This window comes from Kogia breviceps, chromosome X, assembly GCF_026419965.1.
Source record: "Kogia breviceps isolate mKogBre1 chromosome X, mKogBre1 haplotype 1, whole genome shotgun sequence".
In the NCBI taxonomy this organism is placed as follows: domain Eukaryota; kingdom Metazoa; phylum Chordata; class Mammalia; order Artiodactyla; family Physeteridae; genus Kogia; species Kogia breviceps.
Window position 1 is genome coordinate 22,056,772 of NC_081330.1, and position 72,089 is coordinate 22,128,860.

The window sequence follows — 72,089 nt, forward strand, 5'->3', positions numbered from 1 at the left end:
CCATGTGGGTGAAAGGCTATTGGGTTCCAGCCAGGCGTCAGGGCTGTGCCACTGAGTTGGGAGAGCCAAGTTCCAGACACTGGTCCACAAGAGACCTCCCAGATGCAAGTAATATCAAACAGTGAAAATCTCCCAGAGATCTCCATCTCAACGCCAAGACCCAGCTCCACTCAATGAACAGCAAGTTCCAGTGCAGGACACCCTATGCCAAACAACTAGAAAGACAGGAACACAACCCCATCCATTAGCACAGAGGCTGCCTAAAATCATAATAAGGTCACAGACACCCCAAAACACACCACCAGACCTGGACCTGTCCATCAGAAAGACAAAATCCAGCCTCATCCACCAGAACACAGGCACTAGTCCGGTCCACCAAGAAGCCTACACAACCCACTGAACCAACCTTACCCACTGGGGGCAGACACCAAAAACAATGGGAACTACGAACCTGCAACCTGAGAAAAGGAGACCCCAAACACAATAAGTTAAGCAAAATGAGAAGACAGAGAAACACACAGCAGATGAACGAGCAAGGCAAAACCCCACCAGACCTAACAAATGAAGAGGAAATAGGCAGTCTACCTGAAAAAGAATGCAGAATAATGATAGTAAAGATGATCCAAAATCTTGGAAATAGAATGGAGAAAATACAAGAAACATTTAGCAAGGACCTAGAAGAACTGAAGAGCAAACAAACACTGAGGAACAACACAACAGATGACATTAAAAATTCTCTAGAAGGAATCAACAGCAGAATAACTGAGGCAGAAGAATGGATAAGTGACCTGGAAGATAAAATAGTGGAAATAACTACTGCAGAGCAGAAGAAAGAAAAAAGAATGAAAAGAATTAAGGACAGTCTCAGAGACCTCTGCGACAACATTAAACACACCAACATTCGAACTATAGGGGTCTGAGAAGAAGAAGAGAAAAAGAAAGGGACTGAGAAAATATTTGAAGAGCTTATAGTTGAAAACTTCCCTAATATGGGAAAGGAAATAGTTAATCAAGTCCAGGAAGCACACAGAGTCAATTACAGGATAAATCCAAGGAGAAACACTCCAAGACACATTAATCAAACTATCAAAGATTAAATACAAAGAACAAATTTTAAAAGCAGCAAGGGAAAAACAAAAAGTAACACATAAGGGAATCCCCATAAGGTTAACAGCTGATCTTTCAGCAGAAACTCTGCAAGCCAGAAGGCAGTGGCAGAACATATTTAAAGTGATGAAATAGAAAAACCTACAACCAACATTACTCTAGCCAGCAAGGATCTCATTCAGATTTGATGGAGAAATTAAAAGCTTTACAGACAAGCAAAAGCTATGAGAATTCAGCACAACCAAACCAGCTTTACAACAAATGTTAAAGGAACTTCTCTAGGCAGGAAACACAAGAGAAGAGAAAGTTCTACAATAATAAACCCAAAATGATTAAGAAAATGGTAATAGGTACATACGTATCAATAATTACCTTAAATGTAAATGGATTAACTGCTCCAACCAAAATAAATAGATTGGCTGAATGGATACAAAAAGAAGACACATGTATATGCTATCAACAAGAGAACCACTTCACACCTAGGGACACATACAGACTGAAAGTGAGAGGATGGAAAAAGATATTCCATGCAAATGGAAATCAAAAGAAAGCTGGAGTAGCAATTCTCATATCAGACAAAATAGACTTTAAAATAAAGACGATTACAAGAGACAAAGAAGGACACTACATAATGATCAAGGGATCGATCCAAGAAGAAGATATAACAATTGTAAATATTTATGCACCCAACACAGGAGCACCTCAATTCATAAGGCATATACTCACAGTCATGAGAAGGGAAATTGACAGAAACACAGTCATAGTACGAGACTTTAACACCCTACTTTCACCAATGGACAGATCATCCAAAATGAAAATAAATAAGGAAACACGAGCTTTAAATGATACATTTAAAAGATAGACTTAATTGATATTCATAGTACATTCCATCCAAAAACAACAGAATACACATTCTTCTCAACTGCTCATGGAACATCCTCCAGGATAGATCATATCCTGGGTCACTAATCAAGCCTTGATAAATTTAAGAAAACTTAAATAGTATCAACTATCTTTTCTGACCACAACACTATGAGACTAGTTATCAATTACAGGGAAAAATCTATAAGAAACACAAACCCATGGAGGCTAAACAACATACTACTTAATAACCAAGAGATCACTGAAGAAGTCAAAGAGGAAATCAAAAAATACCTAGAACCAAATGACAATGAAAACACAATGACCCAAAACCTACAGGATGCAACAAAAGCAATTCTAAGAGGGAAGTTTACAGCTATACAAGCCTACCTTAAGAAACAAGAAACATCTCAAATAAACAACCTAAGCTTACACCTAAAGCAATTAGAGAAAGAAGAACAAAAATACCCCAAAGTTAGCAGAAGGAAAGAAATCATAAAGATCAGATCAGAAATAAATGAAAAAGAAATGAAGGAAACGATAGCAACAATCAATAAAACTAAAAGCTGGTTCTTTGAGAAGATAAACAAAATTGACAAACCATTAGCCAGACTCATCAAGAAAAAAACGGAGAAGACTCAAATCAATAGAACTAGAAATGAAAAAGGAGAAGTAACAACTGACACTGCAGAAATACAAAGGATCATGAGAGATTACTACAAGCAACTATATGCCAATAAAATGGACAACCTGGAAGAAATGGACAAATTCTAAGAAATGCACAACCTTCTGAAACAGAACCAGGAAGAAACAGAACATATGAACAGACCAAACACAAGCACTGAAACTGAAACTCTGATTAAAAATCTTCCATCAAAAAAAAGCCCAGGGGCTTCCCTGGTGGCTCAGTGGTTGAGAGTCCGCCTGCCGATGCAGGGGACGCGGGTTCGTGCCCCGGTCCGGGAAGATCCCACGTGCCGCGGAGCGGCTGGGCCCGTGAGCCTTGGCCACTGAGCTGGGCCCGTGAGCCGTGGCTGCTGAGCCTGCGCGTCCGGAGTCTGTGCTCTGCAACGGGAGGGGCCACAACAGTGAGAGGCCCGCGTACCGCAAAAAAAAAAAAAAAAAAAGGCCCAGGACCAGATGGCTTCACAGGCGAATTCTATCAAACATTTAGAGAAGAGCTAACATCTATCCTTCTCAAACTCTTCCAAAAGATAGCAGAGGGAGGAACACTCCCAAACTCATTCTACAAGGCCACCATCAGTCTCATACCAAAACCAGACAAAGATGTCACAAAGAAAGAAAACTACAGGCCAATATCACCGATGAACATAGATTCAAAAATCCTCAACAAAATACTAGCAAACAGAATCCAACAGCACACTAAAACGATCATACACCATGATCAAGTGGGGTTTCTTCCAGGAATGCAAGGATTCTTCAATATACACAAATCAATCAACGTGATACACCATATCAACAAATTGAAGGAGAAAAACCATATGATCATCTCAACAGATGCAGAGAAAGCTTTTGACAAAATTCAACACCCATTTATGATAAAAAACCCTGCAGAAAGTAGGCATAGAGGGAACTTTCCTCAACATAATAAAGGCCATATATGACAAACCCACAGGCAACATCATCCTCAATGGTGAAAAACTGAAACCATTTCCACTACGATGAGGAACAAGACAAGGTTGCCCACTCTCACCACTACCATTCAACATAGTTTTTGAGGTTTTAGCCACAGCAATCAGAGAAGAAAAAGAATCCAAATTGGAAAAGAGGAAGTAAAGCTGTCACTGTTTGCACATGACATGATACTACACATAGAGAATCCTAAAGATGCTGCCAGAAAACTACTAGAGCTAATCAATGAATTTGGTAAAGTAGCAGGATACAAAATTAATGCACTTCTGTGCATTAATTAATCTCTAGCATTCGTATACACTAATGATGAAAAATCTGAAAATGAAATTAAGAAAATACTCCCATTTACCACTGCAACCTAAAGACTAAAATATCTAGGAATAAACCTACCTAAGGAGACAAAAGACCTGTATGCAGAAAATTATAAGACACCGATGAAGGAAATTAAAGATGATACAAATAGATGGAGAGATAAACCATGTTCTTGTATTGGAAGAATCGACATTGTGAAAATGACTATACTACCCAAAACCATCTACAGATTCAAAGCAACCCCTATCAAACTACCACTGGCATTCTTCACAGAACTAGAAGAAAAAATTTCACAATTTGTATGGAAACACAAAAGACCCGGAATGGCCAAGGCAATCTTGATAAAGAAAAATGGAGCTGGAGGAATCAGGCTCCCTGACTTCAGACACAAAAACAGAAATACAGATCAATGGAACAGGATACAAAGTGCAGAGATAAACCCACACACATATGGTCACCTTATCTTTGATAAAGGAGGCAAGAATATACAGTGGAGAAAAGACAGCCTCTTCAATAAGTGGTGCTGGGAAAACTGGACAGCTACATGGAAAAGAATGAAATTAGAACACTCCCTAATACCATACACAAAAATAAACTCAAAATGGATTAAAGACCTAAATGTAAGGCCAGACACTATCAAACTCTTGGAGGAAAACATAGGGAGAACACTCTATGACATAAATCACAGCAAGATCCTTTTTGACCCACCTCCGAGAGAAATGGTAATAAAAACAAAAATAAACAAATGGGACCTAGTGAAACTTAAAGCTTTTGCACAGCAAAGGAAACCATAAAGAAGACTAAAAGACAACCTCAGAATGGGAGAAAATCTTTGCAAATGAAGCAACTGACAAAGGATTAATCTCCAAAACATACAATCAACTCCTATAGCTCAATATCAGAAAAAGAAACAACCCAATCCAAAAATGGGCAGAAGTCCTAAATAGACATTTCTCCAAAGAAGATATACAGGTTTCCAACAAACACATGAAAGAATGCTCAACATCATTAGTCATTAGAGAAATGCAAATCAAAACTGCAATGAGATATCATCTCACACCGGTCAGAATGGCCATCATCAAAAAATCTACAAACAATAAATGCTGGAGAGGGTGTGGAGAATAGAGAACCCTCTTGCACTGTTGGTGGGAATGTATATTGATACAGCCACTATGGAGAACAGTATGGAGATTCCTTTAAAAACTACAAAATAGAACTACCATATGACCCAGCAATCCCACTACTGGGCATACACCCTGAGAAGGCCATAATTCAAAAAGAGTCATGTACCAAAATATTCATTGCAGCTCTATTTACAATAGCCAGGACATGGAAGCAACCTAAGTGTCCATCAACAGATGAATGGATAAAGATGTGGCCCATATATGCAATGGAATATTACTCAGCCATAAAAAGGAACAAAACTGATTTATCTGTAGTGAGGTGGATGGACCTAGAGACTGTCAGAGAGTGAAGTAAGTCAGAAAGAGAAAAACAAATAACGTGTGCTAACACATATATATGGAATCTAAAAAAAAGCAAAAAAGCAAAAATATGATCAGAAGAACCTAGAGGCAAGACGGGAATAAAGATGCAGAACTACTAGAGAAATGACTTGAGGATATGGGGAGGGGGAAGGGTAAGCTGTGACAAAGTGAAAGAGTAGCATGGACATATATACACTACCAAATGTAAAATAGATAGCTAGTGGGAAGCAGCCCCATGGCACAGGGAGATCAGCTTGGTGCTTTGTGACCACCTAGAAGGGTGGGATGGGGAGGGTGGGAGGGAGGGAGATGCAAGAGGGAAGAGATATGGGGACATATGTATATTTATTGCTGATTCACTTTGTTGTGGAGCAGAAACTAACACACCATTGTGAAGCAATTATACTCCAATAAAGATGCTTAAAAAAAAAAAAAAAAGAATCTGCCTGCCAATGCACGGGACATGGATTCGAGCTCTGGTGGCCTGGGAAGATCCCACATGCCACGGAGCAACTAAGCCCACGTGCCACAACTACTGAGCCTGCGCTCTAGAGCCCGTGTGCCATAACTACTGAAGCCCACGTGCCTAGAGCCCGTGCTCCGCAACAAGAGAAGCCACCACAGTGAGAAGCCTGCATACCGCAATGAAGAGTAGCCCCCACTCGCCACAACTAGAGAAAGCCGCACGCAGCAACGAAGACCCAATGCAGCCAAAAATAAATAAATTTTTTTAATCATAAAAAAAAAATCATCTGACAAATTCCAACACTCTTTCATGATTAAAAACCCTCAAAACTTAGGAATATAAGGGACTTTTCTCAACATGATAAAGGCATTCATGACAAACCCACAGCTAACATTATACTCAATGGTGAAGAACTGAAAGCTTTTCCCCTAAGTTCAGGAAGAAAACTAGGAACTCACTTTCACCCTGTTATTCAACATAGTATCAGGATGTTCTAGCTAGATAAGTTGGAAAGAGGAAGAAATAAAACTATCTAAATGAGAAAGGAAGAAGTAAAACTAAATCTGTTCATAGACAAAATGACCTTATATATAGAAACTGCTAAAGAATTCACACACACCAAAAAATATATATATTAGAGCTAAAAAACCAAATCAGTAGAATTGCAGGATACAAGAGGAATATATACAAGTCACTTGTTTTTCTATACAATGCCAATGCACAATCAGAAAAGGAAATTAAGAAAACAATTCAATTTACTATACGATCAAAAACAATAAAATACTTAGGAATCAATGTACAAGAATTTTAGAGTGAAAATTACAAAATATTGTTCAAGCACATTCAAAAGATCTAAATAAGTGGAACGATAGCCTATGTTCATAAATAGGAAGACTTCATATTGTAAAATGGCAATACTACTAAAGTAATCTACAGAATCAGTGCATTTCCTATCAAAATCCCAACGGCTTTTTGTGCAGATATGGAAATGCCAATCTTTAAATTCATGTGGAATTGCAAGGAAACCCAAATAGCAAAGACAATAATGAAAAAAAAGAACAAAGTTGGAGGATTCACATTTCCTGATTTCAATATTGACCATAAAGCTACAGTAATTAAAACAATGTGGTGCTGGCATAAGGATAGGCATATCAATCCACGGAACAGAATTGAGAGTCCAGAAATAAACCAAGACATGTATGTTCAATTGATTTTCCACAAGGATGCCAAGATCATTCAATGGGGGAAGAATAGTTTTTTTCAATAAGTGGTGCTAGAACAACTGGATATCCACATGAAAAGAATCAAGTTGTTCCCTATATCACCATATACAAAAATGTACTCAAAATGAATTAAAGACATTCATTTAAGAATTGAAACTGTACAACTCTTAGAAGAAAACAAGGGCAAATTTTCAAGTCTTGGGTTTTGGCAATGGGTTCCTAAATATGACACCAAAAGCATAAGCAACAAAATTCAAAACAGACAAAATGGATTCATCAACATTAACTACTTCTGTGCATCAAAGGATACTATCAAGAAAGTGAAAACAAACTACAACAGTGAATTGAATAAACTTGTTTCCTCCTGTCTGCTCATAGCATTTTGCAGTGTGTCTCTTAATGATTTAATTCTGCCTTGCATAGTGCTGGCATCTCTTATTCTTTTTTTATTCTTTACAACTCTCAAGTGAGTGGCTTTCATATGAAGGTGATCAATAAAGTTTTAAGTATTGAATGAATGCTAGTTTATCCTCAGTTTCCCTGATATCATCATTTAGGAATACATGAAAACAATGGCTTGGTAATGAAGAAATAATTTTAAGGAAATGTGCCATAAAGGAGTAATCAAACTCACTTTAGTATAGTAAGGAATACATCCTAGAGAAGTAAATTTTAAACCAAATTTTGAAGGAAGTAAGGAAGTGCTTCACTGGTGCTTAGTGGAAATGAATCTATAGAGGGGTAGATGTAAAAATAATGGAATCAATAAAGACAAAAGCAGAGAGTAATATTGGTGTGAAATGAAGTGACCAAGAAATGAGACACAGGGGCTCTGACTGGAAGGAATAGAAAATCCATGGTTATAAGCAACAAATAAAAGGCATTTTGTTAATTGTTTAGGCAAGCCAGAGGAGACAGATTTTTTTTTTCTATCTAACATCTTGTCTATCAAATCAAAGGGATTAGACATGATGTCATACATCTCATGGTACCAGATGAAACCTACTGTGTGAAATATGTATGAACATATACCATTGATATGTTACACTGAGCCTATAAAATGAGACAATCCATGCCACATGGCAGTATCTCACAATATAACTGAACAAGTGAGGTTATAGATTATCCTAAAGCCTTAGTTCTAGTTTTAGAAAGACAGGATTCATTTTGCAATAGAAACAAATCATTGATACATTTTACTAATGTCATTGTCATATCTGGCCATCAAAATACCCTGCAGCAGGCAAAATCAGTCATTATAATTTGATGGGACTATTTTATGTGTGTGTGTGTGTGTGTGTGATCAATAAACATTGCTATAAGCATGTTTATTTAAGTGTATCGAAACCTGCTTTAGCAGTCTATCAATTGATGTTTTTCATGATGCAGTCTGGTGATTGTTGGCTGTTGACTTTGGTTGTTTCATTTTGTCTTTGTGTACAGGCAGAGTCTTACTGGATTTCAATTTCTCTATCAGCTAAGTGGAGACAGCAGTACTAGCCATGACAACCTCCCTTCCCAACCCAAAATGATAACAAAGACGCTAGAGCTAGACTGCTGATGGCTTCTTCCAAACTGCCTGGGTGACAAGGAAAAATTCACAACAGATGCTTATTAATGAAGAACAACCTACAAGTATATTAAATGTTTCACTTATCCACTTAAGTACTTTTAAAGCCCTTTTAACTTTGACAAGCATAAAGGAAAAAAACCTTGACAATGATCAAGAGTGGAAAAACATGGATGCAATTTGTTTTTTCATTTTTTTGTTTTTGTTTTTTTTGGCTGCATTGTTGTGCACAGGCTTTTCTCTAGTTGCTGCGAGTGGGAGCTACTCTTTGTTGTGGTTCATGGGCTTCTCATTGCAGTGGCTTCTCTTGTTGCAGAGCACGGGCTCTAGGCACATGGGCTCAGTAGTTGTGGCTCATGGGCTCTAAAGCACAGGCTCAGTAGTTGTGGCACACGGGCTTAGCTGCTCCATGGCATGTGGGATCTTCCAGGTCCCGGGCTCGAACCCATGTCCCCTGCATTGGTAGGCAGATTCTTAACCACTGTGCAACCAGGGAAGTCATGGATGCAATTTGGTTGCCTACCAAATAAATGAAGGACAAACTAAATAACCCTTCCATGTCATTAGAGATGATGATACAGCTTGAAAAGGAATGACAGTATCTGAGTTTAAGAGTATTTACTTCACACAAAGCAGATTGATTCTTCAGGTTTTAAAAAGAATAGAGAGACTTCCCTGGTGGTCCAGTTGTTCAGACTCCACCTTCCAATGTCAGGGGTGTGGGTTTGATCCCTGGTGGTGGAACTAAGATCCCACATGCCATGCAGTGCATCCAGAAAAAAAGAAAAAGAAAGAAAACAAAGATGTTTTGCTTGGAGTAAGGAAGGCTGTGGGATCCTTCCATTATTTTTGTACCTTGAACCCACCTGTCTCATATGGCAGGGGTCATTCTTCCTTTAATCCTCCTATACCCCCCCCCCAAAAAAAAAACCCCTGCAACTCAGAAAACAACAAAAATCTTCCATCTAGGTTAAGATAAGTATCCCAAATGCCACCAGAGGAAAAACTTAAAGACACAAGTTAAAAAAACACACAAAAAAATCTACATCTAAAATCAACACAATTTGTTTTAATGTATATGAATACAGCATTTACCCTGATTCATTTGCATCTGGATAGAAGAGTGGTTTGCAATGCACTTTTAAATAAACTAACTCATTTTGTCCTCACCTAGAAACTCTGAAGTTAGGCAGAGGGTGGGAAATGTTAGCATTCTCATTTCACAAAAGAGAAGACCTAGTGAAGTAATTCGCTCAAAGTAACACAAGGAAGTGGTAAAGCTAGAACCATAAGGAAGGTCTCCGGATTCTAAATCCTGTCCTTTTTTCCTCACTGTGAATTGTCACCGGCCTCATAGTAACATTTATATAAACGTTTTCAAGTTTCTAAAGTGCTATCACATATATTAGGTGGAACCACATGAAACATTTTTTTAACCAACTAAAATGGCAATTTCATATGATTCAAACATTGACTTTTATTTTCACAAGGTTCCTTCCTCGCTGTCCTCCAACTTTCCTGTTGGCGCCGCCTCTCACATCACCCTCATGTTACCACTTAAACATAACCAGGGACTACTGTTGCCAGATGCTCTCAATTTAGGAAGAGCCACATGCTGTGAATTTTTAATTACTCCCTCCTTTCTAATTTATTCACTCTTTGCCCTCTTCTATCTAGATTTTCTAAATGACTAATAAATGACTTTACACAAGAGTTCTAATAACTGAGATGAGCAACATGTTACCTCTCAGAAAGGCACTTGCCCTAATCTTTTGTAGGCCATTAATTCAAAGGAATAAATTTCTAATGAATCTCTAAACCAGTATTTGAGTATAATGGTGGTGTCCCTTACAATCGTGTCACTCATTTCCCACCAAGAAGCTAACGTTTATTTGGCCTGTATGGAAGATTTCCTCTTGATTACTCACGCTTTTCTCTCTCCATCCCTTGCCTCCTTCCCCCTTCCCTCTCTCTCCCTTGTCTCTCATTCTCTCTTCTATCTTTGTTTCTACTGTCCTTCTCCCCAAAAGCTTTCCCTTCCTTCTTTCCTTTCCCTCCTTCTCCAGGGTAGCCCTTTCCTATTTCAGGCCTTCTTTCTCACTACCTATCAAATAATTTAGCCTGTCAGTATCCACAGGGCAATACTTAGAACTTCTAATTTTCGTCTGTCCTAAAGAAGTGACTGGCTTTAAATTTAAAACTATTCATAGTGTGCCCAGTGGTCCGTGGATCTCTTGGTTCAACATTAGTTGTACCGAACAGACCCCGGGACGCCCCTTTTTCCAGCCTCTGACCACCCTCCAGCCTCTTTTCCAGTTGCAAACTCCGGGACCATCTTCTGTGCCCTCCTCGGCCTCCCGGACAAGCAAACGCCATTTTTTTGCTTAACTCCTTATTGCTGACCAACCACGGGCCCCCAGATTTGTCAGAAACATTCCACTGAAATGGAGGCCGCCGTCAACCGCAGAGTCAACCTGCATGTGGGTCCTCCTACACCTACCTCTCTCTGGGCTTCTATTTCCACCGCGAGGATGAGGCTGTGGAGGGCGCCGAGCCTCTTTTGAAGACGCAAAACCGGGACAGTGGCTGTGCCTTCTTCCAGGACGTGCAAAAGCCGTCCCAAGATGAATGGGGTAAAACCCTGGACGCTAAGGAAGCTGCCACGGCCCTGGAGAAGAATCTGAGCCAGGCCCTTGAGAACCTGCATGCCCTGTCTTCTGGCCGCGCAGACACCCCATCCCTGTGACTTCCTGGAGAGCCGCTTCCTGGAGGAGCAGCTGAAGCTCATCAAGAAGATAACGACCACCTGACTGACTCCACCTGAGGGGGTGGGGCTGCTGAGCCAGTAGCTCTCCGAAAGTCTCACTCTCAGTCCTCTGGAGCCCAGCAGTCTTTGAGGGTGCCCCTCTGCATCCCCCTGCTGTCAGGGGCTTCTGCCCGAGCCTCTCCCTCCAGCCCCCAGGCAGCTTTTTAACCACCCTGGAGCCCTCGCCCAAGCCGTAAACCAAAAGGAAACAAAGCTGAAAACATCAACAACAAAGCAAAAACAACTGCCACAATTAAAAAAACCAATTCAAGTCAATTGTAAATACTGACTATTTTCTATATGCAGACACTGAGTTGCTTACTGTGCCAAGCCTTTTATTTACTACTTACATATTCCTAATCGCACGCATCATTTTATATGCATTCATGTTTAAATTAAGTTTTATTTGGAGATGACTGTTGATTCACATGCAGTTGTAACGAATAATAAAGAGAGCTCCTGTGTGTACCCTTTACACATTTCCCCCAATGGGGATACCTACCCAAACTATAGTACAAAATCACAACCAAGATATTGACATTAATATGGTCAAGATACAGAATATTTCCATCACCACAGGGATCCCTCATTTTGCCCTTTTATAGCCACACCCAACACATCCTCCCAAACCCTCTGCCCTGTCCCTGACCTCTGGTCATTATTGATCAGTTTGCTGCGTCTATAGTTTTGCAAGTTCAAGAACGTTGCATAAACTGAATTGTATAATATGTAAGGTTTTAGTATCAGTTATTTTTCACTAAGTATAATTCTCTGGATATTCATTTAGGTTGTTACTTGTAACAATGTTCCATTCCTTTTTATTTCCAAGTAGTATTCCAAGGTATGTATGTACCACAGTTTGTTTACCCATTCACCCACTGAACAACATTTGGGTTATTTTCAGTTTGGAGCTATTACAAATAAATCTGCTATAAATATTCATGTACAAGTTTTTGTTTGAACATAATTTTTTTCATTTTTCTGAGATAAATGTCTAGGAGTACAATTGCTGGGTTGTACGCTAGTCACAAGTTTGGGGGGGTTGTTTTTTGTTTATTTGTTTTTAACTGACAAACTTTTGCAGAGTTGCTCTACTATTTCACATTTCACTGTCCGTTGTATGAGCAATCTGGATTCTCCGCATCCTTGCAAGCATTTGGTGTTGTTACTATTTCTATAGTGTATATATTTTATACAGTGTCTAACTGTTCTGATAGGTGTGTGGTAAAATCTCATTCTAGTTTTCATTTGCACTCACTAATGGCTAATGTTTTGAATATTTTTTCATGTGCTTATTTACCATCTGTATGTCTTTTGTGACTTGTCTCAATGTCTTTTGCCCATTTTGGGTTTCTTTTAACTGTTGAGTTTTGAGAATTCTTTACATATGCTAGATATGAATCCTTTGTCAAATATATGATTTGCAAATAATTTCTCTCAGTCTATAATTTACACCTTCATCCTTTCAAGGGATTTTTCACAGAGCTAAAATTTTTAATTCTATGATTTCAGTTTATCATGTTTTACCAAAAGTTCTTAGAGGATATCATTTTAATTTATATAAAGCTAAAAACATATGTATGTATGGAGAATAGCATACATATACAAAACACATTGACACTCTTGTGTTGAACCACTGTTGCAATTACTATGATAAATCCCACTTGGGCATGGTGTGTAATCCTTTTAATATGCTGCTGGATTTAATTTGCTAATACTTCATTGATGATTTTTACATCTATATTCATAAGAGATACTGGTATATAGTTTTCTTTTTTACATTATCTTTGTCTAGTTTTAGTATCAGAGTTAACAGTAGCTTCATACAATGAGTTAGCAAGTGTTCACTACTTAAATTTTTTGGAAGAAATTTTATGGAATTGGTGTTAATCCTTCTTTAAATACATGGTAGAATTCTACAGAATTCTCGTCCTGAAGACTTCTTTGGGGGCATTTTTAACTTATGAATTCAATTTCCTTAATATTTGTGTGGCTATTCAAATTAAATATTTCCTATTGAATAAATTGTGATAATTTGTGTTTTTCAAGGAAGTGATCCATTTCATGTAAGTTGTCAAATTTATTTTTGAATAGTTGTTCATATTTTTCCCTTATTATCTTTCTCATGTCTGCAGGGTCTTTAGTGATATCCTGTTTAATTCCTGATATTGATAATTTGTATCTTATCTGTTCTTTCTGTCAGTATTGCTAGAAATTTGTAGAAGTTATTGGTCTTTTAAAAGAATCAGCTCTTTCTTTCATTTATTTTCTCTATTGTTTTTCTGTTTTTAATGTCATTGATTTCAGCTCTTATCTTTATTATTTTCTTCCTTCAGCTTGCTTTGGATTTATCTTGCTCTTCTTTTTTTCTAGGTTCTTCAGATAAGAGACTAGTTTATTGCTTTGAAATGTTTCCTCTTTTTTAATGTTATGCCTAAGTGCTATAAATTTCCCTCTCAGCACTGCTTTAGTGGTGTGCCACAAATTTTAATATGTTGTATTTTCATTTTCATTCAGTTTAATATATTTCTATTTCCTTTAATACTTCCTCTTTGACCCATGGGTTATCTAGAAGTATGTCTGTTTCCCAAGTGTTCTGGGATTTTCCTATTATCTTCTTGTTATTGATTCCTACTGTGATTCCATTGTGGTCAGAGAACATACTCTGCATGATTTCAATTACTTTAAAACTTTTGAGGTTTGTTTTATGGCCCAAGATATGGTCTATCTTAGTATATCTTCCACTGGAACCTGAAAAGAATGTGTTTTCTGCTTTGGGGTGATGATAAAGTGCTCTATAAAGATCAATTAGATCAGCTTGTTTGATGTTATTGTTGAGTTCTATACTCTTGTGGATTTTCTTTCTAGTTGTTCTGTAAGTTGTTGAGAGGGGGTATTGAAGTCTCTAATTATAATTGTGGATTTGCATATTTCTTCTTTCAATTCTATTAGTTTTTGCTTAACATATTTTGCTGTTTTGTTGTTTGATGCATACACACCTAGATTGCTATATCTTTGTGAATTGACAATTTTACAATATATAATGACCCTTCCTGTATCTGTTAATTTTCTTTGCTCTTTAGTTTACTTTATCTAATATTAATACACCTACTCTTGCTTTCTTTTGATTGTTTGCATTATAAATCTTTTTCCATCCTCTTGCTTTCAACCTGCCTATACTGTTATATTTGTAGTGAGTCTCTCATATGTAGTATACAGTTGGATTTTAATTGATATATTTAGATCACATATTTTTAAGGTAATTTTTGATAACTTATAGCTTAAGTCTGCCATTTATTTTCTGTTTCTTCTGTTTTTCATTTCTCTGATTGCTTTTTCCTGCCTTTCTGTGGTTTACTTAAACATTTTTAAAAATTTAATTTTCATTTATCAATAGTGTTTTTGAGTATGTCTGTTTCTGTAACTTTTTAATGGTTGCTCTTGGTGTTACATAATATACATAACTTATCCTTGTCCCTGCTGAGCAGAGTGAGTGTTCTATTTACCCATTATGCCTTCTCTGATGCCTCACAAGCTTAGAAGCATAGAAGTACTTCCTTATTGTTCCTCATAAGGCCTCCACTGTCACTAAGGGTGGTGGCCTTATTACCACTGCAAGGTGGTGAAAGTCCTGACTCTCCACTAGGCCTCCACTGATGCCTTCTCAGTTGGGGAGGTGGGGGAAGGACACCTCAGTACTCCACACAGTCTCCACCAACACCACTGGACAGGACACTTACTTGTTACCACCAGTTGGGGATAAAAGTCTCAGCACCTTACTCAGCCTTTTTTGACACTACCGCAAAGGGGGCAGGGAGGAGTGGGGCATCTTTTGACAGCCTAGAAATAGTGCAAGTCTAGGCTCCTCCTTTTGCCTTTGCTGGTGGGAGTGGGTGCACAGTTTTTTCTGTGGTGTTTCTGGTTATAGTCCAAAAGTTTTCTTTCTTACTAGGCTACCCCTTTTCTGGTCTTTTGACTAGAGAAAGCAGGGTATTTTTTTAATGTCTGTGCTTGTTGATGTTTCTAGGTTGCTGGTTTCTTCAGGACCCAGTCTAGAAGAGGTGAAATAAAAATAAAGCCAAGGGAACTCACTGCTATGTCACTCTTTGAGTTCACAGTTTACCAGCTGATCTGCCTTCTATTCATCTCTCAGCATCTTCTTACCTTTGTTTCATATATCATATCATCCCCATAGTTTTTAGTTATACTTAGCAGGAAAAATAGGGGAAAGTGTGTCTACTCTATCTTCTTGGAAGTGGAACTTGTCCAATAGTGTTATTTTAACTTCACAGCAATTCTCAAAGTGTGATCCTATCATTATGCCCATTTTATATTCCCTTAGAAAAATTGAGGCCCATAGAAGTTACCCAAACTGCCTAAAGCTACCAACTAACAAATGGTAAAATCGTAATTCAAATCCAGTTGTGTATGATCCCAAAGCTCAGACAATTAACTGATATGTTGAGTCACATGAAAAAAATCATTTTCCTTGCCCACCAGGAGTTGGTAGTCCAATGTGCTGTTGAATATAGTAGCCACTAGCCATCTATGGATAACTAAATTTCTGTTAATTTAAATTAAATAGAGACTTCACTGGTGGTGGGGTGGTTGGAAATCTGCCTGACAAAGCAGGGCACAGGGGTTCAATCCCTGGTCAGGAAGGATCCCACATGCCACGGAGCAACTGGGCCCGAGTGCCACAGCTGCTGAGGCCCATGCACCTGGAGCCTGTGCTCCACAACAGGAGAGGCCACTGTGATGGGAGGCCTGCGGACCACGGCAAAGATTAGCCCCCACTCACTGCAACTGGAGAGGGCCCACATGCAGCAACAAAAACTCAATGCAACCAAAAATAAATAAATAAATAAATAAATAATTTATAAAGAAAAGAATAGATCAGATTCTACATATATTTTTTAAAAATTAAATAAAATTTAAAATTAAGCTGCTCAGTCATACTAGATTCATTTCAAGTATTCAATAGCCACATATGGTTAATGGCTACTATATTGGACAGTGCATTATAGAATATTTCCATCATCATAGAACATTATACTGGACAGTATTGGTCTAGAGAGTATGCACACAATAAACTATGATGGATACTGATGATAGAGGGATCCATTATATTATGGATGAGCAAAATGCTATATAGAGGAATACTAATGAGTGAGTCTAACTGATATAATCTAAGAAATGTTTATGGAAGATACTTTGAGAGCTATAGGTACATTTCGAGCAATTGGACAACAGGTTTTGATGGTTTTGTCCCCTGATATATCTCCAACATCTCAAAGAGGACCTTGCACATAGTAGATGCTCAAAAAGTATCTCTAATAAATGCCTGAATTAATAAATAAATTAGAGGGCACTGTTCATAAGCCAAACTACTATTTCTGAGCAAATGCATAGAGAAGGGAATGAACATGTTTTTTTCAGGGAACAATTAATATGGCCAGCACAGCATTTGGGAAAAGATGTGATAGGAGATGAGACTAGAAAGGAGAGTAGGAGCCATATCATGGAAGGCCTTATATACATCAATAAAAGACCATCTCCAAACTCCATATGTCCAAACTCTAATTAGTCCTCTTTCCCTCCAATGCATTCCTTCTCCTGCATTCTCTGTCTTTACCCAGTTAGAGTTATCAACATCAGATATATGAAGATGATCTTAGATACTTTTTTGGTCATTACATCCTGCTGTCAATCAGTCCCCAGGTCATTTCATTTCCACTTCTCAAATCTCTAATGAATCTACCTCTTCCTCTCCATTCATACCACTGCTACCAAACTTCAGGTCTTTATTGCTTCTTGACTGAACCACTACAATAGCTTCCTAGTTGGTTTTCCTGCCTTCATTCTCTTCTAGTCCATCCTTTACATTCTAAGATTTATCAGTTTAAAAAACATCTATGCAGATAAGTACCCTGCTTAAACCTTTGGCATCATACTTAAATCCTTTAGAGCTTACATACTTTCTCAGATTTAGCATGTCACCTATGTACTGCATTCCATTTCCTTTGAGACAACAGAACCAACTGCATTCTTCAAGTGTCTCAAGCCTTTTCTATCAGTAAGCCTTGTTGTTGCACAGGGTGGTAACATTGTCTGTAATAAATGAACTCTCCAATTTCTTAAGAATACTTATTGAGTTAATACGACTCAGCTTTACCATTATCAAGTCTGTAAATATCTATCCTATCCTTGACTCCTGTTCCTCCCATCCCTAGCCCTGGATTCTATTAAATACTCTCTCCTCTGTGGTCACATAGTATCCCAAGTATATTTCCATTATGGCACATAGCACATTACATTTTCATCAATGTCTTCTTTCCCCATGCATTGTGAGTTCCTTGAAGGCAGTAACTTTGACTGTTTTCTTTGTATTCCCATGGTGTCTCACTCAGAGGAAGCTCTCAATAATTGACTCTAAGATGAATCAACTTTACTTAGCATGCCATTGTGAGTCATGAAAGTGTTTTAACAGGGGTGTGGCATTATAACTCTGCTTCAAGACTATTATCCTGGTAGCAGTGTGAAGAATGGGTTAGATGCCTAAGATAGAGAGTGAGTATACTAACAACCCCTTAAATGAGCAGTAAAACAAAGTAAGCTTCAAAGTGAGCTTTTCCATTATCAACTAGGTTTTTCTTTTCTTTAAGCTTTTAATGATCATATATAATCATCCTATTAAAGACCAGGAGAGGTTAAAATCATGCTCTCTTGAATATTTTGCAGATGTAGCACTTGGCAAGTACAAAATTACATGAACAATGAACATAGTTTCCTTCTATGAAGGAGTAACTGGTTGTTTCAAAGGCAGGAGATTATCCTAGGGGCCAGAGAGGAAGATCAAAGGGAATACTACCACTTTTAAGCTTCTGAAGCAATAGCTTACTAATTAGCATCCTCCAAACAAATAGCCTGCATGTAGACACACTCACATGGAAATAAAGGAGATAATATTCTACCAAGAACATAAACTATGGTCCCCAAGGGAATAACCAGCCTGTAGTATTTGTCACACTCCTGTACCTTTGAAGAAGTACTCACACTGGTCTGGGTAAGAAAGGTGTGGGAATTACAAAGATCTCAGCAGCTCAGTGTGAACTACTGTGCTTGGAAAAGTGGGATTCATGTCTATCTTTATTCAGGGGAGAGGAGGAGAAGAGGGATACTGTACACGAATGAACTTTGCTCCCTGGGTCTTTTGATGAGTTAGCCTTTTGTGAACAAATCTATTAGTCATGCAAAGGAAGAGATATAAACTGGAATTAAGGGCTTAGTAACTGTCATATGCTAACTCTGTATTCAGGGTGAATATTTTTTTAAATCGTATATATAGGGAAGTACTTTGTATATGTCTGCTATACTCCATACTAATATATATGTGTGTGTGTGTGTGTGTGTGTGTGTGTGTGTATACAGTTTTAAAGAACTTAAAATTATTTCCTCCAAGAACTTTTCTTATATTATTTTTGATGTACAAGATAAATACAGGGTGTTAAAAGGTTACAGACATGGATTGTGATTCCTTTGCTCCATATCTTAGCTTTGAAGGCACTACTTCTGGAATCTCCTTTATTCAAACACTGTGCTCCTATACTCCATAGTAGTAGTTTAGCCTGAAAAGCTAGGCTCTCAAAGAAGAATTTTGGAAAATGTCTCAATATTTAGTTAACCATAACTAAAGTCACTTCCAAGTACTATTTTAATGTTTGACCTCTAGGGCTCATAATTCTGATGGGAGAAAAACGTGAAACAGCTGACAGGGCTCGTTCTCTACTTCCTAGACTTTTGATTACACTACATTCCATTTCATACTGGCCTCCTACAGCATTGCAAGGAATGAACCCTCAACAAAGTAAACCCTTTTCCTCAGCTAATGAGTACTCTTGAAGTTTTAACTGAAGTGAGTACAGGCACACCTTGTCTTATTCTGCTTTGCAGATATTGCGTTGTTTATAAATTGAAGTTTTGTTGCAACCCAGCCTCAAACAAGTCTATTGACGCTATTTTTCCAACAGTATTTGCTCACTTCGTTCCTCTGGGTGTCACATTTTAGTAATTCTCGCAATATTTCAAACTTTTTCATTATTATTATATTTGTTAGGGTGATCTGTGATTGATGATTTTGATGTTACTCTTGCAGAAATATTACGATTTGCAGAAGGCCCAGATAGTGGTTAGCATTTTTTATCAATAAAGTATTTTTTAATTAAGGTATGTACATTGTTTTTAGACATAATGCTATGGCACACTTAAGAGACTATAGTAGAGTATAAGTATAACTTTTATACACACTAGGAAACAAAAAATTTGTGTGATCTGCTTTATAGTGGTGGTCTGGAACCACACCTGCAATATCACTGACATAGGCCTGTTGTCGACTGAAGAAAAACACACAACCAAAAATTTTGAGTTAAGCTTTATTCAAGGATCTTACTGAGAACTATAGCTGGGGAGACAGCCTTTCAGCTCTGAGGGACTGCTCCAAAGAGATAAGGGAGGAGGAGCCAGGATATATAGAAGTTTTTGCTTAAAAAAAAAATGTAGTTGAACATCAAAAGATTACTGTTAATCCAAAAAACAGACATCTCAAATTAATGATTTTAGTACTTTTCTATGTATGAGAAGAAGCAAGAGTCAGGGCTCATTGAAATTATTCCTTAGAATAATAAGGGGTGGGGGTGGGGGCGGGGGGCAGCGCTGCAGTAGCTAATGGCTTTATGGCTGGCAACGTTCTTTGTTTACTGGAATGGCAGGCAACATTCCCTTTCCACACTGTTCTTTATGTTTAGGCTGAATTTTATGAACCTTTCCCTAATTCCCTGATCACAATTTAATCCTTTTTTTTGCCTCAATCTGACAAATGCTGTTTCAGAGCAAAAGTTGTGGTAACGTGTCTAGGGAAAAAAACCTCTTTATTTGCCCTTGCTTCAGTTTTCTCAACTAAAAAATGAGACCGATAATTACTATTTGGCTCTGCAGAAGGGTTTTTTTTTTTTAATAGATAAGCCAAGACACGTTTAAAAATCATATATGTTTGCTTGTAACTATAGCTGTTATAATAATTCTTATTAATAATTACTGGCTAGTGCATATGGACAAATATGAGGTAGAGATGATTTTGAATTGTGTTTAAAATTTAGAATTTCAGCATAGAATAACTCCAACTCTATAACCATCTGTCTATTCTGCATAACCCACTGACCCAGTCTCTGAATTCAAGCAGAGCACGAACCTGTATTCACAACAAATGGGAGCTATGTGTTTGTAGCTTGCCATGCTCTGTTTTGAATATTCCTCCCCAAATCCAATTACTCCAAAGATATTGTCAAGGAGCCAAATTGCCTTATTTTTCTTCCCTCCTGCCTACTTTGTGAGGTGCTGAGAAGTTGCTCTGAGCCCTAAGGGTAAGCAGCCAGAGACCTGAGACAAGCTACAGCCAATTATAGCTGAAAACTTGTTAATTGGCCTTCAGATAATCAAGAGTTTATAGAAAATTTAGATCTACTGATACTCGCTGAGTTTTACTATAACTACGGGATCTTTGTTTTGCAGTCATCAATCCATAAAGAAAAGAAATTAGCTTTCAGAGTGGAGAACTAAATGATAGGGCAGCTTTGCTAAGGGGAATATTTTTCCTTATTGTCTTCTAATACAATGCTTATCAAAAGTATCTTTGAATTAAATGGAATCCCTTAGAACTTTATGAAAATTAATGATGAATCATTAATTTGAATGATGAAAAATAAATGAGAGTTCAGATAAAAATCATAATGCTCTATAAGAAAATACAGTATAAATAAGAAGCTTTATATCCATCCATTAAAAAAAGCAACACAATATTTTTAATAATATTATGATATATATTTATTGTATATTTATAGTTAACATTGAAATAATATTATGCTAATAAATGTTCTGGAACCAATTCCAATGTGAATGTGTGGAGATTTCCCCACACCATAAAAGAAGTCTCTAACATCAGCAGGGGTTCTACAATTCAACTCAATTCTGACACAATCTACCAAGAGATAGCATCAGATTCCACAGGTTAAGGGCCACAGTCCCCACTTCAGTGCCAATCACAAGCCCAGGTTGTTACTGACTCACCTGCTACAGATTGGAGTTTCCCATGACCCCATCTTTGGGTTCAATTAACTTGCTAGAGCAACGCACAGAACTCAGAGAAACATTTTACTTATGTATTACTGGCTTATTATAAAAGAATGTAACTCAGGAACAGCTAGATGGAAAAGATGCATAGGACAAGATATAGGAAAAAGGCATGGAGCTTCTGTGCTCTCTCCAGGTGCACCACATTCCCTGAACCTCCACTTGTTCAACAAGTGGGAAGCTCTCTGAACCCAGTCCTTTTGAGGTTTTATGGAGGCCTCATTACATAGGTGTGAATGATTAAATCATAGGCCATTGGTGATTGATCCAACCTCCAACCCCTCTTTTCTCCAGGAATGTCAAGGGTGGGACTGAAAGTTCCAATGCTCTATTCTTGGTTGGTTCCCCTGGCAATCAGCCCCCATTCTTAGGTGATTTCTAAAAGTCACCTCAAGAACTGTAAACCTAGTTGTGGAAAGCAGCTCATTATGAATAATAATACACCATGTCACCTTTATTGCTCTAAAGCTATTTCAGGAACTGAGGACAATAGACCAAATATGACAAAACATGCTCTTATTGCTCAGGAAATTCCAAGGGTTTTAACAGCTGTGAGCCAGGTACTGTGAAGAAGACCAAATATATATAAGAAATATATTTTAGTCTCTTGAATGACCAAATATATATTTCTTATAAATCACAATAGCACAGATTGAAATGGAGCAGGACCCTATGGGACTCCCATGTACAGATCCATGTCCCTGTTTCTTGTTTGTAAGAAAAAGGCTTCATTCAGCTTCCATGAACTTCCCTGGGTTCCAAAGTGCAGATTCAAACAGTTGTTAATCAGGGAAAGGAGGGAATGCAGAAACAAGGAAGGAGCAGTCAAGAAACAATAGTGCAGCCTTGGGGCAGCTTCCTGATTCCTCCACAGGAATATACATAACATCTTTGAATTCTTCTGCAGGAACTAAGGACCCCATCCAGGTGGAGGATGGTATATTCAGGCTGAGCACAAAATTCCTGGAGCTCTACCCTGTTATCTCACCACCAACCAATCAAAAGGAAGTCAAACGCCCTGCAGCCCTCACCCCAAATTTTGCATATAGAAACTCCCTGAAAACCATTGGGGAGCTTGGGGTTTTTGAGCATGAGCCACCCATTCTCCTTGCTTGGCCCTGCCATAAACTTCTTTGCTCCAAACGCCTACGTTTTGGTTCATTTGGCCTCAATGTGTCAGGCACAAGAACTTGCATTCAGTAACAAGTTAATGATAAGGTTTTATAGGTTATTTAGGTTTAAAGAGCTTAAAATATCTTATAAAATTTTCCTTTATGCCATTTGCCACTGTTGGGGCTCATGGTGGGCCACCCCCAAATTTGCCACAATAGCATATTGATTATTTCAAATTAAAGTTACTTAAGAAATGGCCAACACAAGAGTAACACTCTGACCCTCCTCTCTTGTCTCCCTGAAAGCAGGAAACATATCACTCATGTAAAAAGTGTACTCCCAGCATCAGGAGATAGACGAGCACACTTATGGCCAGTGATAGGGAATTTGGACTGAGAAGCCTGTTTAAACAAACTTTGTTACTTTAATTTACTACCTCAAGCCCAAACTCTGCTTAGATTCTTCTCTAACCAAGCACCTGTTACCAACGAGAACTTGGATTTACTCTCCCACCATGCTGCAAAGCCAATTTACTGACACTGGGTTGTAGTAAGGAAAGTACAGAGTTTATTTCAGGCACGAAGCAAGAGGAAAGGATGGCTCACCGTCAAAAGACTGAAACTCCCAGACAGTTTTCAGGGAAGGGTTTTTAAGGCAACATCAGGGCTGGGGTTTCCAGGGTATGTGATCAGCTCATGGACTTTCTTCTGATTGGTTGTTTTTGGTGAGGTAACAGGGTGATGTTTCAGGAATCCTAACCATCAACCTTCTGGTTCCAACCAGTCTGAGGTCTCTGTGCTTGTGTTCAGCAAGTAGTCACTATCCTCCACCTGGGTGGGGGAGGGGGTGTCTTAGTTCCTGCAGAACAACTCAAAGGTATGCATCAGATTATTATTATGTATATCCCTTGGAGAGGAACTAGGACTATGTTTTGTCTCTGAACAGTTGTGTCTTAACTACTTTTCTTTTGCTTCTGCATTTCCTCACTTCCCTAATTAGTAACTGCTTGAGTCTGCTCTTTGGAACTCAGGGAAGGCGGAGGAGACTAAAGGTTTTATCTACAACAAAAAATGGGGGACACAGAGGGGCTTGGTTTCATACCCCAAACCTAAGTTTCTTTGTCTTGTCAATTCCTCACAAATTTATTGTTTCTTTGTCTAAAAAGTATAAAAGCTGCCTGCTTTGGCCACTTCTTAGGTGCCATTTCTATGAGACCTCTGTGCCCAAGACTTAAAATTTCTTTTTCTCCTATTAATTCGTCTTGTGTCAATTTTATTATTAGTTCAGCCACAAGAACTCAGGAAGGATTGGGGGGTTGGGAGAAATTTCCCCCTCCTTGACACCACTTACATCACAATGATAAATTTTTAAAGGTTTATATTTATTTATAGATACTTCATGGGCTAAATACACATAAAAGTTGTATGTGCATATATGTAAAGTAAAAAATTATGAGTACATATTGAAAATTCATGATAATTAAATGTTTTCTTAAAATATATCATTGAACAAAGAGGAAACAGTTTAGGGTTGTGGAAACCAGAGAATTGAGTAATCCCCGATTTCCTAAATTTCATATTAAATTGACACCATACTCAACTTACATTCAAAGCCCTGTAAAATTTGGCACCAAACTAACTGTGAAGCTTATTTTCCTTAATAAATCTACTTCAAATTCAATTAAGTTTATTCTCCAAGCAGTTATTTATTCAGTTATTCAACAAATATGCATTAAAATCTTTCAATATATCAAGTACCATTGTAGGTATTTGGAATAGAATATATAAGACAGTTATCTGGTGCTCAAGGACTCTAAGTTCTAGAGGGACAAAGAGACATAGAATCACCTAATTACAAAACAATGTGGAAGTGCAGCCAGTGAGAGGTATGCAGGATATTAGGAAAGTACAGAAGATAATGAAATAAAACATGGTCTGTGGATAGGGAAGTGCTTCAAGAAAGGGCTTTTGGAGGAAGTAACCTTTGGGTGAAGTCTTTAAAGATAAGTAGGACTTAGTTCAGTAAATAGACATATGGGCTGAAGGCGTAGGGCAAACTAGGCAAAGAAACATGAACAGAAGCATAGAAATGAGTAGTAGTATGGTATGGACAAAGGACTATAAGTAGTTTGGTATTGCTGAAGCATGAAGTAGGGAGTGGTAGGAAATGAGGCTGGAAAACTAAACAGGCTAAGTCATGAAAGGCACATAATATAATCTTTTACATCATTGCTAGGTTTGGAAAGGTTAAGCAAAGGTTTTAGGCAAAGCAATTTTCATTTTATATTCACCTTAGTGGGCATATAATAATTACAAACAGGACCACGAAGGCTGAAACTATTCCAATATTATCATGGGTATAGAGGAGGAGATAGCTTCAAGAAAGATTTGATAAAATGCTGTCAAGACACATGGATAACTGAGTTTGGGCATGGCCATCCACTTCTGACAACAAAGAGGACTAGATAATGGGAAAAACCTACTACTATAAATGTCAAGAAAGGCTAAACAAAATATAAAATATAATAAGAAAATGCATTATAAGAGAATACGATGAATGATTTTATGCCAATAAATTATATGAAATAGATTATTTCTTAAAAAATAACTCTTCAAAACTGATACAATATACAATGGAAAAGTGAGTAGAATTATAATCAGTAAAGAACCTGGGGACTTCCCTGGTCGTCCAGTGGTTAAGACTCCACACTTCCACTGCAGGGGACATGGGTTTGATCCCTGCTTAGGGAACTAAGATCTCACATGCCATGTGGCATGGCCAAAAATAAATAAATAAATAAATAAATAAATAAATAAATTTTTTAAAAGAAGAACCTGAATCAGTAGTTTAAAATCTAAGGAACCCATGGGCACACAGAAACATACACACACACTAGTCCCAGATAGTTTCATAGTCAATATCTGAAACCCATATTACACATTTTTCCCTTTTTGTGATATAATTCACATACCACAAAATCTACCCTTTTAAAATATGGAATTCTGTTTATTGGTATACTCGCAGAGTTGTGCAACCATCACCTATATTTAATTCCAGAATATTTTATTACCCTAAAAGAAACCCAACAGCTATTAGCAGTCAATCTCCTTACTCTCCTACCCTCAGCTCTCATCAGCCACTAATATGTTGTCAGTCTCTATGGATTTGCCTGCTCTGGACATTTCCTGTGAATGGAATCAAACGATATGTGGCTTTTTGTGACTGACTTCTTTCACTTAAGAAAATGTTTTCAAGGTTTATCCATGTTGTAGTATGCATTAGTACTCCATTTCTTTTAATGGCTGAAAAATGTTCCATTGTTTAAATGTATCATTTTTCTTCCCTTACAGTAACAACTTGAGGAATACAAAGATCAATACCAAAAACTCATCTGCATTCCTGTGCACCGTAGGGGAAGAAAAATCATTTTCCTTCTACCTGCCTAGTTTCGTGGCTGAGAACCCCCTGTAATAAAAAGACAGGTTAACAGGAGAAAAACAAACAGAAGGTTAATAATATGCATACTTCATGGGAGAGACCCAGGAAACTGAATAATTCTCCAAAATGGCCCAAGCCACCACCTTAAATATCATCTCCAGCTAAGACAAAAGATGTTGGTGGGGGGAGGGAGGCCAGTTATGGGAGCTTATCAAGAAAAGCACAGTAAACAAGAGTAAGGCAGTTATGCAGATTTAAGCCATTGCCTTCTCCATTAATAAGAGCTTCTAGAGTTTTAGTCATCCTCCTCTTCCTGTTACAGAGAGGGAGAAACACATTTACAGATGGAGATTTCTATCATAAATGTAAATAAGTATCTCTTACAAAAAGGTAACATCTACTCCATTTTCAGAGCTTCTCCTGTGGCTGCTATTTCTTAAAACACACGGTGTTCCCTGGTGGTGCAGTGGTTAAGAATCTGCCTGCCAATGCAGGGGACAGGGGTTCGAGCCCTGGTCCGGGAATATCCCACATGTCGTGCAGCAGCTAAGCCCGTGCACCACAACTATTGAGCCTGTGCTCTAGAGCCTGCAAGCCACGGAACCCACGTGCCACAACTACCGAAGCCTGTGCACCTACAGCGCGTGCTCCGCAGCAAAGAGAAGCCACCACAACGAGAAGCCCATGCACCGCAACAAAGAGTAGCTCCTGCTCGCCACAACTAGAGAAAGCCCATGCACAGCAACGAAGACCCAACGCTGCCCAAATTAATTAATTAATTAAAAAAATAATCAGCTGAAAATAATCCTTATGCCAAAGAGGCATGTTTTGGGGTGGCATATTCTGATCCCCTTCTGCACCAAGAATAAACAATAAAAAATTTAACTTTTAAGGTCCTATTTATAAGGGCAACCAAAAAATACAGTGCCTAAGAATAAAACTAATAAAATTAGGCAAAATATTTTTGCATAAATCATAAATATGTGCAAAAATTATAAAATAAAATTAATTATATGGAGTGTATATTGTAGTCTCAGAAAGGAAGACAAAACAGCATAAATGACAGTAATCCCATAATTAAGTTATAAATTCAATGCAATTTCCCTGAAAATTCTAAAAAAGATTTTTTGTCATGAAAATTGACATATAGATCTGAAAATGTATATAGATAAACAAGATATCAAGAATAGACAATATAATTTTGAAAATCAAGGGGGTACGTGCACTACAATACATCAAGATATTATAAATACTTGGTAAGGAATACATTATTACAAGGATAGACCTTCCCCAGTGGACACATGAGCCCATTCAAATATAAGGATCTGATATGTAAAAGAAAGGGGTACTACAAATAAGTACAGAAAAATATGGATTTTTAAATAAATGGTACTGGGACAATTAGTTATACTTAAGAAAATATTTATATTTATTTCATATTTTAAACTACAAACAAACATAAATTTCAGATTGAATGCAGATTTAAACATGAGAAAAAAAGAACTCCAAAATTTTACAAAGAAAGTATGAGAAAATATATGTGATTTTGGAGTAGGAATAGATTTTGTATATAAAACACACAAAAATACCCTTAAATCTTAAAAAATGAGTAACACATTTAGCTATATTAAAATTAGGCACTCTGTACAAAAAGAAGAAGTACAAACAAAATTTAAAAAACACATCTCATATTGGAAGAATTCTTTGCAATGCATCTGACAAAAGATTATGTTTAGAATGATAAACAATATATATATCACAAAAGACTAAGAAAAATATAAAAATTCAAAATGAAAGACCAAAGAATGAACACAGGTAATTTATAAAAGAAGTAACCTTGATGGCTAAAGCATATATGAAATTCAGGAAAATGCACATTAAAATAAATGAGACAGCTTTTCATACATATTAGATTAAAAAAAGTAAAATCCAACGATATCAGGTGTTTGTGGAGTTGTGAAACAATGAGACTCTTACATGCCACTGGTAAGTGCACAAATGGGTACAACTACTTTGGAGAAGAAGGAGAAATAGATAATAATGATAAAGATGAGCATACCAAACAATTGCACTCCAAGTTATTCCTTAGAAAAGTTCCTATACATGTACACATGGAGACATTTTTTAAAGAATAAAAATTGTAGCACTAGTAGTAAAAGAAAAAAACAAAACCAAATTCAATCAAGAAGGTGGATCATGGTATGCTTCTACAAGGGATTATTATAAAGCAATAAAAAAAATGATTCAAAACACATGGACCTATATCACAATTATAAGGCTGAACAAAAACATCAAATTGTAGATGTATATGTGCAGGATCATTCTATTTATTAAAGTTTAAATCATGCATATATTCAGAATATGTGTATGGATACATATGTTTGTGGATACTTTGTTATGAAAGTACAAAAACATTCTTGGATTTTTTGAATACTAAGTTCAAAAACTCATGAATACTAAGTTCAAAATATTGGTCACTTCTAGAGAGGGAGGGAGGAAAATGGTACTTTGCAGGTATTTACCTACGTATATATCTCCAAGGATTTGTTTATTTAAAACAAGGACCTAAAACAAATACAGCAAAAACTTAAGTCTTGACAAAGCTTCTTGATAGACATATGAGTGGTTTTTATGTTATACTTTAAGCTTTTATGTGTATCTAAATTATTTCACAACATTACTTTTTGAGGGGAAGGCAATTCAAGAACATTGCCAGGCTCTATCTAGGATGAACGGATGGTGTGTTTGTGACATTAGGCAAGATAGAGAATAAATAGAGCATGTTCTGGAGGTGAGATGATGAATTTTGTTTTGCTGGTGTTTGATTTGACAAGGCTTGGAAAATCTAGGAAGAGAATTCCAACAAACATTTAATAAATATGCCCAAATATAGTATCAGTGCAGCAATGGGGTTAGAGATAGAGACTTGATGTTCAGAGCTTATATGGCTTTGATGAAACCATGTGCTTTTATGAGAGTCCTGGGGAGAATGCATAGAGTGAGGCAGTCAGTATTTTAAGGGCAAAGACATAGACAAAGTAATTTCTAAGGAATAGGTAAAGGAAATAGATCCACAAAGAAGCAGGAGAAATAACTGTCAGAGTTATTGGGAGAACCCAGGTATAATTGTTTCCCAGAAGTTAGGGAAGCATGGTGTGTTAAGAACAAGGAAGTGGTCTACTCTCAATTAACAGAGATGACCAGGCTGATAGCAACTGAGTACTTGTTGTATGCAGCAACGCGGAAATCCTATAAATTAGCTAATACTGTTGTTTCTATTTTAAAGATGAAGAAACTGATGACAAGAGTGCAGGTAATTTACCTAACATAATGCTGATATTAAGCACACCCCCAAAAGTCAAACTCAGGTCTGAAGGCCTCCAGAGGCTAAGCTTTGATAAGACCCAAGTCTTTTTATCTCTGTATGTTTAATGTCTGAATATAGTCACTGTTCAATATGTTGAACAGATGCATGAGTGAAAGGGGACATACAGATGATTTTGAGAGAGTTTCATTTTTCTCTGGAGGTGTTTATTGAGTACTTGTTAGGAAGAAGAGATTTACATGTAACAATTATTTTCTTTGCTTGTATGACAGATGAATTGGCATCCATTAGAGTTTTGTGCAAATATCATGTGCTGCAAATCAAAGTAATTTCTGAAAGGTATGTATTATTCCGAACTGGTTGTTTACATTTTCAGAATTACAATGACCTAATGTTTTGCAGTACTACTGAAATATATGAGATATTTTTATTAAATAAATCAAATTAACTTATTTTCATCCATCTTTAATACTTTTCTGTCACTTTATTTCACATCCTGGAAAGCTCTTGAGTCCATTTAACTATCCTCATGATTGATATCACTTAAGAACAAACTACAGTTATTTCTTGCCTAGACTACTATAACAGCCATCCATTTCCCTGCATCAACCACTGTTCCTTCTCTAATTTATCCTGCACAGTTAAACAGAATAATATTACTGCTTGGAATGTTCCTCCCTCCCCCGCAACCAGTTATCTCCTATTCATATTTTTGAGGCCAAATGTCTCCCCCTCAAGAAAGCCCTCTTGATTCACCAGATCTATTCTATGCTTTCATAGCATCCAGCACTTTTTTTTTTTTTTTTTTTGCGGTACGCGGGCCTCTCACTGCTGTGGCCTCTCCCGTTGAGGAGCACAGGCTCCAGACGCACAGGCTCAGCGGCCATGGCTCGTGGGCCCAGCCGCTCTGCGGCATGTGGGATCTTCCCGGACCGGGGCACGAACCCGCGTCCCCTGCATCGGCAGGCGGACTCTCAACCACTGCGCCACCAGGGAAGCCCACATCCAGCACTTTTATTTTTCATTTTGAGATAACTGTAGATCCATACACAATTGTAAGAAATAATAAGAGTTCCTGAGTACCTTTTACTCAGTACCTTTTACTCTCCCAATCGTAACATTTCACAAGTATATAGAACACAATAGTGTTATGATGTGATTTCTGTTCTGTTCTGATTCCTACTCATCTTCTGCGAAACACGTAGGATTTAAGTTATGTTCAGCTATGTTAAGTAGTTTAAATGGAGTCACAGTGGCCAATGTGAACTTCCAGAGTAGTGGTTTTGAAACGTCTGATATAGGACTGCAAGTGTGATAAATCAAAGACTATTATTTTAGATAAGGACTTTGTTTGGCAACATCCACAAAAATTCTTTGATTCAATAATTTGTCACTATTTACTATGTATCTGGTACTTTTCTAAGCACTGAAGATGCAACAGTAATAAACCAAACAAACTAAAACAAACCCCTGCCCTCTGGAACTTACTTTCTAGTCTATGGAGCTAAACCATCTTCAAAAAGTAAATGATATTCAATATTAATTTATTGATAAGTTCCATGCATATGAATAAAGCCTGGAAAAAGGCTTGACAGCCCAGGGGCACTGCAATTTTCCATAGCATAGTCGAGGAAGGCTTCATTGAGAAGATAACATTTGACTAAAAACCTATAGGAGGCAAGGAAGTAAATCAGTTGGGTAACTGGGAAAGGAACATTCTAGGCAGAAGGAACAGCACATGTAGTGTCTTCCCAGAGTGTCTGAGCAAGCAGGTGCTAGGTAAATGAGCAGGACGGGAAGTATTAGGAGATGAGGTCAAAGAAATAATGAAGAGCTAGATCTGCACTGTCCAATACAATAGCTACTGACCACATGTGGTTATTGAGCCCTTGAAATGTGAATAGTTCAAACTAAAATGTGATGTCACCAGGTTTTGGACACTTAGTATAAAAAAGAGAATGTAGGGCTTCCCCGGTGGCGCAGTGGTTGAGAGTCCGACTGCCGATGCGGGGGACGTGGGTTCGTGCCCCGGTCCGGGAGGATCCCGCGTGCCGCGAGAGCGGCTGGGCCCGTGAGCCATGGCCGCTGGGCCTGCGCGTCCGGAGCCTGTGCTCTGCAGCGGGAGGGGCAACAGCAGTGAGAGGCCCGCGTACCGCAAAAAAAAAAAAAAAAGAGAGAGAATGTAAAACATTTCATTAATAATATTTTATATTGGCTACATGGTAAACTCATAATATCTTATATACATTGGGTAGAATTTATTAAAATTAATTTTGCCTCTTTTTTAATGTGGCTATTAGAAAATCTAAAATTGTATAAGTTGCTCACATATATTTTTATTGGAGTGTACCAGAACTTATCATACAGGCCATGGTATGTGATTTGAAGGCTTTTGTCTTACTTTGAGGTAGGGAACTATGGGAAAGTGTTGATCAAAGTTTAAATTGTCTAATTTCCACTTAAAAGATTACCCAGTCTGCTCTGTTTTGAATGGAATGTAAGGACAATAATGGAAGCAGAGAGACCAAATTTAAGACTATTATAGTAACTCATATGAGAAATGATGCTGGCTTGGGTCAGTTTGGTAGTGGTTGGTACGATGGGAAGTGGTCAGACTCTGGATTTATTTTGAAGATAGAACCAGTAGGATTTCATGATGAATGATGTGGAGCCTGAGAAAAAGAAAACATCGAAAATCACTCCCAAGTTTTTGGCTTGAGTTACCATTAATGGACACAGAAAAACTGCAGTTGGAATAGATTTGGAGAAGGAGATTAAGAGTTTGGATTTGAACATATTAAGTATGAGATGCTTACTAGACATCCACATGGAGATACTGAGTAGGCAAATGGATATAAAAGTCTAGCTTTGAGGAAAAATACCTAAACTGGAGATAACATTTGATATTTAAAGACTTTTGAAACTGGATGTGATCACCAAAAAGTTAGTTTAGATAGAACCAAAAAAAAGATGTAATAAATGAACCTTAGAGCCCTCCAACTTTATGAAGTTAGGGAGAGAAGAAAGCCTGCAAAGAAAATTCTCCTTCTTCCATGCATTTTACTGCTAAAAAATTGTTTTTGTTATTGAACTTCATTATATGAAGTTATTAGACATTCCCTTTGCAGTTATTAAAGCATGATTCCTTCTTTCCTTTAATCCCTCTGGTTTTCAAAGGTCCCCAGCCCTTGGTCATATACTTCATGCCCTAAAATGACCAGTGACTAATCTAAAAATCTGACAAATTAATGTTAAGTGAATGATAATGATTTATTGGTTATCACATCCAGATAGCACATTGACCTTTTAAAGGGGGACTTCAAATGTTCTAATTCAAGATTTGGTTATGGAAAACTATTCTTAGGCTTATGAAGTAGACCTTTTCGTGTCCTGGGTCAACCATATGAAGTAGACGACTAATAACTAATGACTCAGTGAAAAGAGCACTGCACCAGGGAGTCAGGAACCCCAAGTTCTATCCCCAGCTCTACCATTCATCAGCTGTCTCCCCACAGCTGGTCTGAATAGAGTGATTAGCAGCTTCTGGTAAAGTTGTTACTGGTTAAAAGTAAGGACAATGTAGAGGGCTTTCCAATAGTTAAATATATGTAATTTTAATAACTATCCTTATTACTGAGAGTATTTTCTAATTGTTGCATTAAAATGGGTGATAGTAGATGGTAAGTGGTGTAGTAGGTATGATAGTAGATGGCATTTTAAAGATTTTTACTTGGCACATACACACACACACCAGTGGCAACCCTTATTTATGGTTTATCTATAAATCCATTTATTTATTAATGTTTCTCCTCCATGAAGTCCAGAAGTCTGAGAACCACTAATATTAGATAGGTCACTTCAGCTTTCTGGGCTTTGTTTGTTCTGTATACATAACTACATAGTAAGAGTATATATAAATGCAAGGAAATAAAACACACTGACCTCAATACAAAGCAATCTTTAAAATGAAGGAAGGAGAAATTAACGAGGATTGGACTTCAGCTGTAGCTGTAATATTTTAAAAGAAAAAGATATGAAGCAAATATGGCAGTATGTTAATGTCTGTAAAAATGGGTGGTGAGTACATGGGTATTATCGTCCCTTCTATTGATATTTTGAACAACATCATCATAAAAATAAAAAATAATAATTATTAAAAGTAAATCAGACTATGCAAATATGTTTTGGAATCAGAATCAGAACAATGTTCAAATCCAATCTCTGTCATTTCCTAGTTATTTGACCTTGGAAAAGTCAATTAACCATTTTACTTACTCCTCAGTTACTTTTTAGTGATAATAACCCCTACCTTGCAGAGGTTTTTTTTTTTTTTTTTGGTTGTGTCGGGTCTTAGTTGTGGCGCACGGGATCTTCCTTGCGGCATGCAGTCTTCTCTCTAGGTGTGGTGTGAGGGTTTTCTCTCCCTGGTTGTGGCACTCAGGCTCCAGGACACGTGGGCTCTGTAGTTTGTGGCACACAGTCTCAGTAGTTGTGGCGTGTGGGCTTACCTGCCCCGTAGCATGTGGGATCTTCATTCCCCAACCAGGGATCAAACCTGCATCCCCTGTATTGGAAGGCAGATTCTTTGCCACTGGACCACCAGGGAAGTCCCCAGAGCCATTATAAATTAGACTCTTGAAGGCAAGGAACAAGATTTCACTCACTTTAACTAGTAAGGGTTTTATTGTGGTGTTAGGCAGGTGGTCAGGCCTCATCAGAATATCCATGCAATGAAAATTTCATAAGAACTCAAAGAGAGTTGAAGAATTAGAAGAGTCCCAACCAACTCCAATGACTCACTTATTTCTTACCTTTGTAAAAAATTAATAAACAAAAACCTCAATTAAATAGAATTGGGAAAACAGAAGGGGGAACTCTCATGCCCTGTGAAGATCTCAGAGCCCAACAGGAGGAAGACTGACTCTTCTTTCCTGGCAAGGACTCAGTCAGTGAAAAGCCGTGGACTCCTGGTTTACTCTAGCCCTGCCAACTTCCCTTTCCTCTCTAGAGAAGCCTTCTCCTTCCCTTGCCACGTGGGGGACTGGCACATGGCTTGCCATCGTTTCAGACCCCAAATTGCAATTCTCTGCTGATCCCAAATAAGCCCGTCTTTGCTGGAGAAATAACTGGCAGTCTTTTTGTTTTAGGTTAACATTTTGGTGGTCTGTGTGAGGATCAGAGAAGATCCAGGATGGCTCCGGGGCTGGTGAGCAAACAGGTGCAGTGTCTACAATTGAGATCACTGAGCTCAATGCTTTTCTCACCAACCCCAGAAATTGAAGATATGTCTTGCTCTTGGATCCGAGCCTCTGCCCTCTTTGTGTTTGAAGCTGTCCAGGCTTTATTTGGATCTACTTTATGGTTTCTTCCTTTCTAGTTAGAGCCTAGTTCTGTATGCAAGTACTTGTTTGGCACTTCAGTCTGATTTTGAAATCAGACTGTTGCAACAGAAACCGATTGAGAATCCTTCAGCCCACTCCTTTGGGTACAAGGGCTGTTTCACTGAAACTGTGCCAGTTCCGCTATCGGCCCATTCCTTTGGAATAGGAGCTGTTCTGCGTGAAATGACCGAGAAGCCTTCAGCCTGGATACTTCAGGACCAAGTTGTTCGCTTAGAACTGGCTGGAATTAAACCTGTGGGTTGTTTGAACTGTTTGGGTTGCAAGCTGTTTGAATTGAGCTGTTTGAAAAATTGTTCTTTTAGTCTAGAGAAAAAACCTCTGAGAAATGGGATCCCAGTTATCTAAGCATTTTGACGGTGTCCCCTCACAAGGGGCTCTGCCCAATTTTATGTTTAAAAAATCAGGTCCCTCCTCATGCACCTTTCTGACTAAGTGGAGAGACCTAACCAAAGGAAATTTAGAATATCAATGGCCATTATGGGGAACTTTTGAAATCCCTAAACTTAACTTTCTTAACACAGAATTGGAACACAGTAGCTCAAAATTTTCCAGAACTGAATGGTATGCCAATTTCAGTTGGTAATTTGAGGCTTCCAAATGTAAGCAGAAGCTTAAAATTGCCTCTGGAAAAAAAAGAATTTCAGATTAACTGAAGCACGCTCCACTTCCCTGGCTTCTCTGTCTCAGATTCCACCTCCAGTGCCATCTTGTCTCTCATCCTCAGTTCCTAGTGGTCAGACTCCACCACTGGTCCCATTTTCCTTCCCTTCCATGCTGCTTACACCTCCTCTATACCTTCAGTTCCCCCATGCTAATTATTTTCCCAAACTTATTTTTTTCTCTGACATTTCTCCCCAATCCCTTTCCTATCCTTTGAACCTGTCAGAACCTGTTCATTTAAAATTAAGTCTTCTGGGGCTTCCCTGGTGGCGCAGTGGTTGAGAATCTGCCTGCCAATGAAGGGGACACAGGTTCGAGACCTGGTCTGGGAAGATCCCACATGCCACAGGGCAACTGGGCCCGTGAGCCGCAACTACTGAGCCTGCGTGTCTGGAGCCCGTGCTCCACAACAAGAGAGTCTGCGACTGTGAGAGGCCCGCGCACCGCGATGAAGAGTGGACCCCGCTTGCCACAACTAGAGAAAGCCCTCCCACAGTAAACGAAGGCCCAACACAGCCAAAAATAAATAAAATAAAAAATAAATAAATTTTTTTAAAAAATTAAGTCTTCTGAGGACCTAGAGGTTAAACCCTTAATTTCTTATATTCCCTAGACTAAACCTTAACTGCCAGCCGTAGTCAAAGATTTTCCCCAAAGTAACTGAAGATCCTCACAGATTTGCTGAAGAATTTAATACAGTCATTCAAACTTATCAACCTGGTGTCTCTGACTTACATAAGTAAGTCCATATGCTTATCTGTGAAGGCCAGGCCCAGCATTGGATGAAAAATACTAATTGGGAAAATCCTGACAGGTCTCCAGAATTACAAGCGGGAGACCAGCCTGCTAACTTATTACATGATCAGGCTCATGTAATTGCTAGGCAACTTCAAGCAATTCCTAAGACTTTTCCAAACCCTGTTGATTGGAACAAAATTCAGGCTTTCACACAAAAATATGATGAATATGTTTATGACTGTTACAATCAACTTCAGACTGTTTATAAAGAAAATGCTGGTCTTCCTTCTGATGTTGATAACACTGCAGTAGCTTTTAACTGGATGTTTACTAATGGGCTGACCTGGATCCTTCTAGTAAAAAGGACAAGAATGTAGTGGGAAACTATGTCCACTCCAGATTTAGTTAATCTGGCAAACCAGCTTTCTCCCACTGTAGATGAGTCACCTAAAAGAAAGATCACCAAAATTCTTAATCTTCAACTCCAGTAGTTGAAGGGCCCTAAATGAAACCAAAACTCTCCTAGTTTCTGCTATTATTGAAAAGAGCCAGGACATTGGCAAAAAGACTGTTACAAATTTAAGTACTTCAGGTGCCTTCAGCCTTCTAATCAGCCTTTCCAACATTCTCCCAATTCTCAATGATGGGCTTCCAAGGAAATACATGGGCTCTTCTCAATCCTCCTTAATTGGTTTGGAAAAATATGTCTCCATATTAGGGATGAATCTCTTCCAGTCCAATTGACACATGAGCCACACTCTCAGTGTTCAAACCCACTACTATAAAGCAGCTCCTGCCTTGGAGTAGTAAAGCAGTTCAAATAGTGGGGATCTCTAATGAACCTCAAGAGGTTCTTATCTCTGAACCTATTCTGTTTTGTTTAAGCCCACTAAGGATACTCACCCTTTTCTCCTTAGTTCTTTCAACCCTACACATTTATTAGGCCAAGACTTCTCAGAGGAGTATCATGTTGAAATTTCTTTCTTCCAAAAGGGGGAAATAATTCTGGATTGACAGTAGTCATCAAAGTAACCAACCAGGTGAATTAAGTTACCCTTTGACATCTTTCATTTGTTCTGTTTCTGATGGTACTAGGGCCGATTATGGAACCACTAATCATTTGTCCCTATTAAATCAGGTACCACTTTCCTTAGCAAAATCTCCAACAGATATTGGCAAAATTCCCAGTGCACCTCCCATCAAGTTTCAAATAGACACCTCAAAATCACTTCCCAGAATTAATACCCTATAAGTAAAGAAGTCCTTCAAGGCATAAAGCCCAGAGCAGAAGATTACAGGCTCAAGACTTCATTATCCCTTGTACTAGCCCCTGTAACACCCCCATTTAACTGGTGAGAAAACCTAAAGGCCAAGGGTGGAGGTTTGTCCAGGACCTACAAACAAATAAACAATATTGTTATTCCCTCAACAGTGCTATTTTTAACCCTCATAGGTTTCTAACTTCCATTCCCACCAGAAGTAAATTCTTTACTGTAATTGATTTATGCCCTAAAGTATTCATTCTTTAGCATTCCAGTTGGTGAAACTAGCCAATACCTTTTGACCTCCACTTGGGAAGAAAAACAATTTACCTGGACAGTAATGCCTCAGGGTTTTACTGAGAGTCCTTATGTCTCACAAATCCTGAAGGCTCATAGGGGTTATATAAAGTTCCCTAGAGGTTCTACCTTGTTGCAATATGTAGATGATTTTCTTCTCTGCTCTCCTTCTCAAGGCTCCTCACAGGAAGACAGGATCACTTGCTAAAGCTTTCAGCCATCAAGGGACATAAGGTTATGAAAGAAAAATTGCAGTGTGTCTAAACCCAGATTTGATGTTTAGGGCATCTGATACCAGAACAAGGAGTACAACTAGACCCAGATAGGCTTCATTGTTTCCTAAGTTTCCCAAAACACAAAACTAAGAGCCAACTGTGAGGTTTTCTTGGACTAGTTGGTTGTCAAAACTGGATTCCAAATTTCTCTCTATTGCCAAACCTCTGTAAATTTTACTAAAGAATAACAACCCCAACCCAATTTTATGGGAAAAACTGGATATATATATATATATATATATATATATATATGGGGGTACTCACCCCAAAACACAGGGACCACCATTGACCCGTGATATAATACAGTCAGCAACTGGACCCTGTGGCATGGGGATACTCCCCTTCTCTCAGAGCCATTATGGCCATTGCCTTTTTAGTAAAGGCCATTGAGAGAATAATTGTGGATTTCTCTTTAACCACTTTTGCACTTCACCCAGTAGAAGCCCTCCTGAATTCTTGTCACACTTGTTGCCAAATCTGGCTCCCTGTGCACCGATGCCAAATAGAAATACGGAGACAGAGAACCGGAAGATAAGAAATAGAGAGGCTTTTTATTTTCTTTGCCAGGCAAAGGGAAAACGCAGCAGGCTAGTGCCTCAAGAACTGTGTCCCCCTTCTTGGGGAATCAGAGAAGATTTTATACGTGGGGCTCGCAGTCCAGGGTATATGATAAGGCTCAAAAATAGTGAAGGGGGGCTTCCCTGGTGGCGCAGTGGTTGAGAGTCCGCCTGCCGATGCAGGGGATGCGGGTTCGTGCCCCGGTCCAGGAGGATCCCACATACCGCGGAGCGGCTGGGCCCGTGAGCCACGGCCGCTGAGCCTGAGCGTCCGGAGCCTGTGCTCCGCAATGGGAGAGAGGCCACAGCAGTGAGAGGCCCGCATACAGCAAAAAAAAAAAAAAAAAAAAGAAAAAAAATAGTGAAGGTCTTGCATTTCTTTTTTCTGCAGATTCATGGCCAAAGCTGGCATCAGGCACCTCAACAGGTTCTGGTGTCCCTGAAGTTATCGGCCCGTCACCTTCTTTCTGGAATGAAGAGTGCTACAAGGAAGTGCAGGGGGAGAAGAAATGCCAGGTGCAAAGGGTAATTTGTATAGAGTCAGAGAGTTATCAGCTTTGTGAAGGACAAGTCTAGCTACAAGCGTTTGTTAGTAGTAACAGCTAAAGAATAACCAAGATTGCCTAACTCTTTCAGGCCTGTTTATATTGTTTCCCTAGCCTGTTCGTTGTTTCCTTATTTTCCTTGTTTATCAGAAAAGTTCTCATTTCTATTTTTGCTGCAACCCACTCAACATTTCTCAGCCGCCTCATCTCTTATGAAATCCTTTTGTTACCTGCTCCGCACATAACTCTTTTACATTGTTATAACCTTAACACTGATACTCTTCTCCCCTCCATCACAAACGAAATCCATTATGACTGCATAATGATGATGGACCAGCTCCTGACTACATACTGCAACTCCTCTAGATGTTACTGAGGCAGTATTTTTACCTATGGCTACTCAAGTGCAACAGGCTGAATTATAAGCTCTTACATAGGCTTGCATTTTAGCCAAGGACAAAACTGCCAGTATTTACAATGATAGCAGATATGCTTTCAGAGTAGCTCATGATTTTGGAATGTTATGAAAACAACGTGGCTTCCTTGCTTCCAGCAGAAATAATATTTAAAATGACCTCTATGTTTAGGAATTATTGGATGTGATACTTTTACCTACAACTTTAGCTATTATTAAGATTAGGGGACATTCTAAACTTGACTCTCTGCAAGCTAAGAGAAATCACCTGGCTGACATTTCTGCAAGGAATGTTGCCCTTAAAGGAACCAGCAACAGCCAAACCTCAGTCACGGTCCAAAGGGATATTTCCTGAAATGATACTTTAGGAAAAAATGGCTAGAGAAGCCCAACAGTTATCTAACCGTTGATCTACCAGAAAGACAGTAGCCTCCGTGAATCATTATTGGTGGGGAAACATTAACAAGGATACAAAAAGCGTCTACCTCCCTTGTCCCACTTGTCTGAAGTACAACCCAGAGAAGGCTGTTCATATTGTTCCTGGACATTTTAAACTGCCTAATGGACCATTCGAGGTCTGGCAAATGCGTTTCATACAACTTCCTTCATCTCATGGATATAAATACGTTTTAGTCATGGTCTATGTTTTCACACTGGTAGCCTTCCCTTGCAGACAGGCTACTACCTGTCCTGTGGCGAAAGCCCTTTTGGAAAAGATCATTACTACTTTGGGAACTCATTTCAAACTTCATAATAACTGAGGAACCCATTTTACCAGTCAGGTACTTTGACGAGTCTGTGCTGTTTTGTCACTTTTACCACTCTTTCACTGGTTTACCACCCTTAATCCCCTCTGGCTTAATCAAACAGATTAATGGCATCGTTAAGACTCAAGTGGCAAAATTTGTAGGGGTTCTCCAAATACCTTGGCCAAAAGCATTTCCATTTCTCCTTCTAAATCTCAGATCCATCCCTTTCAGGACTCATAAACTGTCACCTGTTAAGATAGTCACAGATTGCCCAATGCACTTGGCTCCTGTTTCTTTTAACCCACAACTGATAAAAAGGAGAGATACTCCAATATTGCAAACTCCTAATTTCTTCCCTTAAAAATAACCATGTTTTGGTAGAGCAATCTTTTCACGGTGTGCTCTTGGAAGATGAAGACTTTGAGCACCAAACCTTACAAATTTCAGATTTCTTCTATTGAAAAAGACACCTCCAGAAGAACTTTCTTCAACCGCACTGGAAAGGCCCATATCAGATACTGTTGAGTGACCCTTGTGCCACTGAATTCCAAGGAATAGACTCTTGGATTCAAGTGACACATGTAAAGAAAACACCGAACTGTGACTGGACCTGCACATTGCCTGGTGACTTGAAAGTAAAGATTTTTTGGAATTGAAGCAGATGACATTTAATGAGACAACTTTTCCAAATATCTGGACCAGGCCTGTTGGAAGTTTGTCACCAAACCTTCGTTGATGACATAACACTTCAGATGATCTCCAATGTCTATGATCTTGATAATATATGAACTTTAGATAAAAGTGCCTGAGAGTTTTCCCTTCTACCTGTCTTTGTTACTAGAATGTGACCTCAATAGGTTTCCTGTCTGTGCACTTTTCCTCTGACATGAGACACTACACTCAGGAAAGGTCCTTCCTGGTGCTGAGGGGAAAAAAACAGCTGAAACCAGAAAACCTGACCCTTGATCTGTGATGTTTTCAGAGAAAGACCTTGATCAATAGGAAGAAATGTAAAAAAACAGATAATAAACAGAAACCAATTAAATAGAGTTGGGAGACCAGAAGGGGGAGCTCTTATACCCTGTGATGATAGCAGAGCCCAACCAGGAGAAGGGACTCCTTCAGGCCAAGAACTCAGCCAATGGAAAGCTAAGGACTCTTTGTTTACTATAGCCCTCCCAACTTCCTTTTCCCCCTCTATAAAAGCATTTCTCTTCCCTTGCCATGTGGGGGAATTACATGTGGCTTGCCATGGTTTCAAACCTCAAATTGCAATTCTCTGCTAACCCTCCATAAACCCATCTTTGCTGGAGAAATAACTGGCAGTCCATTTGTTTTAGGTCAACACCTTCTAAGCAAGAACTGATGACTCTTCTACAATAATAGTTGATTAGCTTTTCTTTCCACCCCACATTTACCACTCCTACCATTACCTGCTCAGTCTCCAAGCCTTTTTTCACTCATAGCTTCTGCCACTTCATGCTATTTGCATAGTACCTTCACCTTGGAGTCGTTTTTGCTTTGGCACTTGCCACTAGCCAGTAAAATCTCCTTCTATATCACAGTCAACTTGATTTTACTAATTTCCATACTGTTTGGAAAGAGCGTCCCACTAAGCTATCTTGAGACCTCCTTGACAACTATAGCTTTGCCATGCTTCATGAGGTGTCCTTCCAGTAAGCTTTAGTCAAAAAGGCCATGTTATATGGTGCAGAACATGGCCACCTTATTGACAAATAATGAAGGCCTGTTCAAATGAGTAATAAAAGTAATGAAAGCTACTCCCACAACACCTGAATTGGTCCATCTAGCTCTTGTATGTAAAAAAGCCTAGCACAGCATCTGGTAAAAACATAAAGAAGGGTTTCCCTATGCAGACCTGGAGGACCAGAAAGTCATTCAAGAGATGATCATGACTAAACTGAGCCCTAAAGGAGGAGTAGTCAGATAGGCAAAGTTACAGGGGAATAGGAAGGGAAGGATAGAGTAATCCAGGCAGGGAGAGGAGCATGTCCAAAGATCTAAAAGCCAGAGAGAGTGTGGGAGGCTTTGGGTCCCAGAGTTTGGTGGAGCATAGAATTTGAGGTGGGAGAAGCAGTCATTGTGAAAGTTGACAAATTTAAAAATGCAAAATTTCAGTATGCATTTATATTTGTAGTGGAGAAAAATAATTTTTCCTCTATCCTCCTAGGTTTTTGACTGAGACCCCTCTATAATAAAAGACAGATTAACAGGAGAAAATCAAACAGAAGTTTAATAACACGCATACCTCCTGTATACATGGGAGATACCCAGGAAAACTGAGTAACCCCCTGAAATGGCCCAAGCCATCACCTTAAATACCATCTCCAGCTAAAGAAAAAAGAAAGATGGGGGGGGTGGGGGCAGAGGCCTGTTATGGGAGGTTACCAGGAAAAGCAAAGTAAACAGGGGTAATGTTGTTATGCAGATTTAAGTCTTTGCCATCTCCATTGATAACAGTTTCTAGAGATTTAGAGTCATCCTTCTCTTCCTGCTACAGAGAGGGAGACAACCTTACAAATGGAGAGTTTCATTATAAATATAAATGTTCCTTACAAAAAGGTAACTTCTATTTGGTTTTCAGAGATTCTCCTGTTATTGCTGTTTTTCTTTTCTTTTCTTTTCTTTTTTAAAAATAATCAGTTCATGATAATCCTATGACAAAGAGTAATATTCTGGGGTAGCATATTCTGTTTCCTTCATGTTCAACAAGTCATAATACTTGAAGTTTATCGAGAACCAAGATCATACTCTACAAAACGTGCAAAGTTTTTGCCTGATGTGCTTAACTTTTAAGTATAGTAATAGCAGGCAAATAATTACTTTCACGTATAGTAAATTTTCATTCTTTTGTAGTTGGAAGAAGACCCATCTGAATTTCCAAAATTATGAATTATGAGATATTTTAAGAGAAATAGTTTTTAAACTTTCAAGGTTATAAGACTTTAATATATACAATTAGTAGTCAAATTTGAAAAATGCTTTCATATAAATATTATTTAATTGTTCTTACTCTTCTGTAAATTAGGTCTTATAGTATGCATCTCTATCTTTTTTCCTATAAACTCACTGTCTCAGAGAGGCTAATAACTTCCTGGAGTTCTCCAAGTCAAATCATGGAAGAACCAGGTCTAGAGTCATTTGTTTCATTCCAAATTCCTTGTCTTCTTCATTGTGTGAGCTGTCTCTGAAAATAATGCCCTAGCTGTTCTTTGACAGTAGAGCATTTACAGTTAAGGATTATTTTCTTTTTCTTTTTCTTTTCTTTTCTTTTTCTTTCTTCTTTTCTTTAAATTAATGATGAATAAACTGCAAGCTGCTCTGCTGATTGTACATGCTGAAATGGAGCAGGACCTTGTGGGGCTCTCCTGGGTACAAATCATTTCTGTGTCCCCTGTTCTTGTTTGTAGGGTTCATTCAACCTCCTTGACCTTCTCTGAGTTTCAAAGGGCAGATTCAAATAGTTGCTAATCAGGGAAGGGAGGCAATGCAACACCAAGGAGGAGCAGTCAAGAAACAATAGTGCAGCCTTGGGGCACAACTACTACTCATATAGAATATAAAGTGAATGATGCCTTCCCTACTTAGAGTTGTAGAACAAGGGCACAGATCAACCAACATTCCTGTAATTAACAGTTGACACTTTCAAGGCAACTAAAAACATACTAGGGCTAAAAGTGAGTTTAGAGACCATCTAAATCCAACTACTTCACTCTATAGATGAAGAAACTGAGGCCCACAGATTTTGGTTCATATTTATAAGATCAGAAATCAATCTTTTTGATACCTAATGCATTGTTTTTTGCACAATACACAAGTTTTAAGTATAGTTTTTGGAGATGGAGGAAACTAATCTCCCAAGAAATGAAATTCTTTGTTTTTTTTAAAAATAAATTTATTTATTTTATTTTTGACTGCGTTGGGTCTTCATTGCTGAGCACAGGCTTTCTCTGGTTGCGGCGAGTGGGGGCTACTCTTCCTTGCGGTGCACAGGCTGCTCACTGCGGTGTCTTCTCTTGTTGAGGAGCACAGGCTCTAGGTTCATGGGCTTCAGTAGTTGCAACACTCAGGCTCAGTAACTGTGGCTCGCAGGTTCTAGAGTGAAGGCTCAGTAGTTGTGGCGCACGGCCTTAGTTGCTCCGCAGCATGTGGGATCTTCCTGGACCAGGGCTCGAACCCATGTCCCTTGCATTGGCAGGTGGATTCTTAACCACTGCACCACTAGGGAAGTCCCAAGAAATGAAATTCTTAACCTAGTAAGCTAGTAACCTCGGTATTAGTTTGTAGATGAAAAATTAATCAGTCAATCTAAGAAAGAAATGAAAAATTTTATTTGAGCCAAATTTGAGAATTATAACCCAGGAGCAGCATCTCAGAAAGCTGTTCCTCCCTTTAGAAGTTAAGGCACAGCTATGTAAGTTTTTTGGGACAGAGAACAGTTCACACAGTCCAGATCTAAGCATCACTGTGGCTCCTTAAAAGATGAAGAAGGAATGTTATTGATACAGGAGCTTGATGTGCCCCAGGCTGAGCAGCTGGGGACAGATACTCCAAGATGAAGAGGAAGAGGAGCTGAGCCCTGCCCAGATAAGAGACCAAATATTTCTCATTCTTGAGGTCAAGGAGACCTTCCCGACTATATAGGTGCAAAAAAGGCTTCTTGGAGGTCAAAAAGGGAGTGATGTCAACCTACCCATTGGGCCTCTTCTCTAGAATCCATCTTGGCTAAGGGATGCGTGTTCACACACATGGGAGGACCCTGAGATAAAACGAATATGGACTCAGAGCCAGGCAAAGCAAGATGATCTGCCAGAGGAAACCTGGGAGAAACGCCCCACATAAGTGATTCAAACTACCATTAGGGCTCGACTCCTTCTCTGAGTCTGCCCATGTGTCTATCCACACGTACTCCTCCTAACAAACACATTACTTGTTTCACTCCTTTCCGTCTTTTTATGGAAAGTTATTTCTACAAAGCCAATGGGCGAGGGCCTTGTCCCTGGCCACTGGTCATCCTGGTCTCGTGGCTAGGATTCAGCACTCTCACTGCTGAGGCCTGACTTCAGTTTCTGTTCAGGAACCGAAATCGTGCTTCAAGCCGCTGCAGGCTGAGGTCCCCGAGATCATTATATTTTAAGGCGTTGCCTTATTGATGCTGGGAGAATGTTGCTGTTTATGGTTGAGTAGGTATTTTTTGCCAATGGGGGAGATTTGGTGGATGCATCATGCAGATAAACAATGCACAGTACAGGAGACAGAGGAGGCCAAAAGGCAAAGAAAATTTTTTTATGTTTCAACTTTTCTTGTCTTGCCATAAATATGAATTATATTTCACAAGTCAAATGGTTAATATAGTACAGTAATATTATATAGTGATATATAGAGATATTATTTATTATCTATGATATTTACTATTTCGATCAGTTGTTCTCAAACTTTGGCATGCATCAGAATCACCTGGAGGACTTTTTAAAAACAGATGGTTGGGCTCTTCCTCCAGAGTTTCTGATTCAGCTGGTCTAGAGTGGGACCCAAGCATTTGGATCAGCAGCTAATGCTACTGGATCAGGGACCACACTTTGAACCCTATTGTTTTAGATCTAAGCCTTTAAAGTCAAATTACCTGCCACTGAAAACTGTGGGAACTGTGTGGTACATTAATTTTTGAGCCTTAGTTTTTTATCTGTAAAATAATATGTACCTTATATGGACTTAGTGTAACACAAAGCAGTATATGTAAAGAGCTTGAAGAAGTTCAGTACAAAAACTTCCCCAAGATGTCACTATGGCGTGTGGATTATTTTGATCTAAAGGCAATTGAGACCCTGCAGGCTCAAGAGGAACTTTTGCTCCTCCCTTTACATTAACCTAGATTAATTTAAATCGGGGGTCTTTTCCAGAATGAGAGTTATTATCAGAGATAAATTTTATCTGAGTGACTCATCTGCATGGCAGGGCAAAGATCTAATGACCAAACCTATGCTCTTCTTACTGTCCTGTGAATTGCCCTCCTCCCCTTTGAAGCCCCGGGGTCCCTCTCCCACTCCTTAGCTCAGGGTGACATATAAACCTCTCCTTACTTTTCTGTCTTTGAACCCCTCAGGTATGTGGGGTTCCCATATGTAAGCAATTAAATTTGTTTTTTTCCTGTTAATCTGTCTCATGTTGATTTGATTATTTGACCCAGCTGAAAGAATCTTCAGAGGGTAGAAGAAAATTCTTTTTTCCCAACAAGCTATATGCCTGGTGTCTAAGGATACATGGTTACCATCATTATATTTTTTATCATTATCATATTGATTCCCTAAACATTCAGATTCAGCAGACACAGATAACTAAGTTAATCAAGTATATCCTAGTAGGGTTCCTTTGGGACTCTATTTAATACATGGAAAGAATTATTCTGTTGGCATAAAAATACTTGTAATTCTGTGCCACTGAAAGTACTTGAAATGGTTTCCTAGTTAAAGTAAAAAGTTTGGCTAGCTCTCCTTCCCCCATTAAGTTTAATAAACTATCAATTTGTTTGGTAGAACCCTTCTTTATCTTCAGAAGGTAACTGGTTTAAACTGTCATCAATTTGAGTTACTGAGGTCTGCATTAATGAGGTGTTACTGTGTGTAATATGTTTAAGTGTGGGTGTCTTTGTTTAGGAAATAGAGTTTTTATGGAGGTCAAATACCCTTATTGATTGTTTGACAAAAGTCTCTTCAAATGCAAATGCTTCCTGTCTGGAGGTAAATAATCTCAGACAGTTGAGCAACATAAAAAGAAAGCCAGCTCTTTTAAACCCCAAATGTCAGCTGGGTGGTAAAAAGAATTTTGTTGAATGTATTCAAGGGGGAAAGTAATTTTTTTCCTGAGCTCTCCTTGCTACTGAGCCACTCTATATTCTGGGGCTTGCCTCCTGGCAGATTGTTTCATTATCCAGCAGTATCATTAATCTTTTTTATTAGCACCTTAAAAAATAAACAAACAATGATTTTGTTATGTTTGACACAAGTAGTGCATTTTAATTTTGTAGGCTTGTATTATTGACTTGAAAAAAAACCTGCAACAATTCACATTGAAATACCACACTCAATTCTTAACAATATGAAAACACTACTTGATGTGTAGAAATATAATGGCATCTGTTATGCATATTAAATGAAGCAAGCTATTTTTGCATCTTCCACATGGAGCTTTAGATTAACTAGGAAAGTTAGTATTAATTACCACTGAAAAATTAAAACTTGTCATTCAATTTTGTACTCTCCATGAAAACTCTCCATGAAATTGAGCCAACGCTCCATGAAATATACTCAGAATTATTTGATGAAGACCACACAAAAGAATGCATATGGATCGGTTAAATGATAAGATAAATTTCAAAGTTGGTAAATAAAAATTAAAGATATCTGTTGCCCTCACACAGTATTTTTTCCAGCTTCTTAAGCCTAGATTTTCTTAATATGTGTATGAATAAAATTCATACACATATTTATTCGTGAATAAAATTCATTAATTACAACAAAAAAAGGGTAACTAAACATAGCAAAAACTAACATTGTTACCGAGTCCAAGCTCGCTCTGCTCGCCCCACTACAGGCCAAAAAATCGGAGACGAGGCGTTGAGGCAGGGAGTACGACTTTATTTGGAAAGCCGGCAGACCGAGAAGATGGCAGACTAGTGTCTCTAAATAACCATCTTATCGGGAATTAGATGCCAGTTTCTTTTATAGCACAGAGAGGCGGGAGGAGATGAGGAAGTAAAGTAAAAAGGCCGTAAGTTTTGCAAACATCCCCTGAAACGGCCAGCCTTGGGGAGGGGATGTGTTAATTTCTTCTTTCTTGTAGCCATCCACAGGTGGGTGGGGTCCGGATGTTTCCCTGAACAAAGGCACTTTGGTCTAACATTCAGGCAGAGGGGCAGGGTTCCCCGAGGCAGGCCATTATGTAGAGACAGTATCCTTTTAGTGAACAAAAGCAGCGGAAAGCAAAGGTTAAAGTAAAAGAAACAGATCCAACATGTAGTCAGATTTGTCTCTTCCCTGTTACAGCATTAGTTAGATGGTAATATTTGCTTTTATTCAAGATTTTCATATCTTTCATGTTACAGATTTGTTTACTGTAATGCAGGTTTTCCTAAATCTGTGCACATATGAAAATTTTCTCAGAGATTTTTTTAAATGAGTGATTTTTGAGGCTACATACTAAATCTATTAAATCTCAGTCTTTAGGACTGAGGCTCAAGAACCTATATATATATACTTTTTTCTTCACTAGTGGTTCTACTGCAATTAGCAGCTCACCAGGTATTTGAAGAATATCATTATAATGAACAATTCATGAGTGTTTTTATTCTAAAGCCTTTATATATGATCTTAAATGTGAATTTCAGCTTCTGAGAAAAATAGAAAAGCAGAAATATCAGAGATGTCAGCTTATTATTTCCCAGAAATTGTCTGTAAAAAAAATTAACAACAGAGCTAAAATAAATGTCCAAAATCAAATATACTGTATATTCTTATACATATATCTTTCATAATCCACCATTAGCTGACGTGTTATCAAAACTTAAGGAACACTTATTTTGAAGCCAAGTTCCTGGAATGGAGGTAGAAATAGATCTTGGCCTCTTCTTCTCCAGCTTTTGATCAAGCCATGCCTTAATAAAAGCACAAAATGTAACCCAAACACTGAATGAGAGTAAGAATACATTCACCAAGTAGCCTGTTTATCAGCCCTCATTATATGTCAGCATTTCAATGACAACAAAATTACCTCCTTCATTCAGTTCTAAGGTTCCTCGAAAAATGGGAGCAAGTCACCCTAAATTTTTGAAACTATCTTAGGACTCAGATACAAATCTAAGAGGCAAAACGTTTTCCAATGGTGCTGGTCTTTGAGGATTAGAAATTAATTACAAGTATACAGAAAAAACTACTGTAAAATAAAATACAATGAAAAAAGAAAGGTCAGAAAAATGCATTTGATGTGGTGCTACAGATTTGTAGTAAATACATTGTTTCATAAATGGTTTTAGAAAAATTAGCTTGCTATATGAAGAAAAATAAAGCTATTAATACATATCCAAACATAAGCATAAGTAGATTAAAGACCTAAACTAAAAGATGAAAAGAGAGAGACTAACTTTTTAATCTCATAGTAGGGAAACAGCTCTCAAGCAATGGCAAAAAGAATACACCATTCAACAAACAAAAGATGATTATATATTAAAAAATGTGAATAGAAATTATGTATAGACTCCAACTTCCTTAGTTTAGCAAAACAGCCTGATTCGGTCATTTTCGCTTTTTAGCTAAACTGCTCTCAGTTGCACCCCTAATTAGGCTTGGATTGAGTGGAAGATAGCTCAGCTGTTCTGCATAAAAATTGAAGTTGAGTGCTATAGTCAGAGGTGAAGGAGCTAGTGATTAGATGGAAGGAGGAAATGAGAACAAAGAGAAGGAGAGAGGAAGAAAGAAGGAGGGGGGAGAGAGAGAATTTTAAGAAAAGACATATATTATTCATTTTCAGATTTTCTTCTGCTTGTTGCTGATATGTAAAAGCCTCTTACACTCCCCTCTGCTGTTCCCTGTTATCCTTAAATCTTCTATTCTATAATACTATTACATACAATGGCTATGGGTAAATACACAAAATCAAGGAAGGGAGACTATGTTTCACATTTGGGTTTATGCAAAGTGGCAAAAGGGAAACAGCAAGAACGCATTTAGGTAGAATTTAAATATTCAACAAAAACAGAAAATTAAGAGAAAAATGACCAAGAGTACATCATGACAAAGATATGTGGAAGGATGAAAATTTCTTCACTATATGTGGGATAGGGTTTCAAGCAAATATAGGTGCATTGCAAATGGACAGGGTCATCCTAAACTGACAAACTCGTATATATGACACAGATTAAGCCAATCAGATCCTTTCTTCCTGGATTTGAATATTGAGAGTGGAGTAACACAAAGGCCAAATGTGGCTGGTGTTCATTCATCTTAACAATGATTTCTTGATGAGGCTGCTCATTATATCCTACTCCCTAAATCTCCAAAGTTGCCTCAATTCTTTTACTTTCCAAGTTTATGCTGCAATCAAGAATTTTTAAAAATGCACCTGTAAAACCTGTTTGGTATATGTACCCCAAGTTTGTGAGGTGGGAACTACATACTTTTTACTACCAATATTCCATTCAAACTATAACTTCTCTGTTCCCATGTTAAAGAATTATTCTGATGTCTCTGCCATCCAGTTGTGTATCTATCTTATTCCTCCTTGTCTGTGACTTAAAAAAATCTTTTGGTGATTATTTAATATTCATTAAAGGTATTGGTACCTACTCACAATTTTCTTCTGTATCCCAATCCCTGCCATCAATGCACGGTGAATTCTATGTTTATATGTACACTAAGTAACTACAATTTTTTTTCATGCCACATCAGCCCCTCACTCCCACATCATGAATCTTGCCACCACTCATAATTCTTCTATTTGTGAAATAATTAATTCAAATAACCTACTTTATAATGACTTCTTTTAATTCCCATTCTCTCTCTCTCTCCTCCCAACTACATATGCTCTGATCTCATTGAGTATGCCAGTCCCTTAGTACTTCATTTTCTTACTTTATTAGACCCTCATGAATTTATTTCCTTTTCCAACCAATGTGTTCCTCCATGACTTACCATTTCATTTTCTTACTATCACGCTTAATTCTCTTGGCCACTTGTCCTGCTTTTGCATCTGTCCTCAAAATCTCCAACCCTGGATTAATTGAAACTTCTGCCATAGTCATTGTTACACCTGAATAATTGAAAATTGAAAGGAATCTCTGTGGATTAGTACCATAATGAGTTGATGGCATTCAATCTCTCCTTTGTCCTTATTTTTGATCACTGTACCTGTCCTTGAACTATTCCTAACCTTTTCTTCAACCTTTCACTCTATCCCCTTATCTTTAGCCTATAAGAATGCATGTCTCTTCCATTACAAAGAGACCCTCTGTATATCTATCTTTCATTTACTTCTAGCTAAAAATCAACTCTCTCTTCTCCACTCCCATAAGCTCACCTGATTGTCTTATGCTCTTCTTTCTCCAAATAAAAACGGTTATCACATACTCTTGCTCAAAAAGCCTAAAATTTTGATGTAACATCCTTCAGTTATAGGAGATCATACTTATTCTGTTCACTTATTGGTTTACTTTCAGGTGTCAGTTAAAACCATTTCACCATCCCTGATTTTTTGACTTAATTTGCTTAGTGCATATGGTACTGATTTTATAGGACACTGGTTCTCAGCCAAGAATACTAAATCAGAACTTCTGGTGGTGATTTCCAAATATGAGTATTTTTATTTATTTTTTTTAAAGTTATTAACTTTATTTACTTGGCTATGCCATGCAGCATGCAGGATCTTAGTTCCCCGACCAAAGATTGAACCCATGCCCCCTGCATTGGGAGCATGGAGTCTTAACCTCTGGATTGCCAGGGAAATCCCAAGTGTTTTTAAAATGTAACCCAGGCAATACTGATATACACCCCTGGTTAAGAAAGAGCAACTGTTTAGATACTCTAAACATAAATAGTAAAAAGCTTCAAAACTTATTAACCATTTTATAAGAAAACAAAATTAAATAACTTTTTATTTTGATAGTTCACACAAGATTATAAACAATTTCAGTTATGGCTGTCTGTAGTTTCCCTAACACCACTGGAAGTATCTGAGGAATAGGGACTGTGCCTTATTGTTACCCAACTCGGGTCCAGATGCTTGCTGCTTGAAAATCAATACCCAAGAGGCAGTTGTTGGTAGAAAGAAAAGTTGCTTTTAATCAGAACACCGGCAATCTGGGGAGAAGGCAGACTCATGTCCCCCCACAAAACCAACTCTGAAGATTCTGCTCTGCCATGAAAGCTTTTAAGGGGAAGTAATCTCAGTTAATCATTGAGATAGGGGGTCAGAATCATCACCATCCCCCACTGCACACAGGCTTGTTGACTTCTTGACATCTTGTGATCTTTCTTTAGCTGCTACCTTGTTCAAACAGTTTGTTCTTAAGATTACTGAAGGGGAAGCTAGGGAAGAGATCTGGTCATCTGTTAATTACTTATTCTTCATTTCTTTGATCTACAGAAAGAACCAACAGGTAAGGCAAGGTATTGTGTGATCAAAAGTCTTGAAAGGTATTCTAGGGCCAGAGATGAATAGAGCACAAGGGTGCCTGGTTTAAGGTTAGTTACAGCATAGCTTTGCTACAGTGACAAGAGGAAAAGATTTTCCTCCTGAAAGCGGTTTCCTGCAAAGAGCTCCTTACATTCTATCTTGATATCAGCCATTTGCTTGGAGACAAGGGTGGGTGGCATGGGCTTTGGATTCATACAGGCCTTGAACACATCCTACTCTAGCTATTTACCTTTGAAAAAGTTACTTAACCATTCTGAGCCTCAGTTTTCTCATTTGTAAAATGAGATAGTAAGAATACCTACCTCATTGAACTGTTGTAAAAATTAAATGAGATAATGTATGCAAAGAATTTAGCAAAGCCCCTGGCACATTTTAATTGCTCAAAAAAAAAAATAACTGCTTATGGTCTTGCTCATAGTACACATACTAGGCACTTGAAGCCCTGATGTTTCTCATGTTTGCACTTAGAAAAAAAATTACTACCATTTGTGTAGTACTTTACAGCTTACTAAGTGTTTTAGCTTATGCTATTACAATCTATCCTTGCAAAGCTCCTTAAGTTAGGCATATTCTACAAATTAGAAAATTTAGCCAAAAATTGGCAATCCAGCTTACATAGGAAAACCGAATATGAGAGAACATAGTGTGTTCAGGGGACTTCCATAGATTGAGAAGGAAGAGTACAAAAAGATGAGGCTTGAAAAGTAGTATACTTGAACCTATAAATCATATTGTGATTTATAACCATGCTTCGGGTTAATATATACATACACAATCATTTTGTTTCAGAGTTGCCTCCAGAACTAAAACCAGACTGGACAAAATAACATAAATGGTTATTAAACTAATCTAAATCTCTAGATTTTCTTCTGAGATGCGTAAATATTTATAAGACTTGCATAACATCATCTGGTTAGTGACACAATAGAATCAATGTAATGATATATGGAGAAGATTGATAAATAAGCATCTCACCTGCATCTTTCTATTTATTTAGACAATTGATTTCAGACTCTAGCTGATCTTTCAAAAAGCCACACTTTTAGTTCATTTGATCAGCATGGGTTTTGTTGTGTTTTTTTTTCTTTTTAACCAACAAGTGTTTGTTTCTTTCTACCCAGCTGAGGTACGATTACTATGGAAGAGCTGCTGGACACTGTGCTCCTACAGGCTTCATATATTCTTCCTCTCCCTTGGATTTCATCCAAAGCCAATTTTGTTTAATCTGCCTGCTGCTGCTCTAGAAGTGACATCTGTTCAAATTTACACTCTTTATCATGGTTGACATGTTGTTTGTGTGTCTGTTTACCTCAAGCCTAGTTCCAACTGCCTCTTGCCGATAATTTGTGATTTCTTCCTTCAGTCTATCATAGGTTGGTAGGCATTGTGTTTGTTTATGCAACCTGACTCATATACCTAATTTTCTGTCCCTTGTACTACTTGCAATTATGCCTTGAAGGGAGCTGGAACTTATATGACAGGAAAAATATAGATTAGTGAATTGAGTGGGAACAAAAATAATTTTCCTGCTTGCTCACCTTCAGATACCACCAAAATATGCTCCAGTAATTAGGCAACTTGATCTCCATGAAACCCAGAAAACATATATCGAAGAACTTAACCACATACTGTCTTTGCAATGTGTGTGAAGAGAAATACATAGCAAAGAATGCTCACTTCCAGTTCTCTTTCTTAGAAGAGGTCCTGGAAAAGGTTGAGAGTGAGCAGAATAAAAATGTATTCCCACAGTAAAAATGTGAAATTGTAGTTTTGCCACCAAATTTACAACAACTGGATCTAAGCCAATTAATTTTAAGAGAATCCTTTAAAATTGAATATAAAAATAAAGGTGAGGGGGCTTCCCTAGTGGTGCAGTAGTTGGGAGTCCGCCTGCCAATGCAGGGGACGTGGGTTCGTGCCCCAGTCCAGGAAGATACCACATGCTGCGGAGCGGCTGGGCCCGTGAGCCATGGCCGCTGAGCCTGCGCGTCCGGAGCCTGTGCTCCGCAATGGGAGAGGCCACAACAGTGAGAGGCCCGCGTACTGCAAAAAAAAAAAGCAATCAAACCCCTTTAAAAAACATAAACAACTCAAATATACAACAGCACCAAGATACTTCACTCACTGCAAAAGTGCTTCTCCATCAGTTTTCAGCCTCCCTCCTCAGAGTTTCTGAATCACTGGGTCCATGGTGGAATCAAGAAATTGCATTTCTCACGAGTCCTTCCATGTTCCTTATGGTACTGGTTTGAGGACCACACAAAGTCCACAGCATTAGAATGTGGAAAGCACAGTTCTGGTCTAGTAGGAGAGATGAATGTTTATCAGCTGGAACTGTGGGGTTGAGGTTTTTGTATCAGAGGTAGAACAGAGATTTATTTCTAAGTAAGTGTTTTTGATTAACTTTGGTCATACATGCTAATTGCCTCTTCATGTTCAGCTAGAGTTCAAAGTTTTCCTTCCATGGAGGAAGTGATAGTCAAAAAGGATGTTAAAGGGCTACCCTGGTGGCGCAGTGGTTGAGAGTCCGCCTGCTGATGCAGGGGACACGGGTTCGTGCCCCGGTCCGGGAAGATACCACATGCTGCAGAGCGGCTGGGCCCGTGAGCCATGGTCGCTGAGCCTGCGCGTCCGGAGCCTGTGCTCTGCAATGGGAGAGGCCACAACAGTGCGAGGCCAGCGTACTGCAAAAATAAATAAATAAATAAATAAAATAAAAAATAAAATAAAGGAGAGAAAAGGGTAGACATCATTATTCCCTGCATATCACAGTAGTGAAAAGAGATTAAGATAAGAAGCAGTAGCAGGAAGGCAAATTATTTAAATTCTGATGTTAGTAATATCAAAGAATACATTATGTATTAGTAAGATCATATATAAGAACCATTAATAGCAATTAGAGCAGAAACCCATGAGAAAAAGTTCAATAGAAATAAAGAGTAAATGCATATAGTAGAAGGGGCACATCTGAGTGATAGAGAGTAGCAGAGCCAGGCATACCGATGAAAAATACTGTGGATGAAAAGCCAGAATGGTAAAAAAAAAATACTGATGTTATTACTCAAAAAGAATCTGAATGATTATTGAGTATCTCATATAGAATTTTTTATATGTCTAGAAAATATTCTGAGATTTCAATGACTTTCATGACATCTCCCAGGGAAGAGAATCAGCCAAAGAAAGATGTGTGAGCAATATTTATGTACAGTAAAATAGTTCCAATTGTCTACACAGGAAACATTTACATTCTCTATCAATTCTCTACCCAGGTTCCAGATATTGGTATCTATTTCATTGGCTGTCTATGTACAATGTTAGAAGAGATACTTTTCTGAACTATGACATTATTATAAATGTCTCAGAACCATTTACAAGAATAGGAAGGAACTACAAGATTAAGAGGGGAAAAAGGAAAGTGCCTTTCAGTTCCCAATGCTAGATTATTTCCTTTTCCTTAATGCTCTTCCATGCTATATAGTCCATCTAATTTATTTTCCCACTTAGGTTGTCTGGGCTGGGTACTGATAATATGACAATACTTTCAGCAATGGCAGTGAACAATCATGACACTTGGAATAATTTCAGTGGTGCTGGGAACACCTTTGCTGCATTTTTTCAGGTACCATATTAGTCAAATTTTCCTTTATTGAGGAACCTTGGCAGATAAGGGATTTCAAAACCTGGTTTTCTCTAATTACTTGAGATATATGAAGACTAGTAGCAGAGAGGTACAAATTATATCACCTTGAAGACAGATAGGTTAATGAAAAAAGAAACCAGATTTCAGCAGTGTAATGTTTAACTCAAGTACAGGTTAAAAGGAAATTAATGCCTAAGGTGGGCACTTGTTTTGGAACAGAAACATAATAATGGATCTGATTGATTTCCATAAATTCTCAGCAAATGTCTTCATGTTTATATGTTGAAATCATGAATTCCACAACATCTGCTGCGGTGAGTCAGTCACTACTTGGTGCGGGAGAGCTATGACACTTGAAATCGTTGGTGAAGACATTTTTAATGCTATTTTGACCTAGAAAATTGCTTCATTATTAGGGAATTTAGCAAGTGAAACCCTTGCTAAAGATCTGAGAGTCTTCTTCTTATACATGATTAATCAACATGTAGAAAACTGTATTGTCCACCTCCCATATGTAACAGCCATAGGGCATATACCCAGATTTTTGCATAGTCAAAGACCTTCTTAATTTTTAAATTCTTATTTAATAAGTATATATTGTTAAAAAAGTGTACCATCCAGGACAATGATCTCCCTAGGTCAGTGTTCTATCTCTGGACAATGGGCTCCAGGAGGGGCTTTTTGTTTTTGTTTTGCTTTATTTCTTTCTTCTTTTAAAGAACATAATTACTGCAGATAATGTCAACCTCAAAAAGTTAAAGGTATGTGTTTTTTTTTAACATCTTTATTGGAGTATAATTGCTTTAAAATGGTGTGTTAGTTTCTGCTGTATAACAAAGTGAATCTGCTATACATATACATATATCCCCATATCTCCTCCCTCTTGCATCTCCCTCCCACCCTTCATATCCCACCCCTCTAGGTGGTCACAAAGCACTGAGCTGATCTCCCTGTGCTATGCACCTGCCTCCCACTAGCTATCTATTTTACATTTGGTAGTGTATATATGTCCATGCCACTCTCTCACTTTGTTACAGCTTACACATCCCCCTCCCCATATCCTCAAGTCCATTCTCTAGTAGGTCTGCATCTTTATTCCCATCTTGCCCCTAGGTTCTTCAAGACAATTTTAAAAAATTCCATATATATGTGTTAGCATACGGTATTTGTTTTTCTTTTTCTGACTTACTTCGCTCTCTATGACAGGCTCTAGGTCCATCCACCTCACTACAAATGACTCAATTTCGTTTCTTTTTATGGCTGAGTAATATTCCACTGTATATACATGCCACATCTTCTTTATCCATTCATCTGTTGATGGACACTCAGGTTGCTTCCATGTCCTGGCTATTGTAAATAGAGCTGCAATGAACATTGTGGTACATGATTCTTTTTGTTGTTGTTGAGAAATATATTTATAGTGTTAAAACTTAGAAAATAGGGAATGTGAATTCAAAGTTGAAGAAGTGAATCTTGTACCTTTTTTTTAAAAACATCTTTATTGGAGTATAATTTCTTTACAGTGGTGTGTTAGTTTCTGTTTTATAACAAAGTGAATCAGCTATACATTTGTTCCCATATCTCTTCCCTCTTGCTTCTCCCTCCCTCCCACCCCCACTATCCCACCCCTCTAGGTGGTCACAAAGCACCGAGCTGATCTCCCTGTGCCATGCGGCTGCTTTTCACTAGCTATCTATTTTACATCTGGTAGTGTATATATGTCCCTGCCACTCTCTCACTTTGTCACAGCTTCCCCTTCCCCCTCCCCATATCCTCAAGTCCATTCTCTAGTAGGTCTGTGTCTTTATTCCAGTCTTACCCCTAGGTTCTTCATGACCTTTTATTTTTCTTACATTCCATATATATGTGTTAGCATATGGTATTTGTTTTTCTGTTTCTGACTTACTTCACTCTGTATGACAGACTCCAGGTCCATCCACCTCACTACAAATAACTCAATTTCATTTCTTTTTATGGCTGAGTAATATTCCATTGCATATATATGCCACATCTTCTTTATCCATTCATTCGATGATGGACACTTAGGTTGCTTCCATATCCTGGCTACTGTAAATAGAGCCGCAATGAATATTTTGGTACATGACTCTTTTTGAATTATGGTTTTCTCAGGGTATATGCCCAGTAGTGGGATTGCTGGGTCATATGGTAGTTCTATTTGTAGTTTTTTAAGGAACCTCCATACTGTTCTCCATAGTGGCTGTATCAATTTACATTCCCAACAGCAGTGCAAGAGTGTTCCCTTTTCTCCACACTCTCTCCAGCATTTATTGTTTCTAGATTTTTTGATGATGACCATTCTGACCGGTGTGAGATGATATCTCATTGTAGTTTTGCTTTGCATTTCTCTAATGATTAATGATGTTGAGCATTGTTTTATGTGTTTGTTGGAAACCTGTATATCTTCTTTGGAGAAATGTGTATTTAGGTCTTCTGCCCATTTTTGGTTTGGGTTGGTTTTTTTTTTGGATATTGAGCTGCATGAGCTACTTGTAAATTTTGGAGATTAATCCTTTGTCAGTTGCTTCACTCGCAAATATTTTCTCCCATTCTGATGGTTATCTTTTGCTCTTTTTAATGATTTCCTTTGTTGTGCAAATGCTTTTAAGTTTCATTAGGTCCCATTTGTTTATTTTTGTTTTTATTTTCATTTCTCTAGGAGATGGGTCAAAAAGGATCTGGCTGTGATTTATGTTATAGAGTGTTCTGCCTATATTTTCCTCTAAGAGTTTGATAGTGTCTGGCCTTACCTTTAGGTCTTTAATCCATTTTGAGTTTATTTTTGTGTATGCTGTTAGGGAGTGTTCTAATTTCATTCTTTTTCATGTAGCTGTCCAGTTTTCCCAGCACCACTTATTGAAGAGGCTGTCTTTTCTCCACTGTATATTCTTACCTCCTTTATCAAAGATAAGGTGACCATATGTATGTGGGTTTGTCTATGGGCTTTCTATCCTGTTCCATTGATCTATATTTCTATTTTTGTGCCAGTACCCTACTGTCTTGATTACTGTAGATTTGTAGTATAGTCTGAAGTCAGGGAGCCTTATTCCTCCAGCTCCGTTTTTCTTTCTCAAGATTACTTTGGCTACTCGGGGTCTTTTGTGTTTCCATACAAATTGTGAAATTTTTTGTTCTAGTTCTGTGGAAAATGCCAGTGGTAGTTTGATGAGGATTGCATTGAATCTGTAGATTGCTTTGTGTAGTAGAGCCATATTCACAATGTTGATTCTTCCAATCCAAGAACATGGTACACCTCTCCATCTATTTGTATCATCTTTAATTTCTTTCATCAGTGTATTATAAATTTCTGCATACAGGTCATTTGTCTCCTTAGGTAAGTTTATTCCTAGATATTTTATTCTTTTTGTTGCAATGGTAAATGGGAGTGTTTTCTTAATTTCACTTTCAGATTTTTTGTCGTTAGTGTATAGGAATGCAAGAGATTTCTGTGCATTAATTTTAAAGGTGTTTTTGAAACATCCTGTTCTTCTCATTAATAAACTATTATGGACTTTCATTCAAATATTTAAAACATGCTTAAAACTACTATTTTTTTTAACTTTTAGGTGTTTTTTTAGAGCAGAAATTTAATAGAAAACCAACCCTAATAGTAAACAAACTGTTATAGTACCAGTTATACCAAACTTTGTGAATCACATTTGATGATGGGGATAATAAATCGAGAAATAGTTCTGAAATATGTTCTACATTGAATTTTCTATGTAGGTATCACTTTAAACATTAAAATTAATCTGAGTTGTTCGGTTTACATCAATTACTTGCAATGACTACTTCACAAATAAATAATCATATTAGATTAATTTAGATTTATCTTGATTTTAAAGCACTTCATTTTTCCACGGTATTAGATTAGGTTTTGGTTTTCTCTTGAGCTGATGTGGTGATGAGTGGTCTGTGTATATGTGGCTTCAGTTATTTCTTGTGAAGATAAGATTTGCATAGGATACTTATAACTTGATTTCTTTGGCCCAGACTATCATGCAGCTTAAACTACCTTTTGATGTAAAAATGCAATCTCTTTAATTTCCTTTAAGAGTAATAATTGTAGATATACATATGTTATTTTGCTTGTTGAAGCATTACTTCTTTCCTCACTTGAAATAATGAGACACTTTTTTTCACACTGCCAACCATGACATTCAAAGGCAAAATAATGCCATTATGTCTTCTCTCAAAAGAGTGGCAAAAGAGATTGAACAAACTACAAGTGCTATCTTTTTGAGGATTTTCCTGCTACTGTAGAATAATGTATGCTTCTGGAGTCACTATATAAATTCAACCCCTTTCCAAATATATCAATAGTATAGCAATATGACTCATTAAGACACAATAGAGTATACAATATATATTCCATCTAAATTACAATATTTGAAAAAATAAAGTATGTGGACTATGGAAATATTTGCATGAAATAAAAATATTTGAATTTAGTAGCACTTATTTTTTATAGAATTTGCCAAAACTTAATACTTTCCTTGGAACTTTTTTTAAAGTCCAAAATCCTTGTCAATGAAAAATAAGTCTAATTATACTCCTCATATTATTTTAAAATATTTAATGTATATTGCTCTTTTAATATGTAAATGTTAGGAGAATTAGGAATTTAATGTTACTTGTTAAGAACTATATTTGAATTTAGAAATTATTAATTTCTCATGTTTTCCCAGCATTGCTCCTTGCTACCATTCTGCACATAAGGAAAAGTTCACATTTTACTCTATGGTTTTGTAAGAAGTACTACACTACAGTTGAGCATCATCTCCTATTCGAAGAGTATTTGAGAAAGCTGCCCAAATGAGAAATTGCTTTCTAATATGCTCATTGTTTATTTCTTAAAATATTAAAATGAACCTATCTTCTACATGTGTTGATAAAACATTGATCAGAAGCATAGTACTTGAACTCTCAATAGTTACAAGAGTTTCCCCAATGTGTTGGAAATACAAGTTACTCATAAATGCAAGTTCACTTCCTAAAGGTCCAAGAGAGCTGTTGCTGGGTGGACTCTGGGACTTTTGTTTTTGTGTCTCCTTACATCACACAGACATGACACATTGTGAACTCATAATACCTTATTTTTTCTTTTTAGCAAATGATTTATAGTAAAGTATAGAAATGCTATCCACAAAATTAATTGTGTTAACACAGCATATGTTGTTATTTAACTTGTCAGACATGTGGGACTACATTTTTTAAAAAGTTTAACAGAATGTTAATGTTGTGATATGTATATGTATAATATATTTTTGTAAACTTAAATGTTGTTTTACATATGTTAAATTATCATTTAATAATCACCTATACTTTTCCCCTCTTCTTTTTTTAAAAATAAATTTATTTCTTTTATTTACTTATTTTTAGCTGCATTGAATCTTCCTTGCTGCGTGGGTTTTTCTCCAGTTGCGGAGAGCAGGGGCTACTTTGTTGTGGCACGCAGGCTTCTCTTGTTGCAGAACATGGGCTCTATGCACACGGGCTTCAGTAGTTGTGGCTTGCAGGCTCTAGAGCACAGGCTTACTAGTTGTGGTGCACAGGCTTAGTAGTTGTGGCACACAGGCTTAGTTGCTCTGTGGCATGTGAGATCTTCCTGGACCAGGGCTCGAACCCTCATCCTTTGCATTGGCAGACGGATTCTTAACCACTGCACCACCAGGGAAGCCCCTTCCCTTCTTCTTTCGTAAGATGTTTTCTACTTTGAGATTGGTGGTGGTAATGGTAATGATACATAAATCTCTAAAATACTGCATATTGGTTTCAGATCCTTTCATTTTCTGAAAAAAAAAAGAGACAGACATAGGTATGGGGATCTGAGGAGCACAGCGGAGGAAAACAGGGAGAAAGGGGAGAAAGTAGGACATCACTAAAGAAAAGATATCTTTTAGTAATTTGGCCAGAGATAGTCCTGAACAGATGTATTTGGAAAGTTACTTAACCTCTCTGTGTCTCGGGGATTTTTAAAGTTTTTATTTTAAATTATATTTTTAAAAATATTTAGAACCATTTTAGCTTTACAGAATTATTATGAAGTAATATAGAGAATGCCATATATCCCACACGAAGTTTCCTTTATTAGTAGTATTAAGCTTACAGTATTAAGGTACATTTTTCACAATTAATGAAACAATATTGATACATTATTGTTAAATAAAGCTCATATTTCAGATTGCCTTAATTTTTCTCTGTGGTCCTTTTTCTGTTCCTCGGTTCCATTCAGGATACCACGTTAACACATTTAGTAGAGAATAGGCTCCTATTCTCTATACAGTTTCTCAGACATTCTGTGTTTTTATGACCTTAATGGTTTTGAGGATTACTGGTCAGGTACTTTATAGAATGTTCCACAATTTCAATTTGTCTGATGTTTTTCTCATGATTAGACTGAAGTTAAGGGTTTTGGGAGAAAGACTGCTGAGGTACAGTGTCACTCTCAACACATTTTATCAAAAGACATACTATCAATACGACTTATCACTGTTGACACTGATCTTGATTGCCTGACTGAAGTAGTGTTTCAGGTTTTCCACTGTATATTAACTCTTTTTTTCACCTTTTCCATTTTGTAATCTTTAGAAGGAAATCATTAAGCACAGCCAGCAATTAAGGAGGGGAAAGATGTATTTAACCTCCCTAAGTGGAGACTATCTACATAAAGTATTTGATATTCTTCTATGTGGGAGATTTGACAATTTTCCTTCATTTGTTTATTTATTCAATTATTTATTCATATCATTGTGGACTCATGGCCTTTTAAAAAATACTTTGGGTTAAAATCCAGTACCATTTATTTATTTTGTTGCTCAAATTATTCCATCTTTGGACATTGGGAGCTTTCAATCGGCCGTTGTGACCTCTTTGATATACTCCCCCCTTTTTTAGAACTTTGAAACTTTCTGGCACTAAAAGATGCTCCATGTGTATTTTCTGCCCCAGTCCTAAAAACAGCCATTTTTCCAAGAAACTCTGGAGAATAGCAACAGAAACCTATGCATATACTCACACATGTATTGACAGTCTCCCACTTAACATGGTTTGACTTACAACTTTTCAATTTATGATTTTTTAACTTTACGATGGTGTGAAAGAGTTAAGCATTCAGTAGAAACCATACTTTGAATTTTTAATTTTGATCTTTTTTTTTTTTTTTTTTTTTTTTTTTTTTTTTTTTTTTTTGTGGTATGCGGGCCTCTCACTGCTGTGGCCTCTCCCGTTGCGGGGCACAGGCTCCGGACGCGCAGGCCCAGCGGCCATGGCTCACGGGCCCAGCCGCTCCGCGGCACGTGGGATCCTCCCGGACCGGGGCACGAACCCGTATCCCCTGCACCGGCAGGCGGACTCTCAACCACTGCGCCACCAGGGAAGCCCTAATTTTGATCTTTTTCTGGGCTAATGATATGTGGTACAATACTATCTCCTGATACTGGGCAGCTTAGGGAACTGCAGCTCCCTGTCAGCCATGTGATCACAAGAGTAAACAACTGATACACTTAAACCCTCTGTACCCACACAACCATTCTGTTTTTCACTTTCAGTAGGGTATTCAATCAATTACATGAGATATTCAACATTTTATTATAAAATAAAATTTTGTTAGATGATTTTGCTCAACTGTAGGCTAATGTATGTGTTCTGAGCACGTTTAAGGTAGGCTAGGCTAAGCTATGATGTTTGGTAGGTTAGGTGCATTAAATGCATTTTTGACTTATTTTCAATTAATGGTGGGTTCGTCAGGACATAATCCCATCATAAGTCAAGGAAGATCTATATATATAAATATTTCTATATGTAATCATCTGTATCTCTAGTAAGTTGAGTTGACTATCTATTCATACTAATGTCTCCCACTCAAAATCACTACCACATGGATCATATTGGCCTCCCTCCCCTTGCTTATCTGTAAACCCGCACTCCAACAGTGAGAAACATGGCTCTTTCCATCCATTACCCATTTACTTAATTGTTAAATTCCAGTATATATTGGTTTTAGAATTATTAACTTGTACCATGTGGGGGAATATTTTATCAACTAGAATACATTGCTTTTATGTACAGTTTATTTTGCATTTATTTTTATAGACTCTGCTCATTTCAACAGTTATTTAGGTTAGGACCTTATTTGTCCATACCTTTCAGTGAGATTGTTTCATACATTTGTCATACAGTTAGATTGTTTTGTCATATGCTGCACTCCATCCTGGGATTTGCTCCAACTTCCTAAATGGATATTTTTAAATTTACCATATGTTCAGTTTAACTCCTTGGGCTGTAAAAAGTTCAATGAGTTTTGACAAAGGAATTGTGAATGCAAGGATAATGTAACGTAGATATCCACAATATCCACAGTTACAGCAACAGAAAGAATAGTTTCATCACATTAAAAAAAAAAACAACCTATGCTTTACCTATTCAATAACATCCCCCCCAAAAAACTTTAGAAATCACTTATATTTTTACCATCTCTGTAGTTTTGCCTTTCCAGAATGTCATATCATTGGAATCATATAGTACGCTGTTTTTTTTTTTTTTTTTTAACATCTTTATTTGAGTATAACTGTTTTACAATAGTGGGTTAGTTTCTCCTTTACAACAAAGTGAATCAGTTATACATATACATATGTTCCCATAACTCTTCCCTCTTTTGTCACCCTCCCTCCCACCCTCCCTATCCCACCCCTCTAGGTGGTCACTAAGTACAGAGGTGAACTCCCTGTGCTATGCTGTAGCTTCCCACTAGCTATCTAATTTACATTTGGTAGTGTGTATATGTCCCTGCCACTCTCTCACATCGTCACAGCTTACCCTTCCCCCTCCCCATATCCTCAAGTCCATGCTCTAGTAGGTCTGTGTTTTATTCCCTCCTACCACTAATCTCTTCATGACATTTTTTTTTTTAGATTCCATATATATGTGTTAGCATACGGTATTTGTTTTTGTCCTTCTGCCTTACTTCACTCTGTATGACAGATTCCAGGTCTATCCACCTCATTACAAATAACTCAGTTTCATTTCTTTTTATGGCTGAGTAATATTCCATTGTATATATGTGCCACATCTTCCTTATCCATTCATCTGTTGATGGACACTTAGGTTGCTTCCATGTCCTGGCTATCGTAAATAGAGCTGCAATAAACATTTTGGTACATGACTCTTTTTGAATTATGGTTTTCTCAGGGTATATGCCCAGTAGTGGGATTGCTGGGTCATATGGTAGTTCTATTTGTAGTTTTTTAAGGAACCTCCATACTGTTCTCCATAGTGGCTGTATCATTTTACATTCCCACCAGCAGTGCAAGAGTGTTCCCTTTTCTCCACACCCTCTCCAGCATTTATTGTTTCTAGAGTTTTTGATGATGGCCAATCTGACCGGTGTGAGATGATATCTCATTGTAGTTTTGATTTGCATTTCTCTAATGATTAATGATGTTGAGCATTCTTTCATGTGTTTGTTGGCTATCTGTATATCTTCTTTGGAGAAATGTCTATTTAGTTCTTCTGCCCATTTTTGGATTGGGCTGTTTGTTTTTTTGTTATTGAGCTGCATGAGTTGCTTATAAATTTTGGATATTAATCCTTTGTCAGTTGCTTCATTTGCAAATATTTTCTCCCATTCTGAGGGTTGTCTTTTGGTCTTGTTTATGGTATCCTTTGCTGTGCAAAAGCTTTTAAGTTTCATTAGATCCCATTTGTTTATTTTTGTTTTTATTTCCATTTCTCTAGGAGATGGGTCAAAAAGGATCTTGCTGTGATTGATGTCATAGAGTGTTCTGCCTATGTTTTCCTCTAAGAGTTTGATAGTGTCTGGCCTTACATTTAGGTCTTTAACCCATTTTGAGTTTATTTTTGTGTATGGTATTAGGGAGTGTTCTAATTTCATACTTCTACAGGTAGCTGTCCAGTTTTCCCAACACCACTTATTGAAGAGGCTGTCTTTTCTCCAATGTATATTCTTGCCTCCTTTATCAAAGATAAGGTGACCATATGTGTGTGGGTTTATCTCTGGGCTTTCTATCCTGTTCCATTGATCTATATTTCTGTTTTTGTGCCAGTACCATACTGTCTTGATTACTGTGGCCTTGAAGTATAGTCTGAAGTCAGGGAGCCTGATTCCTCCAGCTCCATTTTTCGTTCTCAAGATTGCTTTGGCTATTCGGGGTCTTTTGTGTTTCCATACAAATTGTGAAATTCTTTTTTCTAGTTCTGTAAAAAATGCCAGTGGCAATTTGATAGGGATTGCATTGAATCTGTATATTGCTTTGGGTAATACAGTCATTTTCACTATGTTGATTCTTCCAATCCAAGAACATGGTATATTTCTCCACCTATTTGTATCATCTTTAATTTCTTTCATCAGTGTCTTATAGTTTTCTGCATACAAGTCTTTTGTCTCCTTAGGTAGGTTTATTCCTAGATATTTTATTCTTTTTGTTGCAATGGTAAATGGGAGTGTTTTCTTAATTTCATTCTCAGATTTTTCATCATTAGTGTATAAGAATGCCAGAGATTTCTGTGCATTAACTTTGTATCCTGCTACTTTACCAAATTCATTGATTAGTTCTAGTAGTTTTCTGGTAGCATCCTTAGGATTCTCTATGTATAGTATCATGTCATCTGCAAACAGTGACAGCTTTACTTCTTCTTTTCCTATTTGGATTCCTTTTATTTCTTTATTTTCTCTAATTGCTGTGGCTAGAACTTCCAAAACTATGTTGAATAAGAGTGGTGAGAGTGGGCAACCTTGTCTTGTTCCTGATCTTAGTGGAAATGGTTTCAGTTTTTCACCATTGAGAACAATGCTGGCTGTGGGTTTGTCATATATTGCCTTTATTATACTGAGGAAAGTTCCCTCTATGCCTACTTTCTGCAGGGTTTTTATCATAAATGGGTGTTGAATTTTGTCAAAAGCTTTCTCTGCATCTATTGAGATGATCATATGGTTTTTCTCCTTCAGTTTGTTGATATGGTGTATCACGTTGATTGATTTGCGTATATTGAAGAATCCTTGCATTCCTGGAATAAACCCCACTTGATCATGGTGTATGATCCTTTTAATGTGCTGTTGGATTCTGTTTGCTAGTTTTTTGTTGAGGATTTTTGCATCTATGTTCATCAGTGATATTGGCCTATAGTTTTCTTTCTTTGTGACGTCTTTGTCTGGTTTTGGTATCAGGGTGATGGTGGCCTCGTAGAATGAGTTTGGGAGTGTTCCTACCTCTGCTATCTTTTGGAAGAGTTTCAGAAGGATAGGTGTTAGCTCTTCTCTAAATGTTTGATGGAATTCGCCTGTGAAGCCATCTGGTCCTGGGCTTTTGTTTGTTGGAAGATTTTTAATCACAGTTTCAATTTCAGTGCTTGTGATTGGTCTGTTCATGTTTTCTATTTCTTCCTGGTTCAGTCTTGGCAGGTTGTGCATTTCTAAGAATTTGTCCATTTCTTCCAGGTTGTCCATTTTATTGCCATAGAGTTGCTTGTAGTAATCTCTAATAATCTTTTGTATTTCTGCAGAGTCAGTTGTTACATCTCCTTTTTCATTTCTAATTCTATTGATTTGAGTCTTCTCCCTTTTTTTCTTGATGAGTCTGGCTAATGGTTTATCAATTTTATTTATCTTCTCAAAGAACCAGCTTTTACTTTTATTGATCTTTGCTATTGTTTCCTTCATTTCTTTTTCATTTATTTCTGATCTGATCTTTATGATTTCTTTCCTTCTGCTAAATTTGGGGTTTTTTTGTTCTTCCTTCTCTGATTGCTTTAGGTGCAAAGTTAAGTTGTTTATTCGAGATGCTTCCTGTTTCTTAAGGTATGATTGTATTGCTATAAACTTCCCTCTTAGAACTGCTTTTGCTGTATCCCATAGGTTTTGGGTCGTCGTGTCTCCATTGTCATTTGTTTCTAAGTACTTTTTGATTTCCTCTTTGATTTCTTCAGTGATCACTTCGTTATTAAGTAGTGTATTGTTTAGCCTCCATGTGCTTGTATTTTTTACAGATATTTTCCTGTAATTGATATCTAGTCTCATAGCGTTGTGGTCAGAAAAGATACTTGATACGATTTCAATTTTCTTAAATTTGCCAAGGCTAGATTTGTGACCCAAGATATGATCTATCCTGGAGAATGTTCCATGGGCACTTGAGAAAAATGTGTATTCTGTTGTTTTTGGATGGAATGTCCTATAAATATCAAGTAAATCCATCTTGTATAATGTATCATTTAAAGCTTGTGCTTCTTTATTTATTTTCATTTTGGATGATCTGTCCATTGGTGAAAGTGGGGTGTTAAAGTCCCCTACTATGATTGTGTTACTGTCGATTTCCCCTTTTATGGCTGTTAGTATTTGCCTTATGTATTGAGGTGCGCCTATGTTGGGTGCATAAATATTTACAATTGTTATATCTTCTTCATGGATCGATCCCTTGATCATTATATAGTGACCTTCTTTGTCTCTTGTAATAGTTTTTATTTTAAAGTCTATTTTGTCTGATATGAGAATTGCTACTCCAGCTTTCTTCTGATTTCCATTTGCATGGAATATCTTTTTCCATCCCCTCACTTTCAGCCTGTAAGTGTCCCTAGGTCTGAAGTGGGTCTCTTGTAGACAGCATATATATGGGTCCTGTTTTTGTATCCATTCAGCCAGTCTGTGTCTTTTGGTGGGAGCATTTAATCCATTTACATTTAAGGTAATTATTGATATGTGCGTTCCTATTACCATTTACTTAATTGTTTCAGGTTGTTCTTGTACGTCTTTTCCTTCTCTTATGTTTCTTGCTTAGAGAAGTTCCTTTAGCATTTGTTGTAAAGCTGGTTTGGTGGTGCTGTACTCTCTCAGCTTTTGCTTGTCTGTAAAGGTTTTAATTTCTCCATCAAATCTGAATGAGATCCTTGCTGGGTAGAGTAGCCTTGGTTGTAGGTTTTTTTCCTTCATCACTTTAAATATGTCCTGCCACTCCCTTCTGGCTTGTAGAGTTTCTGCTGAAAGATCAGATGTTAGCCTTATGGGGATTCCCTTGTGTGTTATTTGTTGTTTTTCCCTTGCTGCTTTTAATATGTTTTCTTTGTATTTAATTTTTGACAGTTTGATTATTATGTGTCTCGGCGTGTTTATCCTTGGGTTTATCCTGTATGGGACTCTCTGTGCTTCCTGGACTTGGTTGACTATTTCCTTTCCTATATTAGGGAAGTTTTCAACTATAATCTCTTCAAATATTTTCTCAGTCCCTTTCTTTTTCTCTTCTTCTTCTGGGACCCCTATGATTCGAATGTTGGTGCGTTTAATGTTGTCCCAGAGATCTCTGAGACTGTCCTCAGTTCTTTTCATTCTTTTTTCTTTTTTCTGCTCTGCAGTAGTTATTTCCACTATTTTATCTTCCAGGTCACTTATCCGTCCTTCTGCCTCCGTTATTCTGCTACTGATCCCGTCTAGAGTATTTTTCATTTCATTTATTGTGTTGCTCATCGTTACTTGCTTCCTCTTTATTTCTTCTAGGTCCTTGTTAACTGATTCTTGCAATTTGTCTATTCTATTTCCGAGATTTTGCATCATCTTCACCATCATTATTCTAAATTCTCTTTCAGGTAGATTGGCTATTACCTCTTCATCTGTTAGGTCTGGTGTGTTTTTATCTTGTTCCTTCATCTGCTGTGTGTTTTTCTGTTTTCTCATTTTGCTTATCTTACTATGTTTGGGGTCTCCCTTTTGCAGGCTGCAGGTTCGAATTTCTATCTATTTTTGGTGGCTGTCCCCAGTGGCTGAGGTTGGTTCAGTGGGTTGAGTAGGTTTCCTGGTTGGGGGGACCAGTTCCCCTGTTCTGGTGGATGAGGCTGGATCCCGTCTCCCTGGTGGGTAGGTCCACGTCTTGGGGCGTGTATGGGGATGTCGGTAGCCTTACTGTGATTCTAGGCCGCCTGTCTGCTAATGGATGGGGTTGTAGACCTGTCTCGCTCTTTGTTGGGAATAGGGTGTCCAGCACTGTTTGTTGCTGGTCCTTGAGTGAATCTGGGTCTTGGTGTTGAGATGGAGATCTCTGGGAGATTTTCGCTGTTTGATATTACGTGGAGCTGAGAGGTCTCTTGTGGACCAGTGTCCTGAGGTTAGTTCTCCCACCTCAGAGACACAGCCTTGACACCTGGCTGGAGTGCCAAGAGCCTTTAATCCACACGGCTCAAAACAAAAGGGAGAAAAAAGTAGAAAGTCAAGAAAGGAAGGAAGAAAGGAGGAAGGGAGGGAAGGAAGGAAGAAAGGGAGGGAAGGAAGGAAGAAAGGAAGGGAGGGAGGAGGAAAGGAAGGGAGGAAGGAAGGAGGGAATAAAGAAAGGAAGGGAGGGAGGAAGAAAGGAAGGGAGGAAGGAAGGAGGGAATAAAAGGAAGGAAGGGAGGAAGAAAGGAAGGGAGGAAGGAAGGAGGGAATAAAGAAAGGAAGGGAGGGAGGAAGAAAGGAAGGGAGGAAGGAAGGAGGGAATAAAGGAAGGAAGGGAGGAAGGAAGGAAGGGAGGAAGGAAGGAAGGAAGGAAATAGGAAAAGGAGGGAAGAAAGGAAGAAAGAAAGGGGAGAAGACAAAATAAAGTAGGGTAAAATACAGTTATTAAAATAACAAAATAATTATTAAGAAGAAAAATTTCTATTAAAGAAAAAAAAAAAAATGGTCGGTCTAACCCCAGGACAAATGGTGAAAACAAAGCTACACAGACAAAATCTCACACAGCAGCACCCACATACACACTCACAAAAAGAAAAAAGGGGAAAATAATAGTATATCTTGCTCCCAAAGTCCACTTCCTCAACCTGGGATATTTCGCTGTCTATTCAGGTTTTCCACAGATGCAGGGCACTTCAAGCTGACTGTGGAGCTTTAACCTGCTGTTTCTGAGGCTGCTGGGAGGGACCACCCCCTCTCTTTGTTCGCACACCTCCTGGGGCTCAGCCCTGGACCTGGCCCCGCCTCTGTGCGCAGGTCGTCCGAGGGCGTCTGCCCTTCGCTCAGAGAGGGCGGGGTCAAAGGAGCAGCATTAACGGAGCAGTTGATTCGGGGGCTCTGGCTCACTCAGGCGGTGGGTGGGGGGGCACGGATGTGGGGCGAGTCCGCGGCGGCAGAGGCCGGTGTGACGCTGCACCGGCCCGAGGCACGCCTCGCGTTTTCCCGGGGAAGCTGTCCCAGGATCCCGGGACCCCGGAGCTGGCGGGCTGCACAGGCTCCCGGGAGGGGCGGTGTGGAGAGTGACCTGCGCTCGCACACAGGCCTCTTGGTGGCGGCAGCAGCAACCGTAGCGCCCCACACCCGTCTCTGTTGTCCGCGCCGACAGCCGCAGCTCGCGCCCGTTTCTGGGGCTCCTTTATGTGGTGCCCTTAATTCTCTTTCCTCGCGCCCCAGGAAGCGAAGAGGCAAGAAAAAGTCTCTTGTCTCTTCGGCAGCTCCGCGCCCGTTTCTGGAGCTCCTTTAAGCGGCGCGCTTAAACCCCTCTCCTCGCGCAGCAGGAGGTAAAGAGGGAAGAAAAGGTCTCTTGCCTCTTCGGCAGCTCCAGACTTCTCCCGAACTCCCTCCCGGCCCGCCGTGGTGCGCTAACCCCTTCAGGCTGTTTTCGCTCTGCCAACTCCAGACCTTTCCCTGGGATCCGCCCGAGGCTCAGTTCCCAGCCCCGCCCGCCGCAGCGGATGAGCAGACAAGCCTCTCGGGCTGGTGAGTGCTGATCGGCACCGATCCTCCGTGCGGGAATCTCTCCGCTTTGCCCTCCGCGCCCTGTTGGCTGTGGTCTCCTCCGTGGCTCTGAAG